Source organism: Nesoenas mayeri (assembly GCF_963082525.1).
Source record: "Nesoenas mayeri genome assembly, chromosome: 9".
Lineage (NCBI taxonomy): Eukaryota > Metazoa > Chordata > Aves > Columbiformes > Columbidae > Nesoenas > Nesoenas mayeri.
Window position 1 is genome coordinate 558,113 of NC_137557.1, and position 56,067 is coordinate 614,179.

Consider the following 56,067-nt stretch of genomic DNA (forward strand, 5'->3'; position numbering starts at 1 on the left):
TCTTCATAAGGCCTTGCCCTGAGGAGGAGAGGGTATTTTGACCTTACCAAACAGCATGTTGTCTTTTATTTACTGCATATGCCATATTGATATTTATTTGAAACCTTTGTTTTTTTTAAAAACTATTTAGAGCTAATAGTTTACAAATTGGTACATCTGGTGTTTCTTGAATGTAGTAGTGATGAGCCTCTCTGCTTGAGACGTTCTGAAATGATGTAACCCTAATACATCAGGTCAACCGCCCCAGTGGTTGTCCCCAAGTCTTTTGCTTTTGAGAAGGGAAATTCAAAGCCCGCAAACCGTATCAGCACGGCGTTCAGGAACTGCACCAGCGAGCACACCAGGACGACCCAGAAAGAGTTTGCAAACTGCTCACTGTGAGTCTTGAACGCAAAACTTCCCTCTTTGAAGTTGGCGATTTTCTCGGAAAGGCGATGGATCTTCACCTCCGAGGAGAAGAGGATCATGATGAGGCAGCCGCAGCAGCCTGCGAGGGAGGAGGGAGAGATGTCACTGTCCCTGCAGTCCCTGCGCGAGGCCGCTGCGCCACAACCAAACCCCGTGTCATGGTGCTGGTATGGCCACTGGAACTTAGCTTTAACAGGGATTATTTTTAGAATCCAAGCCAACAGTTACTGAAGCTTTTAAAATTGAATTTGGCTTAGGACCCGTAATGTTTAGTATGGCTGCTTTAGTGCCCTGATCCAGCAAAGTATCTGTGTTCTTTTTCAGCTTTAAGCTGCTCATTGTCTCATTAAACATAACTGAACTGTCTGCATGTTTAAAGAGAAACATGCGCTTAAGTCCTTTATTAAATTACGATAGTAATTCATAATGCCTTCTAAAGTAATAGTAAACCTTTGCGCCAGCCAAGCCAGTGACAGAGAATGGGTCTGCCTGCTTTGTACGTGGCAGAGGGGCAGGGGTGGCCCCTTGTCCCTGTTGGCCATGGCTTTTCAGAGACCACTTTACGGCACGTTGTCAGTCTGTCCCTCTCTGCTTCTCAGTTTGTCCCTTGAGAAAGCCTCGCTGGTGCGCGTGGGGCTCTCGCTTACGCGGCTGGAAACCTCCCATCCTGGTGAATGCCAGCAGCCGCAGCACTGACTTCTAGCTATTTCCCCTCTCTAGTGCCATTCCCGTTCTCACCATGTGCTGTGGCCCCAGCTCCAGGTCCTGGCACCTGTTTCTGGCCGAAGGGCTGGAGGTGCCGTTGCTGCTGTGCCCATACCCATCCCAGCGCCTGCGCTCACCCATACCCATCCCACCGCCTGCACTCACACAGGTTTTTGGCTTTTTATCTCTTAACTGCAATTTGGAAATAACATGTTTTGATACAGCAAAATCATCTGCCTTCCTGCCTGACTCCAAACTAGCAAAATAAAGTAAATGCAGCCACAGCCTTTAGCACAGTCTCCTACACCGATAACTCGGTCACGGCACGCAGCAGGCACGCCGGGTGCTGTCCCGGTGCAGCAGCACCGTCACCGCACAAAACCGGGGCAGGAACTCACAGGAGATGAAGCTCCAGAGGTACAACCCGACGGGGCCGTGCAGGGTCTCGTAAGGGCTGCCAAAGGCGTTGAACATGAAGAAACCTGCTCCCACCAGAGCAAAGACAATCAGGACCGTGCAGAAGAGAATGACACTGACATGGATACTCGCAGGGATAATTTTGAGCAAATCTGGAAAAACTGAAAACAAAACCAACCAAACATTATTATACACATTAGGCAAAGTTGTTTGAGAAGTCAGGCCATCTGTGATTTGTGCTGTGGGCAGAACAAACTTCCCACTTGTGGGCACTGTGCAGGGCAGTGCTGGGTTTTGGGGTCATTTGTTCCTCAGACACTGGACCACGTGGATGTGAGGTGGAGGGTAACGTGCCCACCCTCTGCCAAGCTGCTATTTGTCCTTTCACTGTGCACTGTATAATATTAAGCTGGTAACTTTCACATCGGCTGCATTTGCTGCCACACGAGCTGCCTCAGTCGGGGCTGTGGCTGTGGGACACACAGCCCGATGCGCTCGGAGCTGGTGCTGCTGCCAGGCAGGGTGCTGCCTGCGGCTCTGCCCGCGGCTCTGCTGAGCTCCACCGTGGAACACTAGTCTGGATACGTGTGCAAAAATTTAGGAATACTTTAAGTATCTTTATGCAACTTTTTAGCCACTATTTCAAACTGTGACCCTGCTTAGCCAGGGCATGAGGGGATAGTCACTCAGACCTGGTAGGAGAGAACAATTTTTAATCATTTGTGTTTGTTTGGCAACAACGGGTATTTTAGAAGGAGCCATCAAACGCACTCAACTGCTCCTGATCCACAGGGGCATGACTAAAGTGGGGGTAATAATGCCTTGGTGCTGCCTCCTTGCAGCTGTAGCGTGTGGAGAGTAAAAAAGCCTCACACAAATGACTCTACCTTGTAAAACATCTGCCCGCAAACAGGTCCGCACCTTTCCATGTGGTAAACACCAAGGAGCAGGTAACGCGTCATCAAGTCCATTTATCTCCCTGACTAAATGGAAGGGAAATTAATGAAGCAAGTGTTTGCAGGCTATTCTTGATGCTGCGTTAAAGAAATCTCCCCCAGCGTTGCTGGTGGCTGGCTGGGAGCAGAGGTGGGCACACGGTGCCCGCACGGACAGCGGCGCAGGGACCTGCACGGGGGACAAGGGGACACGCGGAGCCCTGGGCCGGGAACACAGCTGCTCCAGGGCTTGGTGTGTGCAGGTGCTGCGTGCAGCAAAACTGCCGGTTTGCCGAATTCACCCGTTGCCCTAACGGAAGAGTTCACCTGTTGGAAAGGTGACTTGTGCTGCTGGCTGCCCTTGTCCCGTTGTGCCACTGATGCTGCCATTCCTCATGTCATCATACTAAAAAACAAAGCATGTTGTAGAAACTAGGCCTTATGTTTATTTGACTCCATGTGACATATTTCATGGATTTCCAAGCATCAGAAGCAGTTGTACTGTCAGTGGGGTATAAGGTACAACTTTACTGTTGCACCATTCAGGGCAGCCAAGGAAACAGCTGAGGGGTCCCTCCCCTCTGGGAATTCTGCAGGGAACAGCACCGGCTCTGCACCGCTGCCTCATCTGCGAGAGCTGTGGAGCTGTGTAGTCAATAATACAGCGTTACACTGTTTATTTTAAGAAAGACGTGTTACTGCATTGTATAGAGTCTTTCCCTTGGCACCTGCATAGATAGTGGTTTATGTCGTTACAATTTTATATGTGACATGTTAGGAACAATTAATTCCAGCAACTATGTTGTGTTGAAAGGAAAACATTCCTTCACTGTAATGAATGAAACTGTCGTGTATGCATGCCAACGACCTTTAGAAAACGAGTGGCTGACCCAGCAGCCGATGGGAAGCGGCAGGAGCAAATGGAGCAGAAGGCTTTCCCGGCCCCGCTGGCGGAGCAGCTTCATTTACAATTAGAAGAGAGATGAGGGTCAGAGGGGAGCATTTAATGGGAACAAACACAGAGCTAAATCATCTAGCCTGTTTTCAGTGCCTTTTCCAGACGTGCTGAAGTGCAGCTCGGTGCATTAACCTATGGATGTGTATGTTGTCCTCCCAGGGGGCTCCGAGAGCCTGGACGGGGCGGGACGGGGCTGCCGCAGCCCCGGGCGATGGGCACCGGCTGCTGGTGTTACTTGGGCTCTGAAGTGAACAGTTCTAGCAGAAGCAGATTTTGCTAAGCGCCCAGCCGCTTTTGGGTAGGAAAGCTGGGTTGCAGGCGGTTCCTGAGAGTGCGGATAGAAAGCGCATGGCCCAGTGAGAGCAAACCCCTAACCCTGGAGAACCTGGGGCTGGAAATGCTCTGCAGTACTCGCACCACCCAGAGCACACCTGTACGTAGCACTGCAAGATATTGAAAAAAGAGGTGATGATTGATATTGTTAAATCGTCACAAACAAGCTGCACATTTGTGTGATCTCTCAGAACTGCAATATTCTTTCCAAGCCACTGCTACAGTCACACTAGCAGTATAATTTAAAGTATTTCAGCCGTAACCAGGTGCCGTGTACAGGTGGGGGCCCCAGTGCAAGGTGCGCGGATGAAATGGCTTAGGAGTATCAAAGTGAGGAATATGTGAACTACAGAAATGGGAGCTGTGGCTCATGAAGCGTCAGCTCCAGCAGATAAATAATTCCTTGGGATCTAGTGGATCCCTCTGGAAAGCAGCCCAGACTGTAACCGGCCGGTGGGATATCTTCACGCTGTGATGGCAAACAGAGCAGTCCAGGGGAGAACTTCAGCTGTACAGATAGACCAGTGATGGAATTCAATTAGAGGTGGCGAATCTTAATGGTCTATTACATTAATTTGGTCTACTACTTTGGAAAAATATTATATAGCAAATAATTTCTGATACCTGGCCTGGTACCCTTACCTTGCCTTCAAGGACTCATGCAAGCACTTTCCGAGTCCCATTTTAGCAGAATGATTCTGAACTGGGTTTTGTAACAGCTTCAGTTGGCAACTTATACATACAATAATTGGCTGTTTGTTATTGGCTATTTTACGTGCTGCTATATACAAAATGTGTGTTCCCTTGATCATCTTATTGATCTTCTTATCCCTGAAGATATAAATAGGTTTTGAATATTACATGTAAAGCAAAACCATTGCTAACAGCCTTTGACAAAATCCTCTGTGTCAGATAGAAACCCTGCAGATCAGGCGGCACCAGCCGTCCTTCCCATTACCTCAGCACATTGCTCTTTTTTTGGCTGCTCTGTTGCTCACCAGCAGCTAAAAGCCTCTGTGCCCCAGCTCTTCCATGAGCTTTCTGCTAGTGCAGCTCATCCTTTGGTGGTGCACAGAGGATGTGCCGCTCACACGTGCGCACAGAGGAACATGATGGAGATTAGTTGAAAAAGTATTCTTTTTTTAAAGTAATAGTACAGACAGTTTGAAATGTAGACACCTGTAATGGAAATATAGATTGTTGAAAATGTTAATGTGGCTTTACTTGGATTAGAAAATAAGTTATTTGAACCCGAAGATCAGAACACTGCAAGGGCAGCATTTGCTTCAGCAGGTTTCGTGCTCGCTGGGCTGTGTCGGAGCGAGGGGACCTGGCAGCCGTCCCCGGGCTCCCCGGCCATTGTCTGGGTGCTGTTAAACAATGCGAACGCTGCTGCTACTCACATGAGAACTGGAGAGGTCTCCCCCCGAGCCCGCACTGCCTCACGCGCTCGCCGGAGAGCAGCCCGTACTGGATCTTGCCGATGAACTTGTCCAGCTCCTGGCCGGTGGCGTTGACCAGCAGAGCTCCCGTCTGGCACAGGATGGTCCCTGTCACCCAGAGCTGCGTCCCCACGGCCGCCGCCGTCCCCAGCGCGCAGGCCAAGCTCAGCACCCCCGCGACGCAGAAGATGATTTTCTTCTGCTGGGCTGGCATGGTGGCGAGCAGAGCGCCCCAGGGCAGCGCTCAGCGGGGCAGCGGCACCGGCTCCATGGCGGCAGAGCCCCCGCTCAGCGAACCCCCTGGGGCCCCACTGGCCACCCCCGCCAGGAACAGCCTCCTGGGAGATGTGCCTACAGGCTTTTGTTCCGCAGCTCCTCCTGCGCCGCTCTGGCTCGCACACGGCTGTGTTCGAACCAGCTGCAGACAGAGCACTTTGCAGCATCCAGTGCGTGCTCTGTCACTCGATAGCGAGGTTTAGGATGACAGACGGAGCCTCTGTAACGTGATGAGCGCTCTGCTTGGCTGCCCTGTCTGACCGGCTGAGGCGGGGTCAGAGACAGGCCTGGCTGCACAGCCGATTGTCTGCTCCCCAAAAAGGATGTTTTCAGGGGGTTTTGTTTTTTCCTTTAGAGCTGGCAAGGCTGGGCTGTTCTGCTTGTGTTGTAGTGTGTGTGTGTTGTCGTGTGGGGTTTGTGGTGTGTTTTGTGGTGATATTGTTCCTAGTGCAATGGTCCGGGTAACACACAGTGCCCCTGCTGAGGCAGGAGCCCTCTCTGCAGTACCTGGTTGCATTTGAGCACTTGCTTTATCCTGGCAAGGGCAGCGTGTGTGATATACATTGTGTGTGTTGGCTGCAGTGTGTAGGGTGCTCAGACAAACAGTTCAGGTTTCAAGTGGACACAAATACATTTTCTCTTCTTTACAAAACACCCTGTCTTCAGTGAACATGGAGTTTGGGGTTTTTTCCCGACCAGATCAATTTAGAAAGTGGTTTAACTAGGTGCAAATCCATTGCAGAAATACTCTTCAGGTGGCTTAAGAGTATATCAGTCAAGCTTAAAGACTGAGTCTGGTTTAACTATGTAGGTTTTAAGACAAACTTAGAATTGAAATGAAGCAAGGCTGTGTACAGACAAGATTTTTCTAAGCTAATGTTTAAACAAAGCTATGGCTTGTGCTGTGATCATACATAACCAAAAGATGGCACACTGCTGATCACCGGATCCGCTACCGCTCGGCTGGCGCTGTGCACCATGCCGAGTACACGCAGCTTTGGGAAATGCTTATATTTGAAGATGGTTCTGAACACTTTACTTGAGTGCATTGTTCCCTGAAGAGGGACTGTAACATTTTAGTATGATTATGTCCAGCACAATAGCAGTGAAAGGAACAGACTTGAACATTTGCATATAAAAGTGACCATGTCTTAGGAAGAATTTGATGCAGGAAAAGAAATTGTACTTACCTGTTTTGGTGGCTACTTTTTTCAAGAGTCAGCTTTCTGACAGTCTTTCATTTGGGGCGCTATTTTATGCCATGGAAAGTTCTGTAGCTTTCTGAAGGAGCTAAGGTGTTCTGGGATCCCTGGGCAGGGGGTGGTGGCACAGGAGCCGCTGGCACCGGTTCTGCCGTGGCTTGGCTGTGCCCATGGTGGCACAGGAGCCGCTGGCACCGGTTCTGCCGTGGCTTGGCTGTGCCCACGGTGGCACAGGAGCCGCTGGCACCGGTTCTGCCGTGGCTTGGCTGTGCCCATGGTGGCACAGGAGCCGCTGGCACCAGCTCTGCTGCGGCTCGCCCTGCCCGGGGTGGCACAGGGATGTAGCACAAGGAGAGGATCTGGCACAAATAACAGGTAGGAAGGGGCTGCCCGGCTGCTGCCCCCGCTCCTCGTCACCGCCCCCGGGGCTGCCCGCCGCTGCCTCCGCTGCGCTGCGGTCCGGGGGGAGCGCGGGGGCCGTGCCCGCGGCGGGGGGGCTCGGGCGGCACCTGCCGCGGGCAGAGCGGGTGTGCCCGGCCGCACCGCCCCCGCGGCCGCAGCCCGCCCCCGGCGGAGCGGGGCTGAGGCTGCGCCGGGTGCTGCTCCCTGCCGCTCGGAGCCCACCCAGCGCCCGCCGCGCCGGCGAACGTGAGCGACCGCGGCCGCCTTCGGGCTGCTCAGCCATGAGCACAGACCGCTCAAGCGTCTGCCCGCAGGACCCGCGCCAGGAGGTGAGAGCGGCAGCGGCACCGGCGCCCGGCCGCCCGCCCCCCGCCCTCGCGTCCGGCCCGGCACCTCCCCCGGAACTTCAGAGCGGCGCCGGGCGGTCGCGGAGCCGCCCGCTAAGTGGCGTTTTCTGCGGCGAGGCGGGGGCGGGTCCGCTCCGCACCCGGGCTGGCCCTGCGGGGCGCCGGCACTGCGGGGCGCGGGCCTGTGCGGGTACACCAGGCTGTGCGGGTACACCAGGCTGTGCGGCTGCCCTGGCTGTGCAGGTACACCAGGCTGTGTGGGGCACTGGCTGCCCAGAGGGTGAGAGGTGGGGCGAGCGTGGGCCTGCTGAGCTGCCCACCCGTGTTCTGCCATGACCGCAGGGACCCGTGTGTGGAGGAACGGAAGGTTTTTGGGGTCGGGAGATGTATCTGAAATCGCAGGGGCGAGGTGAGCGGGGCTGTAGCTCGTACTCCTGTGCCAGGCTGTGAGCATCCTGCTCCCCGGTTCTGCAGCCGAGCCCACGGGACTCGCTGTGGGTCGGTGCCGGGCTCAGGCAGGTGCTGTGACACGGCTGGCACGTCCAGCAAAGCCACAGGGCTGGTCGTAGGCTCTCCTGGCCAGGCCTCCTGCTCTCGCTTCTGGGCCACGGGTGCTCCAGAGGTGGGTGGCAGGAGCCTCCGGCTGGGTTTTGTGACTGGGATGTATGTCCCCAGCAATGTTAGTGGTGTCTCCAGCCATGTGTGTGGGGTTGTGACTTGTGCACAAAGCTGTGTGCACCAGATACCAGACGAAGCACCCGAGAGGTGTGTATGTCCTCTCCTGTTCTGCTGTTCCTGGCTGTCTTCTGTCCTGGTGAATTTGTCACTCGCAGGCTGGAGTCCCCCCTGCGCTGGCGGGATCGCAGAGTCCCAGCACGGCTGAGGTTGGCAGGGGCCTCGCAGACCACGTCGCCCCCTCAGGTGGGGTCAGCTCCAGCAGGTTCCCAGCACCGTGTCCAGCGGGACGTTTCACCTCGCCGTGGCTGGGCAGCTGTGTCGGTGGGGCCGCCCCGCGGTGGCAGAGCGCTGTGCCGTGCTGCTGGCGTCCCGCTGCGGGAGCCCGTGGTCCGAGGACACGATGCGGGACGGTATCTGCATCCCTCCTGCTGCCGAGGGCGTGAGTCGGGAAGTTGGAGTCCATCTGACTCCCAGCGTTCTGCGGGTTTTCCCTCCCGGGGACGGATCTGCCATGGGAACGTCGGCGTTTGTCCCCATGGGGGCTGCTGGGCCGCCCCGTGTGCTCCGGCAGCTTCACAGCTGCTCCAGCAGCTGCACAGCTGCTTGTTCTGCTCTTTCCTTGCTCCTCAGGATGCGTCTGTTTCTCTGCTCCTGTTTCTCCCCATTTCTTGTGCCCCCAGGCGGGTCCACAGCATGGCCAGGGTACACACAGGGGCTCAGAGCAGCATTTCACCAGGCAAGGGCTTTGCTAAACTGCTGCTTTGCATCCGGAGCTGCACTGGGGGAGCTTCCCATCGAGTAATCCAGCAGTCTCAAACATGCACGTCTCTAAGATGAACCAAGTTCCATGGGTTTAGGTCACGAAGTGTTCAGCTGGGCAGGTGCTCCGGGTGGAGCGGCTGTTCTGCAGCCTGGCACTGCAAATCCTCAGCACAAGTCCTTAACATTTTACAATTTTTGTTTTGGTTTTGTGTAGTGTAGTTGATATGTCACTTACGGATAATGTCAAACTCTTGGAGTTTCCTTGGAAAGTGTTTGGGGAAGATGGAATAGCCAACTTTAACATTACCCTGTTGAAGCACAATTTTGAAGTGGAAAATTGGAAAATATTAGTGAATCTGTCATAGCTGCTTATATTAATGTTCTAAAAACTTTTATGCAAAATGTCTTGTTCTTTGAATGCACGTGGGTTTTCTTCATGACTGTGTTCTCAGCGATTGATGGTCATAATTCAAGACGCTCTGTTGAACCAAAACACTGCATGATAACCATCCATCGGTGTTTTAGTGACTTTGCATTAGACAAGCAGAAAACAGTGTTTTGTACACAAATGTCCATCACCAAGGTACCCGCCTCCTGCCAGCACTCTGTAAAGCCAGTGCCCTCTGCAGGGCGGCTGGCTCGCTGTGAGCCCCCACGCAGCGCTTCCCACGCCTCGCGGGGGCTCACGTTTTGTCCCAAAGAACCATTGCTGAATCCTCCCGGTGTGAAGGTCTCACAGCCAGTGCAAATATGTTATTAGTACCACAATTAATACAGTGAGGATGATGTTACCTTGTGAGTATGACCACACACACGGTGGGTGATACAAAGGACCTTTGATTTCTAATGCTGCTTCACTGACTTGTGTAGTTTCTCAGTAGATTCAGCTGGGTATGAGGATTTGAAATGCTGTGGCATAAAGCAGTGCCCTCATTTGAGATGGTATTGCATAGAAAACTACTGACCTTATTCAGCCACAGGTATTTTCCATGTGATGTTTCTTTGACTCAGAACATCCATAGTGCACAGCTCCAGGATGCTCGTCAGTGTGGTGGTTATTGTGGAGCATCTTGAAAGAAATAAGCCCAGTCAACAGTTTGTGTTGGTACCGCAGTTTGAAATGAGAGTCAAACTGCGTCGCTCTCATCCAGACTTGGAACACCTGCAGCTCCTCTCAGCCCCTCGGGAAGGTCTCTCTGGCGGTGGAGTCAGCGTGTGCAGCAGTGGGGTCCTCAGGAGAGCGAGCCAGAGGATGCCATAGCAGCTTCTCTCTGTGAGGTCACCTGTCGCCTTCCTGTGGCCAAAAGCCCCTGACTCTCACCTCACTTTTCGTCTGCCTGTGTTGAATTATCTGCCACAGTCTTTCACAGGTACAGCTGAGGAAGGGAACTGAGAAAGGACTTTTGGTTTGGTTTAGAATGGTTGGTTAGACTTTCACTCGTGAGTCTCCTGTGTTGAAATGCAGCCGAGCAGTGGGGGGACACGCGGTGAACGGACCTTCCCGCAGCATCTCCCGGCCAGTGCGACAGGACGTGGGGGAGAAGGAGCGCACTTGATTTCTGAGGGGTGATGCTGCTTCCTGAGATCACCAGCAGAATCCTGAAACCTCATGGATATTTGTGCACTCAAACTGCTTTTAAAGCTTAGGTCTCTGAACTCGTGTTTAGGTCTTGCTTCTCATGCTGTCTTTGAAGTCCAGCTGAATTCTTATGATGCCAAGAGATGTTTTTCATTTTGGAGTGAAAAAGTCCTGGTTTTGAACTTGGTTCTCATGAACAGGGCTTGTTACTAATGCAGAGAGTTAGTATTTGTCTTTCTGAGATCATTGTGCTGGAAATGACACAAGCAAACAAACAAGGACAGCCCCGCTGTGTCTGTGGGAAAGGAGCTCTGCTGGTGCCTTCCTGCGTAGTCAGCTACGGTTCGAGCAGTTCCATACTGCCTGAGGGACCCGAACCTGGGTGCGCTGGGATGCGCGAGGGGCACGAGAGACAAGATGGGGAAAATAAAACGCATTCAAACCGCTCGGCATGGGCCGCTGGCCGTGGGGCGAGAGCCGCTCGGCACGGGCCGCTGCCATGGAGCAAAAACCGCTCGGCACGGGCCGCTGCCGTGGAGCAAACCTGGCGCTGGACTGCCGTCTTTTCCGATTTGCGGCTCTGGAATGACCTGTGCGTTGGCAGCACGATCCCCTGCTGCCCGTGGGCTGCTGTTGGGATGAACTTACTGCAGCCGTCGGGGCAGTTTGTACTGCAGGGACCTGATGCAGCTTTCAAACACGTTTGTTATTTTCAGTCCAAAGCAAAACCAAATGTGTAACGTTTGGACAGTTCAGGTTCCCGAGCTGCTGCAGGGCCCGTGTGTGGCAGCGGCTCTGGTGATGCCAGCTTGCCCAGCCAAAGCCTGCAGCAGGGGGGTCACACTTACCTGCACTCAGATCAGCCTTTGGTAGTTGCTGCACGTTCCTGAGAACCAAATTCACTGGTTTGAGGCACTTAAAAGATTTTTCCCCTCTTCCCTGTGTCATTCAGTATCTCTTGCCCGGTGCAGCGTATTGACAGAAAGCTTTGCCGTGCGACGTGTGCGCACGTCCACCAGCCCTGGTTGTGTGCTCTTGGTGGTTTTGAGACGGATGATCGGGATGAATTTGAAGCAGGAACGTCCTTGCTTGTGGGTTCCTCCTGACTCTGAAGAAAGGATTCTCCTTCTGAGGGGCTGTGCTTGACTCGAGCCCTTTCTCGTGGAGCTGTAGTTCACACTGACCTCGGGAGGAGGAGAAGAGTCACATCTGCTTCATTTACAGGTCGGTCTTATGCGTAAGTGTTCAGAGATGGCAGCGAGGGTGCTCAGCAGGGCCAGCTCAGTAACACACGGGAAAAATGCACTTCCAAAATGTGGGCAGTCAGTGGAAGCAGATTGGATGAGCACTCCATGATATGACCATACCATATCTCATTGCTGTTCTGTACATACAGCTTTTCTAAAGATGTGTACAGATGTCTGTGTTAAGTCAGAAATAAGTTGAGCTTTTGGGGAGTTTTTTGACCTTGGATGCACCTTTAGAGGTTGGGACGGTTGGTTTTGTTTTGTTTTTCATGTGTCGGTGGGGTGCAAGTGATGGTCTGGAAACAGACGGAGGTTTGGAAGAATTAACGTGAGGAAAGCGTAACTCGTGTGGTTAGGCGCGTTAGAGGCTCTGTCTGATGCGCTTTTCCTGTTTGTCTTGCTCATAGAGCACATCGCCCTTTTCAATGTTTGTGAAGCAGCATCACGATAAAGGGAAATTTTGATTTGAGTCCCAGCAGCGTGAAAGCTTGAGATGTCCCTCTTTGGCTTCCAGGTTGTATTTCATTTGAAAACACTCCGAATGAAGCAAACGTGTGTGTCTGTGGGTACCAAAGGGCAAAGCCCAGCTTTGGTGTTGGTCCGCAGGCCTGGCTGCTGCAGGCGCTTTGCTCGGAACAGCCCGTGGCTGCGTGGGTGACGTGTTGTTCTCAGGATGCCGTGGTGGTGCTGCCGTGCGGGCGGCCCGGGAGCCGTGGGGGCTCCGGGAAGCACAGGCCGGGCTGTGAACAAGCCCCTGCAGAAGGGGCAGGCTGGAATGGGAGCAGAAGTTAGTTAGTTCTGCTTCTAGAACAGCGTGAGCAGAATGCTTACAAAGTAAGATATTTCTTAGGAGACATCACTTTACTCTCTACTCATTACCCAACATGCAAGCTCAGTGGCATTTGGAGCATTGGGGACTTTTGTAATCGATTCACAGTTTAAATTCTAGATAATTTGAAATGAAAAACCTTCTATTCAGAGTAAGAAATTGCAGGCTGACTCAGATGGGCTGCGCTAGCTGATCTGGGCTGTTTGCGGTGGTGTACTGCTGGCCAAATAAAGGCTTGTCACCGTCACCGGAGTCCCTGAGCGGGTGGGGAGTGGGTCTGCAGGAGCACAGCACCGCTCTGCACCGCTCTGCACCGCAGCACAGCACCACTCTGCACCGCAGCATTGCCGCGGCCGTGCAGCCCACAGGCAGCTCCCACCCACTGCTGCTCCGCTCGGGCGGCTGTTTTCCTAGAAGGGTCCCCAGCAGGGCGCTGCGTGACGGCTGCTGGGCCCGGGCGGGGGCGGACGCGTGAGCGCACGTCCCTGCAAACAGACGTTTCGCTTTCCAAAGCGTCTCTTGGTCCGCTCCCAGCACCAACCCGGGGCACTCACTGGGTTGTTTCCGCCTCGCACCAAAATCCATGCAAAGCAGAGATGTTTGCCCTGGTTATTATCATATTTAGTGTCATTTACACAAACAAGAGGAGTTACCTGTTGTATTCACGTTGGTCCTGGAAGTTCTTTATCTTAAATTTTAGCTTTTATATGAAACAGTGTCATTGCAGATGATGGTGCATGTCTCACATATTCCCTTTCGATAAGCAATCCACAGTGATTAAACAAAACACCTCAGAAATAACCCAGCCAGGTACTGGGGAAAACCCGTTGTTCTAGAGCAGGTCTGGGTTTTGTGAAGAGCCAGGGAACCATCACACCAATGTTTGCAGGTGCAGGCTGGGGGAATATCCCGTGCAGTCGTGTGCAGACGCGGTTTTTAGTTGTTCTCTATGCAGGGAAGCGGAGAACCTGAGGTCCCAGATGGAGAGGAATCTCTGTCTTCAGCCGCCCTGACAGGTTCCAGTCCTTCAGGTACACGAGCTCCCTCGTTATGTGAGTATGAACTAGTTTATGTTCCAGAGCGGGTCAGAAACAACAGGTTTGCTGTCTGGCGCTCAAGTTGCTGTTTCTGTGTATTGGGTGTTCCCGAGTTTCTCTGATCACCTGCTGCATGTTCACAAGCACAGGTGTTCTGAAACCTCTCGCCTTGCTATAGGATCTCTCCGTGATATTTATTTCTTTTCACAAAAGGAAAATTGGCAGAAACTATGTTTATTTCTGGTTAAGCCATAAGAGATTCGGGGCAGTTACTTGCACTCTGTGCATATTTGACATCAAACACTTGGCTCTTTTTGACACGTCCACATTGGAAGTGACTGAACTGGCAATGACACACAAGTGCTGGAGGCGGAAGCTGCGAGCTGACACATAGGAGGAACGAGAAAGGATCTTTGTTCATCATACTTTCCTCTATCAAATGTCTTGGTCTAATAAAACTGCCTGATGTTGTACCTCATGTTTCTGGCATCTTAAGCACTTCTAGTTAGGGCTTTTTTTTTTCCTGGTGCCTTTAAAGGGGATTTTGAGCGGTTTGAGACACGGTACTAAAAACTCTCAACACCCGAAAAAGGAGAAACTTCTTAAAAATTTGTTACAGGCTCTGAGGTATGGGCAGCACTTCATTTTCGTGCCAGTGGTGGCGGTGGTTTTAACAAACCATCCCAGCTATGTGTGTTATTTAGGGTCGTGTTTCTGACCGTGGTTCCGGGTGCAGTGCTGTCCCCACTGGGTCGCCGCGCCAGGGGCAGGGGGAGCAGCTGCCACTGCCTGGCTCGCGATGCTCTGCGGGGTTTGGGAGCGCTGGGCACGTTTTGCGGCGTTGTGTTGTGTTGCGGTGCCTGGGTCTGTCCCAGCCGTGGCCGCGTGTCCGGGGGAGGGCAGGTCCCTGCTCGGCCGCTCTCCGGCGCTGCCCCACGCGCCCGACGTGGAAACATGGCTAACAGCATGGGACGTGCTGTGTTTCTCAGGCTTTGCTTTGGCACTGGCAAATAACACACATTTATTTTAATAAACTTTTCCTGATGTGCGTGAGCATGTTTATTAGATACAGCGCACTACACTGTCAGGCTTTCATAAAATATTGCTGTTCTGCCTTGGGGGCCTGGCGTGTGGACATCTGGAGTCGTTTGAAAATGTTTTAAAAGGTTTTCTGTTCTGAATACAAAAGTCCTGTAGATAAGACAGTAGCATTTACTATAGTAATATAATTTGGGAGGCAAGGACAGCTGTTGGTCTGCTGTAATCCAAAGCTTCAGCTTCAGTTTTTCTTTGCCCAAGGAAGGTCCTTGTCCGCTGCAGGACGGGGGCCCCTGCGCGGCACGGCCAGACCCAGTGCTCGAGTGCGCAGTCCGGGCAGTCCGACTCCTCCAGCAGAGCAGCAGCCGTGGCGTGTTCTGAAACCAGTGCAGGTTTAATTCCACACTGTGGGCCGCGCCTGCGCCCATGTGATGCGCTGCAGCGTGTTCTGCTGCACGGTCCATGGGAGCCTGTGGGCAGCCACAGCATCCTCTTGTGCTCTTGTGTTTTTTTTTTTTTTCAATTATTTGTATATCTCTCATGTCGGTCTCATGGCCAAATTTGCCCTGGAATATAGAGGGTGTCTGCAAGTTGCCTTTCATGGTACAGCAAAGTAGGAAATAAAAGCTGTGAAGGTAGGAGAGTCGCTTCCTCTTCTGGAGGTGTCTCTGGAGCAGAGCTGCTGACAGGGATATGCTGTGAAGTTTTGTTTCCCCCTTTGCCTACTGCCCTTTTCTGTGCTTGTGTAGATTTAGGCTTGAGAAATACTTTTGTGAATCAAGGCTTACCATCAAGACTTCAAAGTCAGTATCTGAAAACCCCTTTCCATCAATACTTGTTGTTAATGTTTAGATAGGTGGAATGCTTGGTTTTACTGTGCTCAGTGAAACGGGCTTTCAGTAAAACATGACTGATGTTTGTTTTTTCTCTCTGGCAGTTGTTAGGATCGTAGCGTTACGGAACATATGGGCATGGAGTCAGGAACCACTGGTATTTTTGATGATGTAGACAAGAGTGACCTGAAGGCAGATTTTAGTTCAATTTCCAGTAGGTCTAACTTTAGATTTTCTGCATGCCTCTGCCCGCCTCTGCCGCTCGCCGCTGCCCCGCGTGTCCCCCCGCGTGTCCCCCCGCGGCCGGCGGCTCCTCGCCGCTGCCCCGCGCAGCCCGTGTCCCGGCCCCTCGGTGTCCCCCGTGCCCCGCGCTGTCCTCGCACGCTCCCGGCCCCTCGGTGTCCCCCGTGCCCCGCGCTGTCCTCGCACGCTCCCGGCCCCTCGGTGCCTCCCGTGCCCTGTGCTCTCAGGGCACTGCTCTGCTTGTCTGGAGCCTCATGTGCTCCAGAGAGCCCGTGAGTAACGTCCCAGACCCTGGGCACTTGTTCAGGTGGCTTTTTGCATTCTGCTGGGCTAGAAAAAGGGCCTGAATACTGAGCAAGTCTTGGATGAGAACATGTCTGCTCAGTAATTTGTTTCTGTTCTTTTAAAGAATGATAACTTTTAATCAGTCTTATCAACACAGGGAGTGTCTTGCGAGAGTGTGATGTGATAACCACAAGTTTCTTTGGTTACGTTTTTTACTCCTCCGTTTTGGGTTCTGATTCATTGCAGGTGCGTTGTTACGAGAACACCGAGTGGGCTGTTTCTGCTCAGGACAGTTTTGAGTGTTGCTTAAAGCTCTGTTGGTATTTTGTCCATTTGAAGGACTAGAAAAAGGCCAACGTGATTTGGTTTAGTTCCTGAAGTGTTTGACTCACAGCTGGAGCCAACCGAGGTAGCTGCATTTTGCCCATGCGAACAGACTTTAAAAATTTTGATTATTGATTATTCTACATATTATTGTTTTAAGTAATTGTAAATGATAATATTAATAACATTGATTGCTGTTTTATAAATTCTTGTAGATAAAACCAGCAAAGAGAACACACTGGATATTTGTACTTATTCTTTATCTTAATTTTAAATTTTCCTGGAATTGTCTGTAGTAACATCAGCGTTTGTCGTGTTCACTGGGGCAGCGCAGGGAAAGGCGATGGAGCTTGGCACGGACAAGAATTTATTTGTAAAGACTGCGAGTGCGATGTAAGCAGATACAATAGTCAGTGCAGCTTAATGACGTTCTGGGGTAATTAATGCCCTCTAAAATGCTTTTGCGTTAATGGTATCTGTCAAAACTTCGCAGCTTATGAACCGCTATTAAATAATCTCCTCACCTCATTGCACCAAGTCATTTAAAATAGTAAGTACACAATATTTAGCTTAGAAAGGTGAGTTCCGGTGGTTGCCATAAACACGGCTGAGGTGGTTTTGCAGGTGTAGGCTGTGTGACCGCGCTGTGTCCTGCAGCGCTGCTGCTCCGCGCGGGGTCACCGCGGTGTGAGCCGGGTCTGGAGGTGTCACGGCACGTTCTGCGGGTCCCTGGGCTTGTTGGGGTTTCTCGTGCGTGGGCAGGCTCAGCGGCGGTGCCGTTGGCCGCGGCAGCCGTGGGCTCACACACCCTTCCAACAGGCTTTAGAGTCAGCACGTTGGGTTCTGCTCCCCGCTCTGCCGCGCCCCCGCGGCCGTGAAAGCCTTCTCCTGCGGGGGTGCCGCAAACGCCTCGGTGAATTTCAGCCGGAAGGATTTGGAGAGGTGGTAGTAGAGGATGGGGTCGAAGCAGAGGCTGGACACGGCGCACAGCAGCGTGGCCTCTTTGGCTATGAAGAGGGCGCGCTTCAGCGGGCAGCTGGCGATGGCGTCGCTCTGGCTGAGCGTGTAGGGGATGCGCACCACGTGGTAGGGCACGAAGCACAGCACGTACCCCGCGCTCACCAGCAGGATGCTGAGCAGGGCTTTCCTCGCGCTGCCGTAGCTCTCGCTGTCTTTGTTGCGGTAGAGCTGTCGGACGACGAGGAAATTGGAGATCAGTATCACAGCTGAAAAGTTCAGGAATATCGCTGTGCATATGAAATTAGTTAACACGTGCCAGTCCCTTCCGAATTTCGATTTGAAATCGATGCATCCTGCCCCGGGTGTCTCTTCAATGGTTTTTATCGGGATCGCCATGTTGGGCAGCGTGATGAGGAGAACCATTGCCCACACGACTGCAGACAACATCTTGGCGAAGCCAGGCTCCTGGATGCGGTAGATCTTACAACTGTGCATTAGCTGAAGGCAACGATCCATGCTCACAAACCCCAAAAATATAATCGATAAGTACATGTTCAGGTAGATGAAACAGGCTGTGACCTGACAGTGGAATATCCTCAGTTTCCAGGATGCGACTCCTAGGTCGACAACGATCTTCACTGGCAACGCCAAAGTCAACAAGAAGTCCGCTGTTAAGAGGTTAATTAAGTAGATGCTCATAGGCTTCTGCTTCTGATCTTTTTGTGTGAATGCCCACAGTGCGAAACAACTTCCAATAAATCCCATTAGAAAAATCAAGTAGTAAAAGTAGGTGAAAGGTTCCATCTCCCCCCAGACGAGGCACTGCGAGGCGTTGCTGGCCATGGCGAGCTTCTTGTGCAGGCTGGTTTGCTGCGGCAGATCAGGAACCTACAGAAAGAGCCAAGGAGACATCAGGGACAGCAGCGTTGGCCGAGCGCAGCAGGTGTGCTCGGAGACTTGTGCTGGGTTAGTTTCGGGGGAAAAACACAATTGGGAAGAAGTGTCTGTCTCTCCCCGTGCTGCTTCACTGGCATCCAAGAGGGCTTTGTTCTTGTATCGGGAACGTTTGGAGATGTATTACACTGGTTCTAGAAAGCATGTAGACTTCAGAGCAGCTTTTCCACGAGCACAGTCCTTCTGGGTGTGTGTTTGGTTCAAAACCCCCGCCAACCAACCAAAACACCGAAGAAAAAGGGTTGAATTTCTTCAAGATTAAGCATCTGGTTAATAATGGTCATACTAGGGCTTCATAACTTTTGAACAATTGAAGCTATTCCATAAAGAAGCGTAATATTTGTAGCGTCTTGTTCTATAAAAACATGTCAGACGCAGATATATGGGATGAGCAAACAGTTGTAGTCAGTTTCACAAGCTGCTCTCTGTTCCTACTTGAACAGAGGAGAAATTAACCATGTTTTTCTGAAGCCTTTGGAAAAAAGCAAGTTCTGAAAGAAGCCACTGTTAAATATTTTTGCTCACTCCCCTTTTACACTTCACTAAGAAATCACAGGGTAGAAAAAAGGAAAGTGTTGGTCTTATTTGAATTCAACGTGCTGCTCCGTGCCCGCCAGGGTCTTGTGCCGTCAGGCTGCTGCACAGAATGCTGCGGGAAAGGAGGACTCAAAACCAATACATCTATGTCTGGAATAGCATCAGGCTGCAACAGGTTCTTATTTTATCCTATTGTTCCCAATTTTAATATATAATATGAGAGAACTGCATTCACACACCTATTTTCTGCTGTAAGACATATCCAGATGTGTGTAATTTGTAAACCAAAGTGGCTGCAGATCCTCCGGTGATTTAAAAGAGGGGAGAAGCGGTTTGTTCTCGGTTGGCTTTCGGGGTGCTCTAACACGGAAGGCGGTTGTTAAGTCTGGGTCTGTGCTGGGCCGAGGAGCTGCCGGTGTGAGTCTCGACAAACCCAGCCCCTAAATACGGCTGAACCGGGGGACACTGGCCGGGGCCAGCGCTCAGCTCACTTGGGCCTGGCTTTCCCTGTGCTCGGCACAGCCTGCGTTCAAGCTCTATTTTCACGTACTCTAGACGGGCTGGAATAAAGACCAAAGCACATACCTGTCTCAGCGTCTCGGGGCTCCTCGCGCATCGCCCTGCGAGCGTTCGGCGCGGCTGGGCGGCTGCTCCGCAGCCCGGGAGCGCGTCAGCCTCTTCCTCTGCCGCAGCGGCTGGTGTTGGAACGCCTCTGTGGTTTCTAACTGTGCCAACTGACGCAGTTCAGACCGGCGTTCAGATAACTGAACCATGTGGAAGTTACCTAAAAAAGAGGTGACGGAAAATGTCAGTGCTCACGACAGAGCCCGGAGAGACCCTTTTCCCGCTTCCTGGGGCAGGGGCACGCTGAGGGCCGTGTCTGGCACACCGAGGCCGGCGTCCCCCACGCCAAGGACAGGGCTGGACGTGCCAAAGACAGGGCTCTGCGTGGCTCGCCGTGAGCCGATCCTCCGGCACTCGGTGCTCTGCGGGATGGGACTGAGCGGCAGGGAGGAAGAAGGCTGAGGAAGAGCCGGGTTAGGCAGGGTGCTGTGGGCAGGAGCGCGGGCTGTCGTGGTTTGTTGCGGCTCGGAGCTCGTTTTTGCTGCGGTGCCGGCTGTCCCCGGAGCGCCGTGCTGGCTGTCCCCAGAGCACCGTGCCAGCTGTCCCCGGAGCGCCGCGGTGCCAGTGTGGCAGAGCGGCCCCCGGCCGTGCAGGTCTCACTCCTCCCGGCCGCAGGGTGAACACTGAGTTCAAACGATCACCACGTGTGCAAGGGTGATGGGATGTGCGCACCGAGTCAGCCCTGCGTGGGGACACATGCATGGTCCCCAAAACCTCGGGGGTCCCGGGTTCTTGGCTGGCGCTGGAGACGTGTGGCAGCAACCGCGGGTTCTGTGCTTTCAGATTTGTGAAGCCCAAACTCCCCCCGCCCCCCATATGTCTTACGTGTGAAGATCGGTGTGGAGCCGGGTTTTGTCTGCAGTTGGCCTCTTTCACTTTCATATCCCTGCATGACATCTCTTTTCTAGAGCTGTAACCTGTTTTGCAGATTTAAAGGCACACGGATTCTACCAATAGCAATTACAACTCTGCACCTTTGGTCACTTGCCAAGCACTATTACAAATAATAATGACACTTCAGGGATGTGAGGGAAATGTTTATAAGCTTTTTAAAAAAAACAAACAGGAGAAGAGGTCCAACAGGAGGCCAGGAGCCGAGGTACTGACAGCGCTACCAAAACCCCCGTGTTAGCGCTTTGTCACAGCTGAAAATCCACAGGAATTTACAAATCACGCACCAGAGCTTTGTGAGGAAACAAGTGAAGAATGTCTGGTTTGAAGTTTAGTCATAAGCTTAAAGTTCAGACCATATTTGTCGAAATGTTTGCAAAGCTTCATTATCCGCAAAGATCCCATGTTTGGTTTTGAGCAAACACGGGCTGGGTTTGTGGTGTTACGCTCGTGATGCAAAACCGGTCTTTGCGTGCTTGTATTTTTCTTTTTTAAACTCGAAATGCAGCGTTCAGTCAGTTTTGTGTGTGTTTGTGTCTCCCCTTTTCTGTAGGGTCAGTTTACAGCTTGGACAGCTCTTCCAGGGCTAAACCCCAACGTGATGGCTGGGTAAACCTGGACTGAAGGGTGATTTACACTTCATACAGAGGCGTTTGGGGAGGAGAAGAAACGTGAGAACGTGAGTGCTCTGAGTTATGATTCAGTTTTGACTGTGGGTCAGTGTCATCCACCTCCCCTGTCTATATGCCTCACTTAAAAGGCCCTTTTTGTTTGTAAATCACAGATGCAGATGGTAGGTTTTGCTGTAGTTAAAGTTACTTCTCATCATAAACCCCTATTTTTGGTGTTTAAACTTTGCTGAATTTTTGACGTTAGAGGTTTTCCATGGCGCGCCTGCCCGGGCTGGGGGTGTGAGAAGGGAACTCGGCCAGAACGATTAAATCCCTTCTGAGAACAAAGCTGGGGAAAAGAACATCTAAACCGTAAAAAAACAAACCTAAATCCAGTGACCTTTCTAAGAGCATCAGGAGAGTTGCCTTTCGAACTGGGCACACCAGAGATGGATGTGGGTGGTCCCAGGATCAGCTCTGCTACCTCTTCACATTTTGTGTGTGCAGTTGGAATCACAGAATCACAGATCAGCTGGGTTGGAGGGACCTCCCCAGCTCCCCCCCTGCCATGGGCAGGGACATCTGCACCAGCTCAGGGTGCTCAGACCCTGTCCAGCCTGGCCTGGGATGTCTCAGGGATGGTCCATCCACCACCCCTCTGGGAACCTGGGCCAGGCTCTCACCACCCTCAGCACAAACAATTCCTTCCTCATGTCCAGCCGGAATCTCCCTCCTTTAGTTGAACCCGTCACCCTTGTCCTGTCTCAGCGGTCCCTGCTCAAAGGTCTGCCTCCTTTTTGTCAAAGCTTGCAAAGCAATTAAAAAGTTAGACAAGCATATACTGTGGAAGCATTTTCATCTCTGTGTGCCACTGTGCTTTCACAGCCACAGTTATTGAGATTTACGTGGACAAATACCAAGCCCTGCCATGTAAGGAACTAAATGTTTTTGCCATAAATGACAAAATCTCTCCCTCAAAGCAGCAGATTCCCTTCCCCACAGGCAGTTTCCCTTCCTGGGAGGGAAGAGCCTGCGAGGTTTCAGTTGGACAAGCCCGGGAGCTCTGAAAAAAACAGATAAATAATCTCTAATGTATTCTCTTGAAATAACAGAACCAAACGCAGCTTTCTCCTGCAGGGCCCGGGCTGGCTGGGCTGTGGAGCCCCAGCCTGCGGGAGGGGCTGCGGGGTGGGCTTGGGGTGCGGGGGCTCCGCAGGGAGACAGGACGGGGTGAACCCCGGTATGTGCAGAGTGTGCAGGGGAAGGCATGGGGTGAACCCCCAGTGTGTGTGTGCAGAGTGCACAGGGGACGGGACGGGGTGAACCCCGGTGTGTGCAAAGTGTGCAGGGGAAGGCACGGGGTGAACCCCCAGTGTGTGTGTGCAGAGTGCGCAGGGGACGGGACGGGGTGAACCCCGGTGTGTGCAGAGTGCGCAGGGGACGGGACGGGGTGAACCCCGGTGTGTGCAGAGTGCGCAGGGGACGGGACGGGGTGAACCCCGGTGTGTGCAGAGTGCGCAGGGGACGGGACGGGGTGAACCCCCGGTGTGTGCAGAGTGCGCAGGGGACGGGACGGGGTGAACCCCGGTGTGTGCAGAGTGCGCAGGGGACGGGACGGGGTGAACCCCCAGTGTATGTGTGCAGAGTGCGCAGGGGACGGGACGGGGTGAACCCCCAGTGTATGTGTGCAGAGTGCGCAGGGGACGGGACGGGGTGAACCCCCAGTGTATGTGTGCAGAGTGCGCAGGGGACGGGACGGGGTGAACCCCGGTGTGTGCAGAGTGCGCAGGGGACGGGACGGGGTGAACCCCCGGTGTGTGCAGAGTGCGCAGGGGACGGGACGGGGTGAACCCCCGGTGTGTGCAGAGTGCGCAGGGGACGGGACGGGGTGAACCCCGGTGTGTGCAGAGTGCGCAGGGGACGGGACGGGGTGAACCCCGGTGTGTGCAGAGTGCGCAGGGGACGGGACGGGGTGAACCCCCGGTGTGTGCAGAGTGTGCAGGGGAAGGGACGGGATGAACCCCCGGTGTGTGCAGAGTGTGCAGGGAAAGGGACGGGATGAACCCCCGGTGTGTGCAGAGTGTGCAGGGGAAGGGACGGGATGAACCCCCGGTGTGTGCAGAGTGTGCAGGGGGACAGGATGGGGTGAACCCCGGTGTGTGCAGAGTGCGCAGGGGGACAGGACGGGGTGAACTCCGGTGTGTGCAGAGTGCGCAGGGGGACAGGACGGGGTGAACCCCGGTGTGTGCAGAGTGCGCAGGGGACGGGACGGGGTGAACCCCGGTGTGTGCAGAGTGCGCAGGGGACGGGACGGGGTGAACCCCGGTGTGTGCAGAGTGCGCAGGGGACGGGACGGGGTGAACCCCCGGTGTGTGCAGAGTGCGCAGGGGAAGGGACGGGGTGAACCCCGGTGTGTGCAGAGTGCGCAGGGGACGGGACGGGGTGAACCCCGGTGTGTGCAGAGTGCGCAGGGGACGGGACGGGGTGAACCCCATTGTGTGCAGAGTGCGCAGGGGACGGGACGGGGTGAACCCCCGGTGTGTGCAGAGTGCGCAGGGGAAGGGACGGGGTGAACCCCGGTGTGTGCAGAGTGCGCAGGGGAAGGGACGGGGTGAACCCCGGTGTGTGCAGAGTGCGCAGGGGAAGGGACGGGGTGAACCCCGTTGTGTGCACAGTGCGCAGGGGAAGGGACGGGGTGAACCCCGGTGTGTGCACAGTGCGCAGGGGAAGGGACGGGGTGAACCCCGTTGTGTGCACAGTGCGCAGGGGAAGGGACGGGGTGAACCCCGGTGTGTGCAGAGTGTGCAGGGGAAGGGACGGGGTGAACCCCGTTGTGTGCACAGTGCGCAGGGGAAGGGATGGGGTGAACCCCGTTGTGTGCACAGTGCGCAGGGGAAGGGACGGGGTGAACCCCGGTGTGTGCAGACTCTCGGTCCCTCAGGGTCAGTGCACGCGCGCCGGCAGAGCCCCGGGGCGGTGCGTGGGGCTCTTGCACCAGCAGTTTCCCGCAGCCCAGAAGGCTCACAGCCCGTGCGTTTATAAACCTCTCCCCCCGAGGCAGTGTCTGGTAGGACTGGGGTGAAGCACAGTGGCAGAAAGGTGAAGCACATGATATTTCTGTTCCTCTATCATCTTTGCAAAGTAAACCGAAAGCATTCGGCTTCCAGAGCCATTGCCTGAAAGCTTCTGTGGGCGCTTTATGCACCAGTGTGTTTTCCCTGTGCAGTGATAAAAATAATCAAGAAAAAAGAAAAAGGCTGCGCTGGAAAATACAGTTAAAAAAAGATATTGTATTTATATATAGAAGGTTAGTGGCTTTCAGCTACTATCTTTGTACAAAGAGAAATGGTTTATCATCATCCCAAAAGCATAGGAAAACCCAAAACATTGTTCTTGCTGGATTCAAATATACCCCAGAGTTTCTAGACTCTTTGGGTCTTTGAGTGTCCTTACCGTCTTCTGCAACAACAGGAGTTACTGAGATCTCAGTTTGGTGTGAACATCTTTGGCGTGCACCGTGTTACTGCGGAGAAGCCCTGGACAGTATGGTGCAGCGTAACCGTGTTGGTTTATAGAAGGATCCTCCTTAGATGCTTGTCTTGAGCATCGCGTTTTACAGAAGTACTCTTACATTTGGTGCTTAAGGGTGACAATCATGCTTAATGCCTAAGTTTATAGAGTGTTTCCCCTAAGAAATCCTACATATATATATATATATTTAGAGGTTCCGTGCAGATCTTTGAGGATTTCATCTGTATTTTTGGTTCACGTTTTCTCCGTGGCCATTGCGATAGTCCTTCCTGCCACTGCGCGCTGCCTCGGCGCGTTGCTCCGGGAGCTGGAGCGCCCGGGAGCTGCCCAGGGTCCCGGTTCTGTCCACGGGCTCTGGGCCGTGTCCCTGCCCGCAGTGCCGGTCCTGCCCACGGGCTGTGGGACGTGGGCTCTGGGCCGTGTCCCTGCCCACGGGCTGTGGGACGTGGGCTCTGGGCCGTGTCCCTGCCCACGGTCCCGGTCCTGTCCGCGGGCTGTGGGACGTGGGCTCTGGGACACGTCCCTGCCCGCGGTCCCGGTCCCTGGGCCGGCTGGTGCCGTCGCCGTGTGGCGCGGCTCCCGGGAACCGCGGCGCGTGGCTTTGGGGACGACTGTCGGACGGTCCCTGGCTGGGGCACTGGGGGTTTTGTTCCAGTTGTTCCTCTCTCTGTTCTGAGATCCAGACATGTTGTATCCCACCATAATGCACTCACAGCATCAGGTGCAGCAGCACGTAGTAAATATATTGGCAACACGCAATAATGTGATTATACAGAGAAACTCCACTTGGTATCTTTATGCTGAAAGCTTTTTCTGTTACTGCTGGTTCTCATCTGTTCCATTTCTTTGAGGCCTGAATACTTGAGTCACTTTCTGAAACGTGCGTTATTTTGCAGCCCTGAACCTACATTATGTTTATACTTTCCCCGAGCGTATTGGATCTTTTGGATTTAGAAATTTCAGCCTCGCTTGAAGTTTTCAGCTTGAGCTGCAGTTTTTGATACAGCTTTTCTCGGAAGGGAACGCAGAGGAAGAAGTAAATGATGGGGTCGAGGCAGACGTTGGCAGCGGACAGCACCAGCGTGAACTCCTTGGCGTAGAACAGGGCTGCTCTCGCCCGGCAGCTGAAGTGCGAGCTCGTCTGGCTGAGCGTGTACGGGATCCTGCAGAGGTGATAGGGGACGAAGCAAACCACAAACACGAACATGACACTGAATATGTTGCGGTTGGTTTTCCTCTTGGTCGCTTCTGAGCTCCTTCTGAACCTTTTGTAAGAGCTGTATATTTTTTTGGATATAGAAGTGTAAACAATGATTAGCAGAAGAAAAACAACCCAGAATATTCCTGTGCAAATGTAACTGGATGCCTTGTGCCACTGTCTGCCCAGCTCACTTTTAAGACCTATACATTTTGTGGAATAATTTTCTTTAGTGATTTCAGTGGTTAAGATCATATTTGGAAAGGATATAGCCATTAACAATAACCATACAATTATAGAGACCACCTTGCTGCAGTTGACAGTGTGAACAAAGGAGGCGAACAAAGGCTTTACAATTTTGTAGTATCTGTCAAGACCGATGAGGCCGAAGAACGCTATCCCGATGTACATGTTCGTGTAAAAAACAACAGCGGAGTATCTGCACACGAACGCGTTGAGCTGCGGAGGCGCGATTTCCGAGTCAGCGAGGATCTTGAAAGGAAACGTCAGGCTCATGAGGAGGTCGGCAACCACGATGTTCTTGAGATAGACAATGAAGCTCTTTTTGCTGGGCACATGCAGGAAGAGCCAGGCGGCCGCGGCGTTCAGCGCCAGCCCCGCCAGGAAGATGAGGCAGTAGAGCAGGGGGAGCACCGTCCTGGTTATCACTGTGCTGTGGCCGCAGCCGCTGCCCGACGAGTTGCTGCTGGAGTTGAGCATCCTACCATGTCCGTGTTCCTGGAGACAGAGAAAGACTAATTAGTACAAGAGTTCTGCTCTTACTTCACAATAAACCTGGCACATTCCTCAGGAATCGCCACATTATCATTTCCATAGTAAGTGTTTTCCAAGTGGTGCCATCTCACTCGTTGATGATGTTCAAGGGTTTACTGCTCTTTTGGACAGAGACTCCGTTTGCTTCTCTGTTTAGTTTCGATCTGTTGTCTTCAAGCCCTGTGCTGCCCTTTTCTGTGGGTCTCAGTCTATGTGCTGCAGACCGGGGGGGCACCGACGCACAGGGATGTGCCCCCAGCACATCTCATTATCTCTGAGGACCAGAGTGTATTTTTAGCCCTGGTTTACCAGGAAGCACACGAGGGATATGAATATTCCTTGTACAAGTGTTCTGGTTTGTATCCAGGCACGGCGAATGCTCTTCTGTTAGTCAGGCCTGGAAATATCTCGTGTTTGCCAATGTTCTCTAATGCTCACTTCAAAGGCAGCCGCGTGTGCCGCCAGCACAGCTTGCGGGAAGCGTGCGCTTTGAGCAGCACGTGTCCGCGTGTTAGCGTAATGGAGAAGCCAGGCTTGTCCTCTCCAGTCATTCAGATCTAGATTTTAGAGGATCGCCGAGAAGAACTCACATCTGCTGTGAGCTTTTCTTTGGCAGGATGTTTATGGGGGCGGATTATCCTCTGCAGGGAGGGCAGAACAGATATAGACACAATGCTGTTGTATTTGGCAAATGAAAACCTAGGCAACTGGTAAACATGTGCCGTGGAGCTGGGAAAAGAAAGCCACCATCTTTTAGAAAATAAAGAATTCCCTTATTGCCACAGTCAGAGCTGTAGCTGATGCCTCCGTATAGCAGATTGGAACCTGAACACAACCTTTCAATAACTAGACATGGGAATTTGCTTTTAAAGAGGTAAAAGTGGCTTCCTTGGGTACGCTGTCTCCTGTGTGTTCTGCAGCCGAGCACGGCTGAGCGGTGCGGCGCTGTTCCGGAGCGGCTGGAGAAGGGAGCGGGTGCTGCCCTGTGCCCCCCGGCGCCCGCGGCTCCTGGTGCTGCTCTGTCGGACCTGCGCTCCCGTCTCGGCGTGTTGGCTCCAGTCCTGGGGCGTCCGTTGTCGTTTGGTTGGGTTTTTAAAGGAGCAGGACGGCACGGAGGGCAGGCGTCACACTAGAGTTACCACATGAATGTGGTAACGGCGTCAGGTTCATCTGCACACCGTGACCGCTCCTCGTTGGTGTGCACTGGTGGGTCAGTTTGGGAGCTTTGTGTCCAGATGCTGCTTGAGGCAGTGACTAAACTTAAGGATTATTTTTTCCCCCTTCTACCTAATTCTTCCAACACTGCTGTTTATTTTGCTGCTGCATAGCCGCTGCTGTTTGCTGGTGTGTTGGAGGGTACATGTTGGCACCCAGCGATTTGTGATATGTAGGTGGCAATGGCCTTTCATACTTGAGCAGCATTTTGTGTTCAAATGCCTGGTACAGCATAAAGTCTATTTATTCTATGTAAATAATATCAACTAGTTGTGCAAAAGCAGCAGACTTGGTTCACCAATTAACAAGATTGTTTTGGTAAAATATAGAAAAGTTTTGAGCTTTCTTAGTTTGCAAATCACGTTGTCTTGGCAAAACACAAAAGGAAAGTTGCATCAACCATGAAAAATGCTTAGTTCCTTCTGTATTCAGGCTCTTAACACTGTCATTTATAACCCTTCTAGTATCACCAAGGCACTTTGAAATCTGACAGCTAAGTTACAGAAGGAAAAGTTCATGGCTGCTTTACTGAACATAAGAATAATATTTACAAGTTCTTTTTTTCCCGTTGAATATACTGAAGTTGTGTAGCACTGAGCGCACATTTTAGCTGTTTCTGGGAAGCGGTGCAGCTGCTTGGTGAGTCGCGGGGTCAGCTGCTGGCAGCGGTCACTGTCCTTGGGGCTGTGTGCCCTGCGCCGCGGTACGTGGGGACGGAGATGGGGCCACACGCGGTCTCTGGGGTCAGAGCTCTACAGGGCGCGCGGTGCCCAGCGCACGAAGCCGCCGCTTCTGCCGAGCTGTGCCGAGAGAGGAGCGTTTCTCTAACGCGTTCCTGCTGATGCGTCAGTCATGGGGCAAGTTTGCAGGTTTGCAAGTTTGCCAGGAGACTAAGATTTCTTTATTTTCCTGTTCTTATTAGAACATCTGTCACAAAGCAATGTCTGCATCTCCATACTCCAGAGGATAAAAGTATGCAAAATACACCACATATATTTCAGCTCTTTAAAACGAGGTGTCGGGTGGTGGTTTGTCACGGATGCGTAGAGTGCAGTGCTGAGCAGTTGCACGAGGGTGCCAATGATGACAATCGCGTTGCTGTTGCAGGAAGTCACGAGGAGCTGCGATACCATCGTCCACGGTGCTGAGTGCGGTGCTGTGGGACGGGCTCCACAAAGGGTGCAACATCGTCTGGGGGTCTGGGCTCCTCGCTGTGCTCCGCGTGCTGCCCCTTCCCTCCTCTCCTCCCCAGCTGCTCACCCTCTAGCAAAAGTACATGTTGCAAGCCGGTGTTTTCAGGCAATGCAGGGATGAGAAAACAGGTGGTTTTGTGCCCAGGTTGATGGAGCAGCGTGGTGCACAGCCCGGCGCTGGGGGAGCGGGGACGTGAGACCCCCAGCCCCCCCGCAGCCACGCTTCCAGCATCGCGCTCGTCCTGCTGCCAGCCCAGGGCATGGCTGGCGTGGGGCACCTACTGCTGTCACCGTGGCCACCGGGCCAGCACTGGTGAGTGCAGGCGTCTGCAGTGCCGGCTGTGTGTGACAGGCTCCTGTCACCGTGGCAGTGCCGGCTATGTGTGACTGGCCGCTGTCACCGTGGCAGTGCCGGCTGCGTGTGACAGGCCACCTGCCGAAGGCACCACACACAGAATCCCAGAACCCCAGAGTGTCAGGGGTCGAAGGGCCCTGGAAAGCTCACCCAGTGCAATCCCCCCATGGAGCAGGAACACCCAGATGAGGTTACACAGGAAGGTGTCCAGGCGGGTTGGAATGTCTGCACAGAAGGAGACTCCACAACCCCCTGGGCAGCCTGGGCCAGGCTCTGACACCCTCACCCACAACAAGTTTCTTCTCAAATTTAAGTGGAACCTTTTGTGTTCCAGTTTGCACCCATTGCCCCTTGTCCTGTCCCTGGTTGTCACCAGCAGAGCCTGGCTCCATCCTCCTGACACTGCCCCTTTCCATATTGATCCCCAGGAATGAGTCCCCCCTCAGTGTCCTCTTGTCCAGCTCCAGAGCCCCAGCTCCCTCAGCCTTTCCTCACACGGGAGATGCTCCACTCCCTGCAGCATCTTGGTGGCTGCGCTGGACTCTCTGCAGCAGTTCCCTGTCCTGCTGGAACTGAGGGGCCACAGCTGGACACAAGATTCCAGCTGGTGCGGGACGTTTGCCCGCGGTGTGCGGTGATGTCCGGTGTTGCGAGGGACAAGGTGAGCGGGGAGAGGCGACAGGAGCAGCTGTAGATAAGGCTGTTTGTGCCGTTCAAGCGCCCTGTGAAGGGCAGTGCAGGCGCCCGTGGCTGCGGCGTGGGGACACCTCAAGGGCGGAATTTCATTTCTGTCTTGCAAGACTCACCACGGATTGTTTCATTTCTTCTTCGTGCCCAAGAGCCCCTGGCACTTTCGAAAGCTGAGATTTAACAGCCTCATTCTCCTGAAAGTTGAAGTTTTCATTCTCTTTTTATTTCTGATTTTTAGACAAGGGTGTGAATGATTCTAAAACTGCAATCTTTTAACGTTAAAAGACTAGAGCTTGTGAAGTATCTGTGCAAACCCCGATACTCGCACTGCAACCTGGGCGATGCTTTGAGCTGTTTGCATGTAGGATCTGTTTCTGGTCTAATCCAAACACTCCATTTTTTCTTATTAAGCCTCCAAAAAATGCCACCAAGATCCTTGTGACCCCCCGTCAGTAATGATGTCCCAATTAGGGAGTGGTGGATGTAAGAGAAGTTAGGACCAGAGTATTGGGAATGGTCCGTTTATGATTTGATATTAGAGGATTAAACAGATCAGCTTTTAGAAGTGACTGTCCTGTCAAAATCGGATTTGTTCTAGTAGGAGTGTGTTAATAAAGCATTTTAATGATTAGTAGTTTTATTCTCCTGAAACCGGGTATTTAAAAGGCAGAAAATGTGTCTCAAATAAAGAAATAATTCCCTTTAGTATTCTATTGTAACAGTAACATTCGCCATTTAAATACTGGATTTTTATATTGTATTTTCTGGTGTTTTAAGCTATGAGATTTACGTAGTTGTGTTTCCCTAGTTGTAAATTAAACCAGCAGGAGTTGCTTAAGAAGATTCTCTTGCCGGGTGCCCGGTGCGGCGCGGCCCTTACCTGGCTCCGTGGCGCAGCGCCGGGGCGTCCTGGGCGTGCGTCTGTCCCCCTTTTCCGTGTTCATTTACTGTCGTGGCTGCTCGGTCCCGGTGATCTGTTTGTGTTTTGCGTAGCGCCTGGATGATTTCCCGTTCAGCCTATTAGTCAGTTACAAAAATGAATTACAGTGGTAGCTATTTTAAAGTCAAAAGAGAATGTTTGAGGGCGTTGGTATCGTACAGAAATGTGATGCGAAGGCGGAGTCTTTCACTTGGAAGGAAGCATCAAATGACGCGTGTCCCTCGTCAGCCACGGGCAGGTGTGCAGAAGGAGCCCGTCCCGCGGGCAGGTGTGCAGAGCGAGTCCCGCAGCCGTGTCCCCGCAGCCGGTCCGTCGCTCCCGGCCGGCTCCGCTGTCCCCATGCGCTGCACAGGGCACCGGCGGTGCCGCCAGCGCGCTCTGCAGTGACGGTTATCTCCCGATCAGCACTGGCTCGTGGTGCAGCGGAGCAGCTGTGGGGCTGAGCTCAGGGGCTGCAGATGGTCAGGCTATTTTCGTCTGCGCGAAGCAGTGTTGAACCGTGTTCAGGAAAGCCGCGTTTGTGCAGTTGGCAAAGCAGCCGGCACTCTGGAGCTCGGCGCCGGTGTTTGCTTTTCCTCAGCCGTTCCCAGGCCCGGCTGTGACGTTGTGTGTGGAGCCGAGCGGCCGTCAGAGCGGCTGCTGGTGCTGGAGCGCAGCGCGGGGGCTGAGCCGCGCTCCGGGGATACGCGCTGCATCTCTGCTCTGTGGCTCCTTGCTTCTTAGTTGTTCCTTTTCTTTGAACCTTTATTACTTGTCTGTCTTCCTCCCTTCCTGTTCTTTCCATACATTTACTGGGAGGCTTTGAAATCAAGCACAAAATTGGTGGCAATGTATGGCAATGGCAAAGGTAATATCTTCGTTATGAAGCTGGCAAAGCGGTATGTTCAGAGAGAGATCTCAGGTTTGGGGAGAGAAATTGAAGTATATATGTTTACTTTTTTAAAAAGTGAAATATGTAAGCTTTGTATATTACTGTTAATAAATATTTAGTACACGACTTGAGCTTTGCTTTACAGCACGTAGCCCAAACCCTCTGTTAAATACACGGTTGCCTCCTGGACTTTCCGTCTGTGTTTCTCCCAGTACAAGACGGGGCTGCGAGGTGTGCGAGGTGTGCAAGGTGTGCAAGGTGCGGGAGGTGACTGTTCCGTCAGCCGCTGCATTGCTGCGAGTGTGCATCCTGCGCTCACAGCCGGCCCGCAGCCTCTGCCCTCCCCAGACCCCGGGAAACAACGGGGTGTCTTCAGAGACAGAATTGTCTGTATGCTATTGCAAGTGCTCTGGCTCCTCTATTGTTTCCAAGACTCCCAGATCAGAGCCATAATAATCAATTGTTCGTTGCTTTTGGGTAGTGAGCTTGGCTGTTTGTTTCATAGACAGTTTTAAACTTGCCTTATATCCCATTTCTGCAGTGGTATGAGTGTTCAGCCTTCTGAGAACCTGCCTCTGAGCTCTCAGGGGTGCTGGGCAGGGACCATGATGTGAACTGGGGTTCAGTTACTTTCTCGGGTGTCCGAGGCAGGGACTTGCTCTGGTCCCCTCTCAGCTGCCTGGCACCGGGTCCTTCCTCCTCATCGGGCTCCTTCCTCTTCAGGTGGCAGCTGCTGCCGTGATCCTGCTGGTGCCAGCCCCCCGGTGCGGTGCCAGCCCCCCGGTGCGGTGCCAGCCCCCCGGTGCGGTGCCAGCCCTCCGGTGCGGTGCCAGCCCACTTCCCCGGCCCTGCATCTGCCCCGTGGGCTGGCGGCTGCAGGTTTAGGATTCACGTCCCATGGACGCTGTGTGTCACCCCTCGCACTGTCAGGATTTCTGCACGGTCCAGCTGCTCTCATCAGAGGGAGAAATGCGTCACACTTACGTCTTCATCTGAGTACGAACGAGAGAAGATCTCTGTTTTCTCTGGGCGAACGAGCGCTCCTCAAGGTAATAACCCAGTCACCATCAGAAAACACACACGTTGCAGTTGTGTGTGTAGTTGTGTACTGTCCTTTTCGATGGGAACAGCTGTGGAAACTTTCAGTCATGGGATTCTCTTGTCCTTTTATTAAAAATAAGAACAGTGAACTTCTGCCTTGCCTGCAAATTTCCTTTTTTAGAGTCATAAAATCTACAGACCCACACGATGTGCTCTGCAGCATCTTAACTGGAAAGTCCGTGAACTGTCAGTTGGCATTCAAGATCGCTGCGCATTAACTATCTTGCGGCATCAGGGGATTCGCCTGTAAGGTTTACACTTCATTTTTGTTTACTAACGAGAGGCTTCCTGGCGATGTCACATCTGGCAGTCGTCTCGGCCGCGCAGTGTCACCTCCCGCCACCTGCCCTGCACTGAGTAACCCATCCTGGGAGGCTCTGGGGCTGCTCAGGACCGGAACCACCCGTGCTGTGCGTGTGTCCTGCCCTGCCCAGAGCGTCGTTTCTTCACGGACACGCCGCCTGGTTTGGCCGCGTGCTCAGTCTCTGGTGTTGCGGCGGGTGGACACGTGGGTGCACGTGGAATCCGGGCACTCCCGTCAGGACCGAGCTCTGGGGCCGAGGCTGTCCGCGGCAACTGCTGAACGATTTGCGGGTTCCGCGTGTCCTGAAGCGCTGAGTCTTGGCAGGTCTCATCTGCAGTGATGGATGTTGTCATCAGTCACAAGGTGTTCCTTGTCAGGGGACAGAATGTGTTTTTAGATACTTTGGCTCTATTGGAAGCCCGTGGGCAGAGCATGACCGTGGTGCGCACCGATGGCAGGGCCGAGCTGGAGAGCTGCGGCTCATCCCCGGGGGAGGCCAGTCCCGCAGCAGTTTCGATTGCATGTTCATTTTTCCTGACCAGGTGGTCCCGACCAGGCTGGAGGCTGTGCCGGCCGCGGTGCCGGCCACGGTCCCGACCAGGCTGTGGTCCCAATCAGGCTGTGCCGGCCACGGTCCCGACCAGGCTGTGGTCCCAATCAGGCTGTGCCGGCCATGGTCCTGACCAGGCTGTGGTCCCAATCAGGCTGTGCCGGCCATGGTCCTGACCAGGCTGTGGTCCCAATCAGGCTGTGCCGGCCGCAGTGCTGGCTGTGGTCCCCACCGGGCTGTGGTCCCCACCGGGCTGTGGTCCCCACCGGGCTGTGCCGGCCGCAGTCCCCACTCTGCTCTGGGCAGTGCAGCAGCTCTGGCCGCCACTGAGGTGTTGAGCAGGAGCAGCAGAACACGGCTGGTCAGGGCCCAGAGCCCCGTATCGCTGCCGTCCGCTCCAGGGGCCGCGGGAGCCGGTGTGGGCTGGGCCGGGAACTCGGTTCTGGGCAGCCAGAGTCAGCCCAGCACGAGCTGAGCTCAAACGTGCGGGTGCCACCTGGGCTCCCTCTCAGAAGTTGTGCAAGTCTCGTGATGGAGCAGAAAGTTCAAGCTTCATAGTCATCGGTACGAAATCATCTCAAAAATGGTAATATGCTGAAAGATAACAGAACCCAACAGTGAGCAAATTTGGGGATGTCTTTTTCATACTTTATATTTTGAAATTATGTCATCGTAGGACTGCCTAACAACATGGCTGTGCTTTTGGGTTTGAAATGTCATTCTTGGTTAAAACATGTTTAGAATTGGTAAACTAGAACCAAGTACACGAGTCACAGTGCTGCTGGTACAACGCTGAGGTGCGCAGCTCTCAAGGTTCCAAGCGTAAGGGCTGTTGTGTGGTGGGTTAAACACTGCACACAGATTTTCTGTGCACTTCAGAGAAGTGAGCGGTTGTCCGGACAGAGGATTAAGAGCTTAAGGGGTGGGTGAGCTGTCTCAGCTCTGTGTACAGTTTCACCCCGTTGGAATGGCTCTGGACAGCAGGGCAAACTGAAAGGTCACTTTGTTATGAAAACATGGATATTTTTCCAAAATGCCAGCCAACTTTAGTATTTAAGGATCTGAAGATTTGGCTGCTGTTTGCAAAGAGTTAGAAAGCCGGCAGTGAGCGCGATTGCGAGAAGACCCCTGCTGTACATCGTATCTTTCGGTGGCTTAAAAACAGGCTGATAATGCGTTTTACCTTTAGCCGTATAGGTCTTGTCTTTCCCCCAAAATTCACTTCTGCTAGTCTAACCGTTGTTTTATTAAAAGTTCAAATTGAACTTTGTCTGAGCTCAGTGCCTGTGAGAGGAAACCTTGTTAACGGTCCTGCTGGTGGAGCCCTGTGTCAGACCCGGAGAGCACAGGCTGGCAGAGGCAGGTGAGACGGCTGGTGTATGAGTGCCCTGGTGACCAGGTGCCCCTGTGCCTGGGGACGGATGAGCACGGTGGGTGGCGGCTCCGCAGCCGTGGCAGCAGCTCCAGATGGAGCTGTTCTAAAGGGAGGTCTCAGACCGCCAGACCTTTGCCACACAGCAGCAATATCTCTGACTACTAATCTTATAGGTCTGTGCCCCGATAGCCAACCTTCTGATGAAGTAGTCAATGCTTCCAGCCCTTCTGAATGTGAAAACACATAGATTTTGTTATTTCTGCTGCCAAGCTCTGTGAATTGGTAAAAGCAGAATGAACAAGATAAACGTTTTTCTGGAATAATCTTACCGGAGGGCATGCTCATTGCCAAAGGCTTGCAGGGCTTCTGGATTTGGGTTTTTCCCTATCAAAGCTGCTGGGCAGGTGTCTGTGCACTGTGTGAACGGTCTCCTGAGCCTGACCGGGATCTCTCAGACACAGTCTGTGGGTTCAGGTGTCACCGCTGTCCCCCCTGGGCGACCCAGGCTGGCGATGGCGCTGGCACACGTCGGAATGAGCCCGGTCACACCAGTTGTGGAATTACAGTTGCTTTATTCATGAGATTCTGCTGCGCGTCAAGACAAAGATACGTTTAGAGGAGAACTGGGGGTTTAGTTTCTGTTCTGAAGATGCCCGGGAAGCCGTGCTGGTGGGAAGGCACAGGGAAGGTTGTTGCTAGAGAAACTGCAGAAGGAAAGGACATAATGTCTGTAGTGACAAACCTCTGGCACAGGTCGCGCTCTGGAGCTGTTCTGAGTGCGTTTGAACGTTTCTTGCACCATTGCCCATGGCAGGGGAGTTCAGGCTGGGCCGCTCAGTTCCTCTGTAACACAAAGCTCCCTATGCGAGAACACCCGCCGGTGCTCAGGGCTGCGTGCTCCCTGTGTTCTTGGCTCTGATCTGCTGTCGCGCCTGCACCTGGAAAACCACCAGTCACATACGGTGTCCTGCAAGAAAAGGTGTCTCGTTCTGCACAGCCCGCGTTCCTGTGCGCTCAGGCCTGGCGTGCCGCTCCAAAACGGCAGGTCAGCGCCTCACTCCTCCTGTGAACTTGTTTGTACCTTTTTCTTTCGAGGACAACTTCTAAGGAGCAAAATTCTGTGTCAAATTCAAACAAATTAGATGTAGTTATCTGGTATTTGGGGACTGGGATATTCTTTTGTAACTTGTTTTTAGCCCTGGGAAAATATTTCACAAACAGCATCCTCGAAGAGCTGTTGTGTGTGTAAGTGCGTGCATCAGCCAGCGAGAAAGGCTTATCACAGAGACATCCGGCCCAGATAAGGTTATTTTGGGGCGACTGTGTGCAGAGTGGTGTGATCACAGTCACCGGGTGGGGGGCACGGCTGCCCTGCTGCCCAGGACCCCTGCGGTCCCCGCTGCGTCTCCTGGTCCCCCGGGGACGGGCTCTCCAGCCAGTCAGTGACGGGCATCGCCCGCGGCACCTGCTTCGGGTAACGCGTTCTTGGGCAAGAAGTTCTTCCTAGGGAACAGCAGCACTCTTCCTCCTGGGAGGAAATCCCGTGTAAGTGGTGTAAGTGCAGCCTTGAGTCGAACAACAAGTGTGTGGTGAGAAAGCGTGGGGGGGGTGTGTGTGTGTGTGTGTGTGTGTCCCGTGCGGGACGGTGTTGGAACAGTTCCGTCCCCAGGGGCTGTTGGGCACTGAGCAGGCTGCCCCGGGCAGGGGGAGCTGGAAGGGGGCGAACGGCTGCAATCAGAGACAGGGCTGTGCTGCGGGTGTGAATTTAACACAGTCATTATCGAGCAGTTTAACGAGCCATAAACCCTTCTGTGATTTACCATTACTTGCATTGTAAAGGGGAGACCAGAAGCGCTTGGTCTTGGTTTTCTTTAACCATATAAGACCTCCCAAGAGTCGTTGTTTATTCATATCTCTGTGTACATAACTCATCTCCCAGTCCTGAACATCACACTTGACGAGGCCAGCCCAGCGTGCCGTTTCCGTTCACGAGAACTGGGCTGTGCAGCCCCGTCCCCAGAGTGGCGCTCTGTGCGCTTTTGTACCTGCACAGACCCCTAAGAATCCAAGATGGCCAGTGTGATTGCAGACCCATCTTGGAGGCTGTGTGTGGACATAGTTCTGTACAGACTGGAAAACAGGGTTTATTCTGCGGTATTTTAGCCATTTAAAAGATTGTTATTTAAAGCAGGATAAATCCCGTAGATATCCTTGCCAAGGAAGGCTGGACCAGATGGCCCTTGTGGTCCCTTCCACCCTGTATTCTGTGGTTCTTGTCTCCCTTTCCAGAAATGGTCTCCCCTGAGCAATGTAAATAGTTTTGGAACACTTGCATTGATCTGAATATATAATCCAAATATTATAGTGCTTACACTTCAGCTGTTTCATTGTGCATAAAATGGAATCTAAAATTGAACTAATGGTGTTTTTTAGAAAAAGAGGACTCCTTGTTTCAGTAGGAAAGTCTCTCAAAGGTGTTCTGCAGTATTTCATCTGGTTATCTGAATGCTGCATTTTCAGGATTATTTTATGAAACCTTTTTCTCTGTATCAGAAGTCCTTGTAGGAATCAGGCACTTGCTGAGGGACTGACGCCCTCTTCTGCTTGTTCAGTTGCACTGCATTGTGTAACATCCCTATACGAACTAATTGCTCAGAGCACGCGTCAGCTCTTTACAATCTGGGGGTTTTAAGTTGCCTGTTTATTTTTTGCACAAGCAAAACAATCTGAACAAATCTGACCTAATCCCGGTGGAGCGCGGACAGAGCGGTTCGTGGGGGTGTTGTTTCGTTTCCAGGATGGAGTTCCAGCGCGTCCCCATGGTCTGGAGGGCTGAGCGGGGTGTCGGGGTCAGCACAGCTCTGCTGGGCGCTGCCCAGGCCTTGCCTTGTTACTGTGAATGACATATTGTCGGTCAGCGCTGCCCCAGCAGCAGCTGCTGTGCTGGTCGTGTCGTTCCCGGCTGCTCCCCTTGGTGCTGGTGCTCTGCCTTTGCTCTGCTCTGCCGGGGGTGCTGCAGGGTCAGGTGAGGCCCTGAAGGTGTTCACTGAACTGCTCTCCAAAGCTGAATTTCACCCGCTTATCGCACACAGTTATTGTTTCTGAGAGGTGAAAGCAGCTGAAGTTCTAAATAATTTTGAACAAAAAATTCCTAGTGCTTTAGGTCTTATTCCTGTTGTGTTAAGCAGGAATAGAAAGTGCTGCGAAAGTGAATTTTCAGCTTGATGTTGATTGCTCACTCATATTACATGTGAGTCTGTCAAGGGACATTTTTGTTGTGTCCTCACTTAGAATGAGATTAAATGAGACTGAAAAGCCTTTTTAACAGGACTCTTTGTTGAGAAGAGAATTGAACCAGGGTTGTGTTTGAGTTTGTTATGTTTGGTGTTTTGAAAGGGATGTTTTGAAAGCACTTGAGTGGCTTTGTCTGTGGGCGAGACGGCGCTGCCAGCACCACAGAAAGCTGGGACGCTGGTGGCCGGCGGCGAAGCCCTTTCCAGAGCCCGAGCCGCAGCGTCCTCAGCTGCTGTTGGCCCTAAAAACCAACCAACCCACCGGCAGCCCCCGCAGCCCCTCCAGAGACAACCTGATCTCTGGGTGGGTTTGAGCCTTTGAAGTTCGAGACAGGTCTCGCTAAGCTGGAACGGAAAAGCTGTGCAAGTCAGCACATCAATGCAATGCCGTGGTCAGATACTCAAAGGTACGTTTTATTTACACGATATACAAACGTTCTCGCAAATGAGCGAAAGTCTCTGCGCAGGGGAGTTCAGACGTCGGTGTATTCGTGGTATATGCGCACTTCTGATCTTCTCACGCTCTGAAGCGATCGAATACTCTCACTCCTGGTTCTCATATTGGATTTTCTGAACAGCCTTCGCGAGAATGATCTACACATGAAGAAGTAAATGATTGGGTCCAGACAGACGTTGCACGCGGACAGGAACAGAGTCATTTCCTTACAATAATACAGGATTTTATGTGCAGAGTCGTCTAAAATTTTGTCTAGATGGCTAAAAGTGAAGGGCATTCTGCACAAATGATACGGCAGAAAGCAAGTGAAGAACACAGCCACGACCACCCTGATACTTTGGTTGTGCTTCCGCTTTCTGCTCGACGAGCTGATAAATTGTTTGCTCGACTTGTAGATGTACCTGGATATGGCGATGTAGCATCCTATGAGCACTATCAGCACCACCACGAAGGTGCAGGTGTTGATGTAGATGACAGCCGTGTGCCACTGCACCCCCAGGGGGGACTTGAGCTTGAGGCAGTCGTCGACGTTCCTGCGCGTGGGGTAGCCGTTGGTCAGGATCAGGTTGGGCAGCGCCAGGAACGCCATCACCACCCACACGCAGGCGGACAGGACCTTGGTGAAGGTGATGCTGTACATCCGCGAGTCCCCAAAGGGCTTCACGACTTTCAGGTAGCGGTCGATGCTGATGAGCCCCAGGAACACGATGGTGGTGTACATGTTGGCGTAGAACAGCACCGTGGTGTAGCGGCACAGGAAGGAGTTGAAGTGCCACGGCCCCAGCTGCGAGTCCTGGATTATCTTGAACGGGAACGTCAGTGTCATGAGGAGGTCTGCGACCACAATGTTCTTGAGGTAAAATATAAAACTCGTTTTATTCCTGATGTGGAAAAAAATCCAGACTGCGAGGCCGTTGAGCAGGATGCTGGCCAGGAAGATGATGAGGTACAGCACGGGCAGGACGATGGTGGTGAACTCGTTGTGCGCGGCGCTCCCGAGCGAGCTGGCCGTGGCGTTGGGCGCGCTGCTGTTGTCCGGGCTCAGACGATCATCTGCCGCAATGGGGGAAAACAACAGGTTTAGAGTACATTTCTAGAGTTTTACAAATGGGGCCGTTTTAGAACTGTCCTCTAGGAACCATCCTCTCTGGGCAATTCCAGGAGCTGCTCGGATTAACCAGCCTGGAAAACACGAGTTTAAAGCAGTGCTTCTAAGTATTGCACGTGTCAAAATAGACGTGCCCGTGGCTCGTTGGCCTCAGCACGGTGTCTGTGCCTCCTGCCGAGATCCAGCGGCAGCGCAAACACGCACGGTGTGAGTGCGCGTGCTCCGAGGCTCCCCCAGGGCGGCTTGTGCAAGGAAACTGGGCAGTGTTTGGAGAAGACAAAGAGCCCAGGAACCCTCTGAGCAGAGCAGCGGTGCTCTGGTGGTGCTGAGCAGGGCTGGTTCTGCAGAGTGCAGGGCTGCACCGAGCGCAGCTGCAACCGGCCTGCTGGCAACGAGCCATTGATCCGAATTACAGGGTGGCAGCTCTTGGCTGTCTTGACGGAACGCAATTTATGAGCTGAGATGATGTGTTTATCAAGAAAGGACTCTGGAGAGACTCTCTGGGCCTATCAAAACACTGTTTTAAAGTTTAGCTTATTTAAATGTGTTTAAAAACAGTCTCTGGAGGTTTTAAGATTTAACATGTAAATGTTTTTGGAAAAACTTCAGACTTACAGCTTCCCTCATAAAACTATAGCACATTGTATTTCCCATTGTTTATACTGTGAGCTTGGCTGGTGCGGCAAACCGGGACAGACACCCCAGGGCCAGCACCTGGCAGCATTCAGACTTTTCTGAAGTGACTTATGTCTTCAAAGTGTTGGTAGGAACTGATAGTAATACAATAAACAGTTCTCAGTCACTTAGATTCCAAGGTGACCTTACCTGGCAGTTTTCCATAGGACAGGTTGTACCCCATCGTTGGCGCTGCTGTCGGTTCTCAGCTGAGGTGCCGTTCAGCAGTCCCGCTGGCAGCCGGGGGTCCGGGACGCGGCGTGGGCTGTGCCAGCGCTACCTTTGGGGAGAACAAAGGCAATTACACCCAAAGCAAACAAGTCCCCACCTTCCCGTCTGCAGCGGGGAGAGGAACGTTGTGGGATGAGCATCCTCGGAATTCCCAGTGGCGGGCTGACCTGTGGGCGCCGCGCGGCTGTTCCCCTGAGGCGGCCCCTGCCCGTCACCCCTGCCAGAACTGTTTGTTCCCTCTCTCCACCTCACGAATGCGGCTGTGCCGCGGCCTGGCTGCTGTCACCGTTAGCCACGGTGTTCTGAGTGCCAGCCTGACCGTCTCTGTGACCGTACATATAATGAATATATATGGTCATATATTCTTGGATCAGTGCCTTTCACTTAGAGCACTCTGTCTGTCATCAGTCAGCCCTCTGAGTGTGTTCCTTCCCCTGCCGGGACCTCCGTCACTGCGCCGCAGCAGCCTGGGCCCTTGTGTCCCCGTCACGCGTATGACGCCAGCCCCGCGCTGCTCCACGGGGTAACCTGCCTCGGGCCTCCCTGCAAATCCTGCGTGTCGTCTTACAGACGAGCTCCAAGAAAAGCGTGTTTGCTGGTGGTTGGGTCCTTGTCACCTGAAGCACCCCAGCCTATGGCCTCTCAAACGGAATGAATGCATGATACAATTGCTGAAGCACTTTCGCAGAGCTAAACTTGTTTTATGCCATTGTCACTGTGCTGTGAACTGCGTGGAATTGTCACTAGATGGCAGTGAAGCAAATTACTGCATTTTGAAGCATCAGTAAAAGTTTTTATTCTGATACTCTAAGCTTTTTATCGGTTTGGTTTCTTGTCTGCCATTGTTTGCTCTGATAATAACTGGGGTCCATTGTGAGGATGTCAGAACTATTTTAGATATTTGTTTTCTCTTGGTCTGAGAAGCGCTGGCCTGTTGGTTTTGTGCCGTTGTTTATCATTTGCAGCTATCCGTTTTTGCCCAGGAGCCACCAAGATCAAACGAATATGTAATTTTAAGAACAAGATGCATATCTGATGTTCTCAGGCAAGTAAGATGCTTGTTTCCCTGCTTCTCTTTTAGGTCTGTGCAGCTCCTGGTCCCGGGAAGCCGCGGGGTCCCGGCTCTGCAGGCGGGGGCTGCAGGACGCTGGAACCCTGGGGAACATTCGGCATCTGATGGAGCTGGGACGGGATCCACGATAGGTAAAACTCTGTGTAGTGTCTTGTGTGCCAAAGGGATTTGCTTGAAATCCTTTCCAAAAAGGCTCCTTCCTTGTCCCACCTCTGCATCCATCCCTTTAGGTGGGGGTTGGCACTAAGGCCGTAGGAGTCTGACAGCAGGTAGCAGAAAGCAGCCAGCTCCTCGCTGATGTGACCCGGGAGCAGCGTGTGTCCCGCCTGGCAGAGCCGGGCTCAGCAGAGCTGGGCTCAGCAGAGCCTGGGCACAGGCACCACCGGAAGCCGTAGAGTCCTGGGTGAGTGAGCAAAGCTCCCTGGAGACAAATCTGGTGCGTCCCTGTACTCCAGAAGCTCATTTTCTTCAGATAAAGACCACTAGGTGCAGGAAGAAAGTTGCCATGTGTGGAGAATTCGCTTCTTCCATATGTGCTCTTGGAACGGGAGATGAAGACTGCCTTCTCTTTTAAAGACTGTTTTAAGATATTTGGTGATTGCTCATTGATTACAGAATCACAGAATTCTGTAATCAATGAGCAATTGATTACGTGCTCTGATAGTGGCCTTTTTACTCATTTGAATGTTTGTGTGCAGGGCAAGGTTAGTTTTCCACTCCTTGTCCAGTTCCCTGGACACTTCTGATCAGTCGTATCCTAACGAGCTGTCTCATTCTTCTGTATAAAAATACTGTGCTTGGGTGGTGTTGAAGAGGCACTAGAAGCTGCTCCTTTACTCAAGTAGCTTTTAAAGCCAGAATACTTGTTACTTCTTGTAGTTCATGCACTCGGCTGTGTTTGGGTTTTGTTCTTGATTGTGTTTTCCTGCCGTTCCCCTAGAGGCTGACAGCTGCGTTAGGCACAAGCTGCGTACATGCCGTTTCACAGGGGGTGACGTGCTGCTGCGGATGCTGCCAGAGCCGCGGTGGCAGCTGGCTGGTGGCAGCTGGCTGGTGGCAGCTGGCTGGTGGCAGCTGGCTGGTGGCTGCGCGGCAGGCTCCGCCGGCACACGGGCAGGGGATGACTGGGGAGCTTTCCTAATGACTCAGGCTTTACGTTGCCTCACTGTTTAAAGAAATCCTACATCCTCAAATCTAATCGCTCTGTTTGTCTTATTTAAAACTTCTTAAAAATCAGAAAATTATCTTTGTGACCTACATTAGATATTCTAGGTCATAGGGCTGCAGAGTTTTAAGAGTTGGTTTGTTTGTTTGTTTTTTATTTGCCTGGGGTTTTTTGAGCATGTAACTTTTTGATGTGTGGCCTCCTGCCAGTCAGTCAGCACTCATCACCATAAAGTTTGGTAAATGACAGAGTTAGTGTAAATAGAAATGCCAGACAGTTTATTAAATCTGCTGTGGGCTGCCTGCAATTAAGTTGTTGTCTGTTGCCCGTCAGAACCGAATCTCTGTTTTAATTGCGGAGACGGAGGGGCAGACAGCATCGCTGCAGGCTGCGGGTCAGCGTGGGCATGGAGCTGCGGGTCAGCGTGGGCATGGAGCTGCGGGTCAGCGTGGGCATGGAGCTGCGGGTCAGTGTGGGCATGGAGCTGCGGGTCAGTGTGGGCATGGAGCTGCGGGTCAGTGTGGGCATGGAGCTGCGGGTCAGCGTGGGCATGGAGCTGCGGGTCAGCGTGGGCATGGAGCTGCGGGTCAGTGTGGGCATGGAGCTGCGGGTCAGCGTGGGCATGGAGCTGCGGGTCAGCGTGGGCATGGAGCTGCGGGTCAGCGTGGGCATGGAGCTGCGGGTCAGCGTGGGCATGGAGCTGCGGGTCGGCGTGTGTGCGTGGAGCTGCAGCAGCACCCGGAGCGTTCAGCCCCATCACCCCGGCCAACCCGCGCTCGGTGAGCCCTGCTGGCACCCTCCCTAGCACCCTTCCTTGCTCCTCAAAGGGAGCCCAGCCCCAGTAACCGGACACTACCACCTTCTGCCTCGGAGGCCTCTGTTAAAATTTGTCTGTCTCCTTTTGGTAAAAGTGTATGTTAATGTACTGTTAATGCGTTGCAGAATAACCTGAAATTCCTGTTGGAGTCTGCCCCTACAGCGAATCAGTGTGCGCCTCACTCTCCTGTGCTTTGCAGGCGTCCGTATCGTTTGCATGTTTCTCACTGTCACATCCCCATCCTTGGAGCTGTGCGGCTGTACCGGCGGTGCCGGAGATGCTGGTGGCAGCTGTGCGAGCAGCGGGGTGGGCGGGGGGCTCGGGGTGCCCCAGTCAGGGCTGCCCCAGTGAGGGGGTCCCTGGGACCTGCTCCTCAGCCTGCCGAGGGCTCGGCGTGTCCCCACCCCACGCGTGCCCCAGCCAGCTGGCGCGGGTTGGCCGCTTCCGACCGGAGCCGCCTCAGCGCCGGGTGGCTGGGGAGGGGGTGGCAATGGCCCTCGTAGGCTCCATGCCCTTGGCTGCGGTCCCGCCGTGCTGGCACTGGGGTGGCAGAGGGACGCGCAGGCAGCGTGTGCCGGATCCCTGTGATATGGTGATGCTGCCATGCTCAACTGATGGAGTTGCGGAGGGGCTGAAAGCCAAGAGCTGGGCTGTAACTGTCCCCCGCTGTGGCTTATGGTGCTTGTCGCTTAGTCATATCCAGAAACAGGAACCGCTGCCGCTGCTCTGAGCGCTTCTTGTCTGCCTTGGTGTCTAGCAAAAAACACCCTTCTTGGTTTGCAGGTTCCTCCTTGAACTTCCCCCTCAGTTCCAGCCCAAACTTTTCTCTCACGCATCTCTGCCCAGTGTCCTGGCCGCGGGCACGCTGCAGCGTGCGGCTGCTGTCGGACCCACTGCCCGAGCAGCTGCTGGCGGGACGCTGGTCTGCCCTGGCCTGCCCCTCGTCCTTGGCAGAGCCTGCGTTGGGTGGTTGTGGAGCTGGCACCTCTGGGCGTGCGCAGGGGACAAGCAGCCCCTGCACATCTGCGGTGACATGCTGCCAGCGGGGACTTCCTGCCTCAGCTGCTCCATGAAGTGATCCACGCGCTGTTCCTGTGATCCACGCGCTGCTCTGTGATCCACGCGCTGCTCTGTGATCCACGCGCTGCTCTGTAAGCACAGAGCTGCCTGACCCTTGGGGTTTGGTCCATCTTGGTCCTTTGTGAGCGCTAAAGCACCGTGCTCGTGTCCAGTGCCCGTGTGGGGTCTGCCCTGCATCCCAGTAGCTGCTAAACGCGCTCGTGTCCCCTTGGTGCACCAGCCTCTGCCCCTGTTTACTGCGGGACCGCCCGGAATCCCGCGGTCAGTCTGCCCCTCCAAGTTGGGCATTTGCGGCTGCAGGAGAGCCTGGGCTGGGTGCAGCTGAATGCTGCAGCAAGCATTAAATAACACTGTCTAATATGCAAGATTCTCAGTTTGGGAGGAATATGCCCTTAGAATAACATGGTTTCCTCACTTAAAAAAATATATTCGCATGTATCTAATTTTCTCAAAGTCATTGTTGGAATACTTAGTCCAAATGTAACCATGAATTTTCTCCTCGTCTCAAGTGAATGATTATGAACCCTTATTTTCCTCTATGTGGGGTGGCTCTGATGTGAGGCTTTTGTGGGATGCTGCCTCAACTACCAAGTTCTTTATCTTTTCTGTCTTTTGAACTGTTCCTCGTTAAAACTTTGTGCATTAATATTACTTCAAATAAGATTTTCTGTGCAGAGGTTACAAAATCTGGTAGATATTGTTAATCATTACTGCAAGACTGTTTATTTTTTAAACTAATTTGCAGAACCTAAAGATGCATGAATTCTATTTGACTATTTATGGTAGGTCGGGAGTGATGTTGAAGAAATACTTCTCAGCCCTTTGCTGCATTAGCAACAAGTGTGTGCCTTGTCCATGACCAAGCAGCAGGAGCTGCCGGGCTTGTGGCGGGTCCTGGGCTGGGTGCTGAGCTCTGCTGTGTGCAGGTGGCAGCAGCTCCTGGTGCACAGCAGCGGCTCCTGGTGTGTGACAGCGGCTCTTGGCTGCAGCAGATGCTGGCGCCTCGCCGGGCACGTCCAGGGCAGCGTGCGGTGCAGTGCGGTGTGCGGTGCAGTGCGGTGCTGAAGTACGGCTCCATTGGGCTGCAGTTACTTTTACATGAGGAGGCAGGAGGGAACCGGCAGCAGGTAAATGGCTGCTGGTGGAAGACGAGCTGTGTTGCAACTGCTTGCCTGTTTTTTATTATTTTTTTAAAAAAAGAGCACAGTGCAATGGTTGGCAGAGTTGGGATAATTAAGGTCTTCTCAGTATGGCAGCCTCTAATTAGACAGGAGGAAAGGATTAACTCTGGAGTGTTTCCTTTGCTTCTTTCTAGAAGCAGCTGCTGCTGGTTTCTGGCTGCGCGAAGCCTGCTCGCAGCAGGAGCTGCATCTTGTCCCTGCAGAGCTGCATTGTTCCCCCCGCGTGAAGCGCCGCGGTGCGAGGCGCAGCTTCCCGCAGCCGTGGGGTGGGCGCGGTGCCCGGGCTCTGAGCGGCGGCCCCGCTGCTCCCGGCACCGCCGCTCTTTGCTGGCGTTGGCGTCGGTGGGTGCTGCTGGGGGCCGTGGCGGCGGGCGGTGCGTGGCCCCGAGGATGGCGGCTCCACCGCCTTGCTGATAAGCTTGTTCCAGGCCTTGAGTGCCCTGCAGCATTTCTCCAGAATAGCTTCAGCTTTTCCCTCTTTTAATCTCTTCACAAGCTTCTCTCCCAGCTCTTCCATTCCCGTTCTGCTTGTGTTTTCATGGGCTCTGTTCTTGGCAGCAAGGAAATCACTGTCAAACAATCACCCCTCAATTCCATAGGCCGTTCCTGACTTGTCCGGTGTGCTTAATTAGCCTGAAGCCATAGTCTTTTAGATTTAAAATGTTACAAGACTTTGGGCAAGAAGCAGAAGCTGGTGAAGAAGTTTGAGCGTGTGGTGCTTGGGTGGTCCTGAGCGGGTGCCAGCGCAGCAGCTGCCGCGGGTGCCGCGCAGCCCGTCACCCAGCGCAGGGACCCCGGGGTCCCCTCCGCATGCAGGTGGCACAGCCTCCCGGGCTCAAAACGTTTCATCACTGGTATTTCACTGGTATTTACGCTTTTACGTTTGATCACTGGTATTTCGCAACGAAAAACGATAAGTTAAAAAGCTCAAAGTAGAACTTTAAAAACAGCCAGGATGGCTGGGTCACACAGAAAGAAAAATGAAGGTATTAGACTGATCGCATTACACCTTCACCCATTGTAGCTCTCGCTGTTGTGCGTGTGTCACGTCTCTTAATGCTGCAGGGGATACTGTGAAAAAATACCTCATGAGGAAAACCAAATGTTATTGGTACATGCATGTGGACAGTGCCATTTAAACTTTGAAGTAATTCCAGTCGCACTTTTAGGTGTTCTGCATTGCATTGAAACAATTTCTATTGATTTTTTTTTTTTTGTATGCAATTCTAATTGATATTACAAAAGGACAAAAAACTCCTCATCTGCTGTTGTCAGCTGGGTTTTTCTGTGCTGTGACACAACTGCCCGTGCTGGCTACGTGCAGCAATGCCACTATTGCAAAGAGGAAGGGAAAGGACACGGGGATTTTGGGGTATGGCTGGGAGAAGTTCAGCCTGGTGCAGCCCGCTGTTCCGGGAGCAGCCCGCAGTGTCCGTCTGTCCGTCCCTCTCGGCCGCGGGCAGATGCCGGTCCCGGGTACAGCGCAGGATCTGCTGCTCTTTCCGGCCCAGCCACGCTGTTCTGGGGTTAAAAGCCCGATTTATAGTGCTTATCATCAGTTGTCACTTTCACACGCCACGGACACTTTGCCAGGGAAAAACAAGCAGCAGTGGTTATTGTAGCATCTCACGCAAGGTTGGTCAGATGTAGAAACCAAATTTTGATAGCTGAGGATGTGATTTTTTTGGGTTTGTTTTTAAGATGGTGTGGTCATTTTTTATGTTGGGCAGGGTTACGACCACCAAAACATGGGCATGGATATCGGTGACTCCTCTGGTGCTGCCTGGCAGCGCTGGTCGGTGTCGCTGGTGTCCCGGCAGCAGCACGCTGGGTCCGCAGCACTTGCTTTACATCAGGTGCGTTCTCCGTTCCAAAGCATTAGTAATTATTGCGCACATCAAGGTTAATGGCACAGTGTCCCTGGGGGTGTCCTGGGCGCTTTCCCCAGCGCTCGCTCGGTCGCAGAGGCGGTCTGGCTGAGCTGTGCTGCGCCGTGGCGTGCAAGGGACTTGTGGAGAGAGAAGGAGTTTCCCCTTCCATTGCTCCTGGTGCACCTGGTCTTGGCTACGTGCAGCAAGTAGCGTAGGCTTCCCGGCATTCCCGACTCCAAGAAGGAGCATCTCCGCTCATGGCTGCAGCAGTGCTGGACAGACACCCACTGTGCTGGACAGACACCCGCTGTGCCGGACAGACACCCGCCGTGTGGGGCCCTGCCGGCTCCCCGACTCGGGCTGTGCTGCGGGTCATGGCCGGCGGCGCTGGCCGGGCTGTGGGTGCAGCGGCCGGGAGAGCTGGTCTGCCCGCTCCCGCCCTGCCCCGCGGCAGCGCTGTGGGGCAGCGGGTGACACAGCCGGCTGGGCCGGGACGGGCTGGAGCGGGTGACACAGCCGGCTGGGCCGGGACAGGCTGGAGCGGGTGACACAGCCGGCTGGGCTGGGACAGGCTGGAGTGGCTGTGGAGGCAGCGGGTGACACAGCCGGCTGGGCCGGGACAGGCTGGAGTGGCTGTGGAGGCAGCGGGTGACACAGCTGGCTGGGCTGGAGCCGGTGCTGGTGCTGCCGAATGTTCTGCTCTGTGTCTCAGAGCCCCGAGCACACGGGTTCTCTCTGTTTGCGAGGTCCCTGCCCCTCCTGCTGCCCTGCACGTCTCTCCCTGCGGCCAGGGCAGCCCCGTCCCCACAGCGGGGTGTCCCCGGGGTGCCCGTCCCTGTCCCCTGGCGGCAGGGAGCAGAGGGTCTGGCGGGGCTGCCCAGGGAGCGGGTGCCCACCAGAGAACCAGGGAAGTGCCGGCAGCTTCGCTGGGGTCCGGGGCCGCGCCGCCGGGAGTGAGCGGCGGCAGCAGCCGAATGCTTGCCCGAGTTTGCTTTTTAAAGGAAGATCGCAGAATCTTCTTTAAAATGATGGAAAAAAAAGTGTGAAACGCTCCCGGAGTTCCAGCCCAAGCACCCGTAACGAGAAGGCAGGTGCGAACAGTCCCGATAACGCACGAATGGCGGGTCATTTTTAACATACAAAACCTTCAATTGCGCTGCTACTTTATAACTCAGAACAACCTTTGCCATCAAAAACACTCCTTAAACGACATACGTTTTTGAAAGTGCCTTGTATATTTCCCAGGCTTTGAGGCTCATCAGATGTTTAGTTTGTAAGTTGCTTGTTCAGAGCTATGTGGTTTTTCCAGTGAACCTGACAAGTTTTAACACGACCTGAGTGAAGTATGAAGGAAGAGAACCTTGATTCTGTATAATATAATTAAACGAATTCAAGTTTGCTCTTCTGTGCTGAAAGAGTTGAGAAAGAATACAGGTACAAACTTTTTATACCAAATTCAGTCATTACAGTTACTGAATCTTGACATGAATTAAGCTCTGTCAGGAAGTTCTTGAAGCCGTGACCCCTCCTGCACTTTGATTTGTATCTTAGAAGGAATGATTGGGAGAAAGCCACTTTTTGCCGTTGGAAAAAAGATAATAACATTTAATGTTGAATGAATAAAAGGTTAGTAAAGTCTTGCTATTTCGAGAACTTTTCACACTTTTCACAACTGATCTGATATTCGATTTATGATTCCAAGTCTGATTTTCAGCAGCTGTATCTTAATTTCTGTTTTATGTTCCCTTGGGGGTGATTAAGAGCAAGAAGATTCACAGAACAGCTTATCAAACGCTTTTCGGGTGGTCAGAGATCACTTACCTGTCACCATTGTCGCCTTCCGCTTGTCCCTGAGCTGCATCTCGAAGGTGCCTTAGGCTCCTCCAAAGCACGCCGTGAAGCTACAGCAGGCACGGGAGTGCTTCTTGCGGTGAAGTAGTTGAGCAAACCATATCTGGAAGTAAGTTTTCCTGCTTCCGATGGCTTTTTTTGCGATACCCGGTCGGAGAGTGAGGATTTGGCTGGGCAGGAGCGGCTGGCGCTCTCATTCCCGGGATGACTCACTCGGGAAGGTGCGCGCTCCCGCTCGCGCTTGCCGGGACAGACGCTGATTCACCGGGTGGGTTCGCGCTGCCGAACGCAGGAGACGCTGCGAAGCGCCGGGTTCACCGCAGCCCCTGCAGCCCTGCCCGCGCCTTTCGCTTAATGCAGCTCTGTCTGCAGGGGGAATGCGAATTTAATGTGATACTGAAAAATCTTGTGCTGGAGAGATGCAAATGTCTGCTAATCCAGATGATCATGTCAATTATTCATTTGACTATATTTAGACATCTTTAATGTAGTGCTTTGAACAGATCCTCTCTCCTAAATAGTGTGTAGGATGAAAGCAAAATGTTAAATCAGTAACTAAATATTCCAGCTGCAGTGACTAGACTGTTTACTGCACACTTCTACCGTCACGCTGTTCTTTTACAGACTGTGAGCCTGCGGTCCTGGCTGTGTGCGCATTTGGAGCAAGATAAATTAGTGGCTTCAGAGCATTTAAATAATCATGGCAGTGGTCGTATCAGGACAAAGTTTTGCACCGTGTCAGAGCATCCCGGACTGCCAGAATGGCCGGGCTGGAAGGGAGCTGGGGGAGAGGGCCGGTCCCTGCCGGCTGGAGCCTGCTGACTGGGCTCGGCTTGCGGAGCAGCTTTGCAAGGCAGAGCAGAGGCCAGCGGCGCGCGTGCTGCGCCCCTGTCGTGCGCGTTCAGCTGCGTCGCTCCCAGGCTGGCCCGGGGAGCCGGGCGTTCTGACGGTGCGGTGGTCCCAGCTGCACACACGTGCTGGAGATGTGTGTCACATCACCAGGGATGGAGGAATGAAAAGGGTTTGTTGCTTTGTTTTTTGAACCTTTCTTTAAAATCTCTGTACTTGGGTGTATTGGTAAAACTTGGTGGGTTAGAAACCACATAGCATCTCCTGACAGGCTTTCGGTTCAGACATGTTGTCGGGCCGTTCCCAGGCCGGAGCAAGTCAGGGCGAGCCGCCGCCTGAGAAGGAAGCGCTGTGGAGCGGGTCGTAAAAACAGCGCGGAAGCAATGGGAAGCTCTGATGTAAAGAAAAGCTGAAAGCTAACCTATAACTTTACTATTGTTTGCATTACTTAAAGGTTGGACGTCCCTTTTTGTATTCTGGTGATCAGAGAGCAATTCTCAGATTTCATAAGTGCCTGAACGACGTTATTACAACAATTATTGTGTTGCTTCATTCTAAAACTCCTTTACTATCATATTTAGCAACATGGACCCCAGGGTTATTTCTAAAGCAGGCTAGCCACCTGGATAAAACAGGAGACTGGCTTGTTCTTGCTTTTAAACACAGAAAAGCAGCGGCAGGATCAGAGCATGTGGTGCTGGGAGGTTCCTCCAGCGTGAGACGTTCAGTGCCGGGCGCAGGTGCCGTTGTCACTGCGGTGTCCTGGCAGAGCGGGCATGTCCCCTTCCCCTGTGGTTTGCTGCAACCGCCGGTCGGCCGCTGTCGCTGCAAGGAAGGAGGGAGGAAAGGGGCTAATTAAGAGCTGACGTTACAGAGCTCATTTCTCTTTTCCCTCTGTCCTCAGGCTCCTCGCGTGCTGTTGGTGGCTCACCTGCCGTTCCCACCGCGGCTGGTCCCGCAGACCCAGCTCTGTTGGGGTGTCTGCGGGTTTCCCGCAGCCCGCGGGCTCCTGCGCTTGGTGTCCTGACCGCACGGTGTCCTGGTGCTCGGCTTGGCTTCCCAGCTGTGACACACATCGTTGGTTAGCGTGTCCCATTAACTGGAGCGCTGCTGGATGTTCTGGGAGAGCTCTCAGTGCTCGGAGCGGCAGGACGCCGGTGGAGGGGTGGGTGTCACTGTGCGGGCCGTCGGGACATGGGTGAAGCGCAGAGTTTGTCCTGGGGTGTTCAGGGGTTAAGTGGCTGTCCCTCTGAGCAGAGGCAGCATGATAAGAAGTCTGGAAGGCTAGGTGATGCGGGTATTAGACTAAGGTATCGTATATTTCCTTTTCCTCAAACACAAGTAAAATAAAAAATACAAAGAGATATACGTAAACCTTCGTGTACCCAAATAAGATTGATTTCCTACAAAACGTGAGCATTTAGTGCCCTATAGTTCCCCTTTTGGGAACCCAACAACCTGTAACGATGCTTAGAATAAGCGTCAGTAGTTTTTCTGTGAATCCTGGAGCAAGGTTCATTTGTCTGAATCAGCTGGCGGCCTGGTGCCAGTTTCCCAGTTCCAGGCTGTCTGTTGCTTCTCGTCTGGAGCGCGGAGGAGCCCGGCGAGCGCCTGTGGCGGTGGGAGGGCACAGCGCGGTGGTGCCCGCGGGGCCGGCCTGCGGCGAGCACGGGCTGCTGGAGATGCCGCTGGGCTTCCCCAGCCGCTCCGGGCAGCAGGAACGGCCTCTTCGTGGTCAGCTGGGGGCAAAATCGGGTTTGGAAAAATGGTGACTGTTGTATTGAACATGCTGGTAAACTGCACTGAATTGAATAAATTCCCTGCCCGCGCTAAAGGAATCCGGAGAGCCCCAAAGAGCAGTGTTCGGTGGGATGCTGCTGGTACTCTCGACCTGCACTCTGCGCTGACGCCTTCCTCATCTCTGGGGTAAAACAAGGCTCCGTTTTGGTCCTGCTGGTCCTCGACATGTCAGGGACAAGTGGCAGTGGGAGCGTGTTATTGAGGAGCAAGGCAGCATTGCTGGGGCTGAGGTGAGTTGAACAGGTTTCTCAATATACTGTGTAGAGTTGGAGTTAATAGATGGGTGGTATCTCTTTCATGTTAAAAGAGTGAAATAAATCCCAGGTTCTCGTTCAGCACAGTCCGTGTGGGCTCCCTTTGGGACGGTGAAGGGAGAGCTGTGCCGGTGCCGCAGGAGCTGGGGCGGGTGTTCTGGATGGGGGTCAGGCCGTGTCCTTGCTGCCGCCTCTGCCCGGCGCGGGGACGGGGAGGGCTGAACGTGCCACCCCAGGGGGTGTTTCTGGGGTGGGGTGAACGGTGTGTTGCTGCGGGGTGCAGCCCCAGGCGTGCTGCGGCCGGGGAGGAGCGTGCCCTGCGGACACGTGGGCTGCGCTGGGTCCCCGCCAGAGTCCCCGCCGGGACGGCAAGGAGGGACGTGAGACCTGAAATGTGTGTGAGAGCTGGGGAGGGACAGGGAGGGACTGTGTCCTCCCTCCCTCTGTCAGCGCGGTGCCTCCCCGTGCCTGCCCTGTGCCAGCCGAGCTGCCACCCGCCGCAAAAATTACTGACTTACAAAGTCAACGGCTCTGGGTTTTAATCCCTAATAAAGCTAATTTGTCCTAAAAAGCAGCCATAGTCAGTAAGCTGCCTAAGTGTTAACAAGTAAGGTTTTTTGTTTAAAGCGGCTAGAATTATTCTGTAGATTGTCATTAGTTGTATAAAGGTGTTTTAATTCACTGGCTATGGTTGGTCTGCATTCTGCGAGGTGGATGTGATCTAGTGACCCAGTGAGAAATGCGTCTGTTCTTGTTGGCAACACAAGGACAACAACCGAGCTGCTGGTTTTGTGCGTCCCGGGCGCTGTGGTCGGGCTGTGCGCCCCGGGGTGTCTCGGTGCCAGTCTCCGGTGTGGCCGGGCACAGCCGCGGGCAGTGACAGCGGGGCCAGCACCCTGCTCCACCGCGGGTCGCACAGCATTCGGCCTGGCAAGACTGAGCAGCGAGCATAAAGAGGGGCATCCATTTTGCCATTTTTATTAAGTATTAATATTCCTGTACAACAGCCCTTCCATTTTCTACAGCAGAAGGAGAACAAGGTATTTTTAACTTCTCTATGAATATGCAGAGACCGTAGGATCAGAGTTCATTAGGAGACGTTCGTGTGTCCAGTTCGGCTTTTGTGTTTGTGTGATCCGTCTTTACCCTCCCGCACAGCACTCTTTCTAGGAAGGGCTTGCACAGGAGCAGGTAGATGAGGGGGTCCATGCAGACGTTGGTGGCCGCCAGCCACAGCATGCTCTCCTTGGCCACGAAGAGCCGGTTCTGCAGCCGGCAGTCCATCCAGCTGCGCGTCTGGCTCAGCGTGTAGGGAACTCTGCTGAAATGGAACGGGGCGAAGCACACGAAAAACACAGTAAAAATGATGAATACTTTCCCCTTGATCCTCCGTTCGCTTTTGTTGTCTTTCTTCTGCGTTTTCCTGTAAGACTCATATACCTTTTTGGCAATAATTGTGTAAAATAGAAGCATGAGGATGAGAACCGTCCAGAAGATGAACTGACAGATGTAATTGACGGCCTCATGCCATTTGAGTCCGAAGCGGTTCTTCAGCGAGGCGCACTTCTTCACCGACGCGGGTGTCGCCGTCTGGTTCGATAAGATCACGTTGGGCAGGGAGAGGACAAGGAAGAAGAGCCAGACCAGGCCCGCGAGGATCTTTGCTGAGAGCAGGTTTTGCACCCAGAACTTGCCGAACGGTCTCACGATCTTGAGGAATCTGTCGAACGCAATGAGCCCCAGCAGCACGATGCTGATGTACATGGTGTCGTAGAACACCACGGCCGAGAAGCGGCACACGAAGGCCTTGAGCTGCCACGGCCCCAGGCCAGAGTCCGCCAGGATTTTCAGAGGAAGCATCAGGGTCATTATAGAATCAGAAACTAAGATATTTTTCAGGTAGACGATGAAGGTCGATGTGCTCGGGATGCGGAAGAAGGCCCAGCAGGCCAGGCTGTTCAGCACGAGCCCCAGCAGGAACACGAGCGTGTAGAGCGCGGGGAAGAGCAGGCGGGTGAGCGCGGTGTCCCGGGGACACGCGGCGCTGGCGGTGCCGCTGCCGTTACCGCCCGTGCTCTCGTTTGCAAAGTCTCCCATCGTTTGAAACAGACTGGGGTGGAAAGGAGAGAGAACACACAAAACATAGCATTCTATATTAGAATGATGTGTTCCTTACAGTGACTGGCAGGTTTATAAACGCAGAACCCGAGGGTGCAGTAAGCAGGCTGGCTGATTTCTCTTCTGCTTCTTAGAAAATCTAAATATTTGCCTAAGTTTAAATTGTTTATAAACTGATGTCTAATGAAAAGTTAAAATGGAATATATTCATTATGGAAGCCTAAGATAAGATAATAGCAAGGTGTAACAGCAGATTGCCCAGAGCGCTATTGATCTTTACATGGAAATGTATTTTACCGTTGAGCAGAAATGTTACAGCTGTGGCCCAAAAGCAAGGTGCGTCTGGGCAAGCAAATTCTGCTGTTTCTTACCAAGCAGGCGCGATTTTTCCTTTCTCAGCACGGATCCAGATAACGCTTTAGCGACAGAGGCGCAGCGCAGGCTGGCGGTGTCTGGGGGGAACCCCGGCGCCCCCGCCCGTCACCGCGGTGAGCGGCGAGCGTGCCGGTACCTGCGCGGAGCTGGCGGGAGCTGTCAGGCGCGGGTCCCCGGCTGCCTGCGCTCCATGCGCGGCTCCTCTCGCGCAGAAGCCTCCGGCGCACTAGTGGGAATGGGGAAATGTGTAGAAAGATGAGACTTTTTCTGTTAGTGTGGTGTTTCCTTCCTCATTCTCATGTGTTGCCAGTTAGTCAATCGCTTTGGCTGTTGCTTTTCTCTCTCGCTTTTGCTCTGTGTCAGAAGGTACACTGCCGTCTGCTGCTCTAATGGACAAAAAACAACGATATCCGTCCAGACAGGTACATTTTGTTTGTGTGGACACTTCAGCTGTGCCGTTACAATTTGGCTGCTTTCGAGACGTGGGACGAACAAGCCCAGGGTGGTTCCTGACAGTGTTCCAGGAGAATGCTCAGCTGTAGGGTTCTCATGTAGTTCTGATCTGTGTGCGTGAGTCCCCGTGTTCTGGACAGCACCAGTTGTCAGCAAACGTGTGACCAGAAAGTCTGCTCAGTGTCACCCTTACCATGGGGTGGCTACAACCCCACGTGCCCCGACACCTTCAGAAACCGTGCCCTCCCTCTGTACCCTGGTGCTATTGACACATGAACCTCAACTTGACGGGTCTCCAGAGAGGGATTTCTGGTTTATTTTGGCATTGGTGTGGCCCGGTGATGCAGTGCGCTGGTTACAGCCGCTTTCTGGTTCTGGCAGCAGCTGCTGCACGGTGTGCTCCTATTCATCGAGTGTGTGTTCTGTGTGAGGCTGGAATCGGCGCATTTCCCTGCAAACAGAA

At 53.3% G+C, this 56,067-nt stretch overlaps 5 protein-coding genes across 5 annotated transcripts; all 5 read right to left on the reverse strand.

Moving 5' to 3' along the window:
* Positions 1-221: 221 nt before the first annotated feature.
* Positions 222-5,412, reverse strand: CLRN1 (clarin 1; the record flags this gene model as incomplete). The annotated part of the gene is made up of 3 exons (XM_080349357.1): positions 222-487; positions 1,512-1,691; positions 5,160-5,412. The coding sequence occupies 3 exons, from the start codon at positions 5,410-5,412 to the stop codon at positions 222-224; spliced, it is 699 nt and encodes a 232-aa protein (XP_080205483.1).
* Positions 5,413-17,108: 11,696 nt separating this feature from the next.
* On the reverse strand, positions 17,109-18,083 carry GPR171 (G protein-coupled receptor 171; the record flags this gene model as incomplete). Its single annotated transcript, XM_080349672.1, has 1 exon — positions 17,109-18,083. The coding sequence occupies one exon, from the start codon at positions 18,081-18,083 to the stop codon at positions 17,109-17,111; it is 975 nt and encodes a 324-aa protein (XP_080205798.1).
* Positions 18,084-19,321: 1,238 nt separating this feature from the next.
* On the reverse strand, positions 19,322-30,741 carry P2RY14 (purinergic receptor P2Y14; the record flags this gene model as incomplete). Its single annotated transcript, XM_080349673.1, has 4 exons — positions 30,694-30,741; positions 25,297-26,324; positions 19,621-19,730; positions 19,322-19,515 (listed from the first exon to the last, which is right to left on the reverse strand). Exons 2-4 carry the CDS (start codon positions 26,304-26,306, stop codon positions 19,322-19,324), a joined length of 1,314 nt encoding a protein of 437 aa, XP_080205799.1. The 5' UTR covers positions 26,307-26,324; positions 30,694-30,741.
* A 7,979-nt stretch (positions 30,742-38,720) lies between these two features.
* On the reverse strand, positions 38,721-40,671 carry GPR87 (G protein-coupled receptor 87; the record flags this gene model as incomplete). The annotated part of the gene is made up of 2 exons (XM_080349353.1): positions 38,721-39,757; positions 40,638-40,671. The coding sequence occupies 2 exons, from the start codon at positions 40,669-40,671 to the stop codon at positions 38,721-38,723; spliced, it is 1,071 nt and encodes a 356-aa protein (XP_080205479.1).
* Positions 40,672-53,738: 13,067 nt separating this feature from the next.
* On the reverse strand, positions 53,739-54,755 carry P2RY13 (purinergic receptor P2Y13; the record flags this gene model as incomplete). Its single annotated transcript, XM_080349674.1, has 1 exon — positions 53,739-54,755. One exon carries the CDS (start codon positions 54,753-54,755, stop codon positions 53,739-53,741), a length of 1,017 nt encoding a protein of 338 aa, XP_080205800.1.
* Between the last annotated feature and the right edge of the window lie 1,312 nt (positions 54,756-56,067).